Source organism: Perognathus longimembris, chromosome 14, assembly GCF_023159225.1.
Source record: "Perognathus longimembris pacificus isolate PPM17 chromosome 14, ASM2315922v1, whole genome shotgun sequence".
Lineage (NCBI taxonomy): Eukaryota > Metazoa > Chordata > Mammalia > Rodentia > Heteromyidae > Perognathus > Perognathus longimembris.
The window spans coordinates 10,347,659-10,419,747 of NC_063174.1; the positions used below are offsets into that span (position 1 = coordinate 10,347,659).

A 72,089-nucleotide genomic window follows, 5' to 3' on the forward strand; every position below is an offset into this window, starting at 1 on the left:
TCTCCGCCTCCTGAGTAGCTAGGATTAGTAGGTGTAAGCTGCCAGCACGTGGCTGTGATGTCACTTTGTTATTTCATATCAGAGGAAGAAATCACACATGAATAAAACATTTTATTAGTGCTTTTTAAAAAGATTATGAGACAAGAAATGCAACATCTGGGATTTCTTTGAGAAGTGAATCGTAGAGAGGCATTATTCTGTAGTTATATATTTAGTGAAATTACTAGTGTTATTCATATTTGGGTTATGTATACTTAAAAAAAACTTTTTAATTTGTCTCATGTTTTTGTTCCTTTTCCCCCCTTCATTTTTGAATTTTTGGGGGTTTAATTTTGTGGGTATAGGGGTGTGTGTGTGTGTGTGTGTGTTGGTACTGGAGCTTGAATTCAGGGCTTTACACTCTTGCTTAGCTTTTTCTGCTCAAGGCTGGCACTCTACCACTTGAGCCATATCTCCACTTTTAGTTTTTTGCTGATTAATTGGAGATAAAAGTCTCTTAGATTTGTATGCCGAGGCTGGCTTTGAACCTTGATTCTCAAATAGCTTCCTGAGTACCTAGGATTACAGGCATGAGCAAGCCTCCCACTGTGAGTTAAATTTTTTTTTTTTTTTGATTGTGGGGTTTGAACTCTGGGCCTGTGTGCTGTCTCTGAACTCTTCAACTCAAGGCCAGTGCTCTACCACTTGATCCACATCTCCATTTCCAGTTTTCTGGTGTTTAATTGGAGTTAAAGAGTCTCACAGACTTTCTTGCCTGGGCTGGCTTTGAACTGCAACACTCAGTGCGTTCTCAGACTCCTGAGTAGCTAGGATTAAAGGCATAAGCCACTGCCTCCCAGCAGAGTTAAACAGTTTAATGATTTCACTTTCCTCCTCTATTGGCTCATTAGTTTTGCTTCCTTATTTCTTTTCTGTGGTGGTATTGGATTTACTACTCAGGACCTTGTAATTGCTAGGCAGGTACTTTACTACTTGAGCCACTTCAACCCTTTTCATATATTTTGGATACAGTATTCCATTTCTTATTCTTGGCTTGGGCTGACTCTGAGCTCCTGGGTTCAAGCTTTGTTTCTTCCTCCCATGTAAGTTTGGATTACAGATGTATACCACCATAACCACTTGTTTTCGGTGAGATAGGGTCTTACTAATTTATGCCTGGGCTGACTATCAACCAAGATTCTTTTCATCTTTACCTCCAAAGTATAGTTTTGTAGCTGTTTGTGCTACTGTATTCATGGCTGTATTTGGGATTATAACATGATCTCAACTAATTAGACTTCTAAATTAGTCCTATTACCACTTTTCAGGCAACAGAAGGTCTGAAGAACATGTTGTCTCTCTTTTGTGCTATTGTTACTTATTTTATTTCTACTAGCATTTTATACTTATGTTACTATCATTGATTTATAAAGCACTCATTTGAACCTGACCACATATTTACTTATTTTTCCTTTTGTTTTGTTCTGTATTTCTGTGCTTTCATCTAGAATTATTTTGCTTTTTTCTGAAAGAATTCTTTTTCTTTTCTTTCTTTCACTCTTTTTTTTTTTTTTTATTCAGATGAGTCCTGGACTCTCAAGTTGTTTTTTTCCTAAATTGTGAAATTGTCATTATAAAGGTGATATATAGAGGGGTTACAGTTACCTAGGTCAATGTATATAAAGTTACATAAGATAATGCCACCTCTCCTCTAGTTCTCTTCCAGTTTTTCTCTCCCATCCCTGCCCACAAGTTGTGTAGTTCATTCTTAACATAGTGTCCAGCGAGTACCATTGCTGCATTTGTTCACTCTTTGTCTGAAGAATTATTTTGAATATTTAGCTTAAAGATTTTTTTTTAAAGAGATGGGGTCTTGTTGTGTTACCTAGGCTGGCCCTGAGTTCAAGGTATGCTTCTGCCTTTCACTCTATAGAAACTAAGACTATAGATGTGTACCACTATGCCCAACTAAATATTTAGTTTAGAGTGTGTCTTTGGCAATAAGTTTCATTTTCCTGAACATACATATATTTTTCTTTCATATTTGAGGGATACATACACAAATACATGATGGCAGGTTGGAAGCTAATTTCTTTCTGTACTTAAGAGATATCAGCTCACTTTCTCTAGCTTTTTATTTTTCTGATGATAAGTCAACTCTGTCATCAGTGTTAGCTTATTTAACAGATATATGAAGAACCCAAAGTTGTCATATTTTCTTTGCTTTTAGTTTTAAACAGGCTTGCATAGTACAGTTAACTGTGATTTTTCTGGTATGTAATCTGCTTGTCTTCAAAGAACTTCTTTGTAAGTGTTTGAAAAGTTGTGTACAGTTACTGCATACCCTTATTGCTATTTATTTCTTCTTTGCAACCCCATTTCTAGAAATATTAGTATGTTCTACATATTTTTATGTTATTTTTTGTGCTTTTCATTTTTCTATGTTCTTTTTTTGTTTTTATTTCTTCTAGTTTCAGTTTTCCAATTTCTTTCTCCCTCCCCCTCCAACACTGTATGGAGATTTGAAGTTTGCCTTAAATATGCTAGGCAGATTCTCTTCTACTTGAATCACACTTCCAGCTGAGTTATTAATTCCTACATTTTAAAATTGTTATGATAAATGTGATTCACAGAGGATTTACAGTTATATAAGTCAGGTAATGAGTACGTTTCTTTTTGGACAGTGTCACCCCTTCCCTCACTCTCTCTGGGTTTTTCCCTCCCTTCTCCATCAACAAGTAGTATAGTTCATTCCAACTGCTTGATTAAATTCTCATTTTAAATAGGAAACTGAAGTGAGATCCTTACATATTACCATACACCAGAACCAACTCCAAATGGATTAAAGACCTTGAGGGAGGAGCAGATACCCTGCAAATACCACAGGAAGGGAAAGGGGAAACACTAGGGCTCTTTGGTACAGGTCAAAACTTCCTAAATAAAGATTCAGAGACACAACAAATCACAGAAAGGCTGGATAAAGGGGATTGCATTAAATTGCAGAGCTTCTGCATGGCAAAGGACATCTAGCAAGATAAATAGAACGCCCACAGATTGGGAGATCTTCACTAGCCTCAAATCAAAAATATCCCTAAAGCTCAAAAAGTTAAATCCCCCAATAACAAATCCTCAAAGATCAACCACACCATTAATGAGTGGACTAAAGAATTAAAAGAGACTTCTCTGGAAAGGAAATAAGAATAGCCAATAGACACATGAAGAAATGTTCAACATCTCTTTATTGTTTTTTTTTAATTGTACATATACTAAGAAAAATCCATCTTTGTCCAATCATGAATAAAGATAATTCAGGATAAAATTAAGTCTTTGTGAGAGTCAGGTTTAATGGATTAAAAATTTAAAAAAAATTGTACCACTTCTACCTTTTTGCTGGTTGTTTGGAGATAAGAAACTTGAGGATTTGTCTGCCTGGGCTGGCTTCAAACCTTGATCCTCAAAGGAGATAGAATTATAGATGTGAGCCACCTGTGTCCAGTGGTTTTTGTTTTGCTTATATTGGGGTTGGATCTGAAAGCCTGGGGTGTTTATCAGATAGACCATGTCTTCTCCTCTGGCTGGAAACACCAGTTTTTCCACTGTCACCTGAAGAGAGCTAACAGGCAGGGCGGGAATCAGCCTTGTGGTGTTGCTTTCTGCCTTATTTCTTGGCTTCTTACCTTATGTGATTTGGGAGCTGGCAAATCTTGCGAGAAGAAACATGGGCAGGAATGTCCAGTCACCTCTTTCATGACTCCCTTCTATCCTGGATCTTCTACTTCTTGGCCGTTCTAAAATTCTTGTTTTTATCTTCTTTTCTGTGTAAGACTGACAGCATCGGCAAGCCACTCTTTGACCTTTTATCCCCGAATCTTGCAAGAAGAGGGGACAGATGATGTCATGGTCACCCCAGTGTCTTCCCTTCTCTCAACAATTAGTGTCAGGTTTTGAAAGCCTCAGTTGTCCCCAATATTTTGGAAAATGGTTCTCATTTGGATAGCTTATGGAGATTTTATAGTTATTCTTGGTAGAAGGATTGATCTTAGCCAAGATATAGGGATCCCAACTTCCTTTGAATTTTTTTTTCGCTGTTGCTGATGATTATACAGCTGTGTGGTTCTTTTTTCTGCACAGCTATTTTAAGATAAAATTTTGATTCACTAACTAAACACCTAATTGATGCAATATTATTAGTATATACATTACCAGAGTGAAACATCAAAATGAGAGGCACTATTACTCTGACTTCTACTGTTACATTTAACTCACACTAGACTTATTTGTATTACTTCCTGAGAAAATTGAAACCATGTAAAGAGCACATATTTGCATTTCTATTTTTTGGTGCTGGTGACTGAACCTAGGGTCTCATGTTTGGTAAGTAAGTGCTCTCACACTGAGTCATACCAATAATACATTCATACACTTTTATGATCATTAAAACTCAATAATGCAGAAGACCAACTTGTAAATCTTTCCTCAATTACTTTGATTAACTTTGTGTTTGTTTATTTGGGAATTATGAAAAATTCCCTTCCAGGATTTTCTAACATTTATTTCCCTGTTGGTGAGTAGTGGTTTCTTTATGGCCTGAACTTACTGAATCAAGAAAATGTCATTCCTATGCTAAATTATTTTCCTATACTAATACATATTATTGTGATACTTATATATTGCATATATTATGCATAATACATATTATTATACATTAATACTTTTACTATATTAAATTCTCTCTACCTATTAATTCTATTATCTCAGCAGCATGAATTTTATAAAAATGAAGAGATATATTAATTCAGAACATGACTAGGAGTCTAGATCCCTAGTCTCTATAGTCTTGCTCTGTTGTTAGTGATTTGGGTTACACAGATTTCTCTGGGCCTCTTTTCTAATCTACAAGACAAAATCAGTAGTCAGTGACAGTGGCCAATTTTATTTTTCAAAGGTGGCTGTAGTCCCCCCCTCCCTCCCCATCTTATGTGTTCTTACCACGTAACTATCTTCCAGCCAACCAGGTGGGAGGCTACCATTTCTCCACTCAATCTGGACGGAAACTTGTGGCTTCTCTTCCTGCTGTGGCTGTGTGGCTGCATTACTTCTCAGCTAGGTCATCCAACAGTGAAACTTCCATTAGGCTCTTCAGAAACACTTGCTCTTGGAATCCAACAGCTCTACTCTTAAGTTCGAATTAGTTTAAGTTGAGAGACAGATGAAAAGAGTGGAGACTTGTGTGGAGAGGAACTGCTTTTTCTTTTCCAGCTTTATCCTATATTCTTCTAAAGATCTCTCCAAATTCCGGAATCTTTCTGTAAGTTAACTTACTGACTGTAAGTTAATTACCTGCTTTCTTACTGTACATATTGACTTTGTTCCCGCCATCTCCAAACCCTTGTTGAACTCAGGACCTTGTTTTTGCTAGTTAAATGCTCTACCACTTAAACCATGTCCACAGTACTCTTTGCTTTTTTTTTTTTTTTTTTTTTTGGCCAGTCCTGGGGCTTGGACTCGGGGCCTGAGCACTGTCCCTGGATTCTTTTTGCTCAAGGCTAGCACTCTGCCACTTGAGCCACAGCGCCACTTCTGGCCATTTTCTGTATAAGTGGTGCTGGGGAATTGAACCCAGGGCTTCATGAATACGAGGCAGGCACTCTAGCCACTAGGCCATATCCCCAGCCCTACTCTTTGCTTTTAAAATTTTTTGAAGAGTCTTGCATTCTCCCCTAGGTCAGTCTTCTACCTATATTCCCCTCGTGGCTGAGATGACTGGTATGTACCAGCACTCCCAGCTTATTTGGTTGAAATGGTGTCTCACTAATTCTAACCTATTTCTAGCCCTAACTATAATCCTAAACCTAACCTAATACCAAGCTCAGCCAGATATTTAATTTTTAATTTTCTCTAGTTTGCTAGGCCATTCATCTTCCTGCTTTCTAGATCCTGAGATTTTAATGTTTGCCTTTCAATTGTTACTGTCTATGCTCCAATTCCTTATTTTGGGGGTTTCATGTCTTTCAGTTTCTCTCATTTTGATTAAAGAGATTAGGAAAAAAGCAGAGGTAAGTGCTTGTATCTCACCATCTATGTCTAACCGGAACTGTTTTCTTTCCCTTTCTCAATTTTATATTACAGATCCATTTTTTTTCTTTGACCTAGCATAATCTGTGAGAGTTAGACTTATAGCAGTTAGTTAAACTTTCTGCAGGGTCAGATGTTTTCTATGGTGTTTCTAGTGAAACACACTTTTAGGCATTTTGTTTTAGTGATCCATGCAGAAAAGAATGGAAATTACAAGTAAACGTGACAAGTTGATTTTCTTCCCTCTAAGATACAAAGGGAATTTAGTGGAGAAAAGATATCCCTTCTTAGCCAATGGTCTGGAATATTTGAATAGTAGTATGCAGAAAAATAAATTTCCATCCAAACGTCATATTGTATGTAACTATGAACTCAAAATTGATCACATACCTACATTCAAAACGTAACCCTGCAAGATAGGTTTATGTAACCTTGGATTAGGCAAAGATTCCTTAACTACAGCATTAAAAATAATGTAAAGTAGGCCTTCATCAAAATTATATATTTCTGCTCTCCAAAAAGACATTGGAAAGACTAAAAAGACAAGCCACAGACTGAAAGAAAAATATGTAAGCGCCAATACTCGATAAAGGCTTATTCAGATATGAAAAACTGCGAAGCATAATAACAGCAAAAATTCAGTTTTAGGGGCTGGGAATATGGCCTAGTGGCAAGAGTGCTTGCCTCGTATACATGAAGCCCTGGGTTCAATTTCCCAGCACTACATATACAGAAAACGGCCAGAAGTGGCGCTGTGGCTCAAGTGGCAGAGTGCTAGCCTTGAGCAAAAAGAAACCAGGGACAGTGCTCAGGCCCTGAGTTTGAGGCCCAGGACTGGCAAAAAACAAAACAAAAACAACAACAACAAAGAATTAGGGATTGTTCTTAGGAATATTATCAATTAATGATGAATAATAAATAAAAATCATTAAAAATTCAGTTTTAAAATACAACCAGTCTTAAAATGTTTTAACAGAAATATCATAAAAGTTTGATGACAAGTTCATGAAAAATTCTCAGCATCAAAATCATTAGGGAATTGCCAATAAAAACAATGGAAAATGGCTACAGGCTTATTAGTATGTCTAAAATTAAAAGACTGGCCATGCCAAGTGTTGGTGAGGTTCGGGAGCAACTGCAACAAATAACTTTGGAAAACAAACATGTATTTATCATATGATGTAATTTTACTCCTATGATTTTATTCAAGAAAGAAAAAAGAAGCATGGCTCATATGAAGACACATGCATAAATAGTATATAGTAGCTTTATTTGTGATAACCCAAAGTATTTGCAAACAATCCAAATATCCATGAACAACCAACTCAACAAACTTATTGTTGTATATCCAAACAATGGACAGGTACTTCACAATAAACAGAATGAACTACTGATATATGGGCAACATGGATGAACATAAAGATAATCGTTCTGAGGGATAGAAGTTGACTACAAGTATATTGTATGGTTCCATTCACACAGAATTCTTTAAACATGTTTTATGTAAGGCTCGTTTTCATAGCAAGACAACACCATGAAAGAAATTCCTGGTCTTAAAAAGAAAACCAGTTCTGAAAGATGCTATTGACTTTCATAACCCCATGGAAATTATTTCAGTCTGCAAAAATAATCTGTAGTGAACAGCAACAACAGCCACAGATTGGCGATGCCTGAGCGTAAGGTGGAGAAGAGTGGGAAGGCTGGAGTACAACAATCAGGAGGAAACTTTTAGGTATGATGGTTGTGTTCATAATTTTGATTCTGGTTGATTTTTTCACCCATATATAAGTGTCAAAACTTAACAAAATGCACACTTTAAGTGGTTTTAAATATTGATTATACCTGGATAAAACTTGGAAAAAAAACCCAAGACTTAAACATTTACATCTTCCATGTCTTTTAATGATTTTAAGGGAAATGAAACCCCTCCCCCACTGTACCTCAAAGTTAAAGCAGACATTTTGCCTGTGAAGAGTTAAAAGTTGTCATTAGAAAATACTTCACTAACTTGAAGTGTTTCTTATTTCTTTTCATTTGGAAATGTAAAACGATGACTAGAAAGTGCTTAATATGCATGCCAAATTGAAGTTGATTAACCTCTGACCTTTATACATCATTCCATGAGGCAGTATTCGTGCTGGCTCCAAGGAGGCTGTCAGAACGCTGCCTTTGAAGTGCTTCCTTTTCCACTGCTCTTTCTTTTGCTCCCCACCTAGCTGATTCCCCTCTTGTCCTGTTCATCCTAGTCCGAACGAAGGCTTTATAAGAATTCCAATTAGTCACAGTGGCAGCAACAGCCTGGTGGAGAATGATATTGTCATGGGTTTTGTGTACAAAATGATGTATGTGATCAACAGAAAAAAAATTTCCTTTTGTCTCTGGTCAGTGCAATTGGGCAATTATGATGGTATTTGAAGGAAATGTCAGTGTAGTCATTTTGTTTAGATTGTTTTGTATCCTGATGAGCTAAGAAAAAAGAGCGACTGGCAGAGATAGGAGCTGTGGGATGGTGGGCCGGCTGAATTTCCAGAGCAGTACACAGAGACTGAAAACAAATTGCCCACAGATTGAAATAATTTCCATGGGGTCACGAAAGTCAACAGCATCTTTCAGAATTGGTTTTCTTTTTAAAACTGGGAATTTCTTTCATGGTGTTGTCCTCCTATGAAAACAAGCCTTACATAAAACATGTTTAAAGACTTTAGAGGGCAACTTGGAACTCTTAGTAAGAGGTCATTAAAAATATTCCTTATTCCCCTCATCCTTAGAATCATCACTAAATATTTACTGGTTGTCATGGTCAGGGATTTTTTTTTTTAAGAAATCACAGAAATGATACAGTTAGAACAAATGAAAATGAAAGACACCTTTTATGAAGTTTCATTTAATCAGGTGACAGATGTGTACAAGAAGAAATATCTATAGTTTTCATATACACAATGGAAGTTTTCTAAAAATTAGCTTTCAAATCAAGTTTAGGTGCACAGTTATTGCAGGAGGACTCTGAGTGTAACTTTCTAGAATCTTCTTACCTTTGTTATATAAATGTGATGGAAGGACCATGATGTTTCTTCAGATGGAGACAATCATTGGGATTTAGGATTTAGTCGTATAGAGAATTGTTGTTATTGGAGAGACATCATAATGCAAGATGATTTTCTTTGATTTTTTTTTTTTTTGCCAGTCCTGGGCCTTGAACTCAGGGCCTGAGCACTGTCCCTGCCTTCTTTTTGCTCAAGGCTAGCACTCAGCCACTTGAGCCACAGCGCCACTTCTGGCCATTTTCTATGTATGTAGTACTGGGGAATTGAACCTAAGGCTTCATGTATACGAGGCAAGCACTCTTGCCACTAGGCCATATTCCCAGCCAAGATGATTTTCTTATTCATGCACATGACTGTAAAAAGCAACCCTAAATCTTAGAGGCAAAGGGCAGGACTCCTCTACCTTGCTTCTAGCATGCCTGCCTGCATCTTTCCGATTGTAATTCTGGAGGGCTGGTGTCTAGGAATCCACATAGGTGACCAGCACTGGCTTTTGTAAGGGAATGGCAGTGCAGAGGTATGATCTGGATGTTATAGTTGGCACAGGAGAGCTTCTGACTTCACATAGCGAGGAGTGGTGAGGCTGACAAAAGACTTCTGAAAGATGTGGTGCTGCATTGGAGATTGGAAAGGCAAGTTGATCCTAACAAAGCAGAGGGGTGGAGGAGGTAGAGGAAGGTAAAGAGTAGAGGCCAGAGCACCTAAAGCTCAGAGAAAGGAGACAGTGACCTTTCACATTGGAGAAATGAATTGATGTCTAGTCTTGGGGTTCAGGATGTGTTGGGGGAATAGTGAGACAGGCAGCTGGAGTGGTAAGCAAGGTCTAGATGAGCACTGGGCATACAAGGTCAAGAGGTATCATTAAAATACTTCAAGCAGATAATTCACTTGTTAAAAATGTCAATTTAGAAAGGGTTAAAGGACTATTATCCAATGAGAAGAAAAATAATTCTCTATGCAGTGGTGTAACAAAATTTTGTCAAAAATATGAATATTGGGCTGGGAATGTGGCCTAGTGGCAAGAGTGCTTGTCTTGTATACATGAAGCCCTGGGTTCAATTCCCAAGCACCACATATATGGAAAACGGCCAGAAGTGGCGCTGTGGCTCAAGTGGCAGAGTGCTAGCCTTGAGCAAAAAGAAGCCAGGGACAGTGCTCAGGCCCTGAGTTCAAGGACCAGGACTGGCAAACAAACAAACAAAAAAATGAATATTAGTAAACACAATGTGCTTTAAGTAGCCCTTCTTAGATATATATTTTAGTTAACAATTTATCCTGCTCTATGCAATATCATACTCTTTGAAGTAGACTCATATTCATGCCTGATTATATAATTTAGAATTTAAAACTCCGATTGGTAGAGTACGTACCCTGAAGTTAGGGAGACAGAGACACTCCATTTTACTACACTAAGAAAACAGTTTATCTCCAAACAAAAGTGACAATGTCCTTACAAATAGATTTCCTGAAAGCCAAGCAAAGTGGAATAATAAAGAGGAAAGAGTCCTCTAATGTTTACTCATTGTTAGTTGAGTTTGTATTTTTATGACTTAGGAAAACTGTTTGGGAAATGACATCTAGTCTAGAATTTTCTTAGGTCAACATTTTCTACATAGCTATGTATAAACCCATGTAGAAAGTAATTAATTCATAGATCAAAAAAGTATTTAATGTAAGGGAGACATTGACTAGTGAGGTGCAGGGATGGTAGAATGTTCTTGTGTCCTCCTAATGCTTAAGGTGTAGTGTGTGTGTGTGTGTGTGTGTGTGTGTGTGTGTGTTTGTAGGGCAGTACTGGCTTCATTGCAAGATATGGGAGGGTGATATGCATACCTCTCTCCAGGTATCAAAAAAAAAAACTCCTTGGAAAATTTCCAATTTGTATTTATTTCCAATGAGCTTTTATACATTTTATGATAATCTCATTGAATCATACACTTTGCAATTGGGATGGAAAGAGGGCTATTGTCACAGCAGAATCAAGGTAGATGCTAGAAGAAGGCAAAGATTGAAGTGAACTCTATTTTAAATATTCGTTTTTATTTTGTTGTTTCATAAAGTGGACTTTGTTGGGAAAAGTTAGTGTAAAAACAACTCAAATTCATCAGGGAAATGAACTGTTTTTAGGGGAGTTCTGGCCACCCTATGAGTCCTCATGGTAGACAAACCCCAGATTGTGTTGAACAGAAGTTTCCTCCTATTATTAAAAGTGCTTTTCGGGACTGGGAATATGGCCTAGTGTTAGAGTGCTTGCCTTTCATGAAGCCCTAGGTTCGATTCCTCAGCACCACATATATGGAAAAAGCCAGAAGTAGTGCTGTGGCTCAAGTGGTAGAGTTCTAGTCTTCAGCAAAAAGAAGCCAGGGACAGTGCTCAGGCCCTGAGGCCAAGCCCCAGGACTAGCAAAAAGAAGTGTTTTTCATTGATTAATATCTTTGTTTTTCAAACCTCTCATAAGTCGAAGTACCTATACTTCCACTCATGAACACACTGGGGTCTGGGGCAATTAAAGTGAATGACAGGATCCATGGTGCCTGTATTTTCTTTAAATTCTATCTTGAGTTGTCTATACTAAGTCATAGGGTCTCTTTAATTTCAGGGTTATATTTGAAGCTGGGCGGTGTCAGTTTTACTCCACTGCAGCATTGGTAGGCTTATATTTGGAAAGCACTGTAAGCATTGTAAATATCTTCCTCCTCTACCTCCACCCACCCCCGGTATCAGGGCTTGAACTCAGGGCCTCATGCTCTTGTTTGGTTTTCTTGTTCATGGCTGGTACTCTACACTTAAGCCACACCTCCAGTCTGCTTTTTAGTTGGTTAAGTGGTGATATAGCCTCTCAGACTTTTCTGTTCTGTGCTAGCTTCAAACCACCATTCTTCAGGTCTCATCCTCCTGAGTAACTAAACAGGCAGAGACTTCTAGTTCCTGGGTACTTTATGCAGCTCTTATTGAAATAGACTAATTGTAGAGAAACACTGTAGTGGTGATTTGAGTTTGGTTCTTTGGCATTTAACAGTGAATATAGAGGAGCGAGGCAGAAGTGAAGCACTATAATGTTTCTCACTGATGTTTTCTTTGTGTTTCTTTTTTAATACTAGAAACACTTTGCTGTTTATTTCTCTGCAACATTAATAAGACTTTGTTTCCTTTGTTTCTGAAGTTTGCTTTCTGATTAAGAAGAATTGTCATAGCCAAATGGTATGTGTGTGAGGTTATCTGAGGCACTGCAAGGGGAAAAAGTATATATTTCAATAAGATTGACATCTATAAGCTGCCTCTGAACAAGTAATCTTTACTATGGAGAGAAAACTGTATTTCATATCATATTTTATATAATACAGACCCTAACAATTCAAATTCATTTTTTCTCTATTGTTGGTGCATGCACAATAGACTGAAATCCCCCTGTGGTAGGGTAGCGTTCTTGATTATGCTACTGTGCTTGACATTCCTCAAGCACGGTCTCTCTACTTCAGAGTGAAATTAGGGCATGAGGTGGTCGGTGACAGAGTGGAAACCTCTTTAAGATCCACACCATGATTTAGGTACAATGTAAATAACCCTGTTTGGTTAAAAATATTTATGACCCAGCAGCCCCACTTTTGGGCATCTACCCAAAAGACCACAAACAAGAACACACTAAAGCCACCAGCACAACAATGTTCATCGCAGCACAATTTGTCATAGCTAGAATTTGGAACCAACCCAGATGCCCCTCAGTAGACGAATGGATCAGGAAAATGTGGTACATATATACAGTGGAATTTTATGCCTCTGTCAGAAAGAATGACATTGCCCCATTTGTAAGGAAATGGAAGGACTTGAAAAAATTATACTAAGTGAAGTGAGCCAGACCCAAAGAAACATGGACTCTATGGTCTCCCTCATAGGGAATAATTAGCACAGGTTTAGGCTAGTCACAGCAGAGGATCACAAGAGCCCAATAGCTATATCCTTATGAACACAAAAGATGATGCTAGGGGCTGGGGATATAGCCTAGTGGCAAGAGTGCCTGCCTTGGATACACGAGGCCCTAGGTTCAATTCCCCAGCACCACATATACAGAAAACGGCCAGAAGCGGCGCTGTGGCTCAAGTGGCAGAGTGCTAGCCTTGAGCAAAAAGAAGCCAGGGACAGTGCTCAGGCCCTGAGTCCAAGGCCCAGGACTGGCCAAAAAAAAAAAAAAAAGATGATGCTAAGTGAAATGAACTCCATGTTATGGAAACGACTGTTATATCACTGTTGTAATTACTTTCAACATGCGATGTGAAACCTTAGCGTCTATTGTTGATGATCCTCTTGTATCCCCTTCTTGTGGTTGTACCTGCACTATCTCTGTATCTTATCTGAGTACATTGGAAACTGTGTATACAGGTATTAGAACTAGGAAACTGAAAGGGAATACCAAAATCGAGAGACACAGGGTAAAAATAAAGAAAAACAACTACAAAAGCAATACTTGCAAAACTGTTTAGTGTAAATCTACTGAACAACTCATGGGGGGAAAGGGAAAGGGGAAGCAGGGAGGGGGGAATGAGGGAGGAGGTAACAAACAGTACAAGAAATGTATCCGATGCCTAACGTATGAAACTGTCACCGCTCTGTATATCAGTTTGGCAATAAAAATTAAAAAAAATATTGTAACAATCCTGTCTGACTGAAAATACTGTCACTTTGGTTTCCTGTTTGGCAAAAGGAAACAATTTAGCGGACAAAACCCACGAAGTCTGCAGGGCATATAAATATAATCTGCAGGGCATATAAATATAATCACCCCTCCAACAGTGTAATACTTGAAGAGTATTTAGTCCTCTGATGTGACTCATAGATGCCAAAGCTTTGTAATCTCAGAATCAGCAGTCCACTCAATTGTTTATTTCATGAAATTACTATGCAGGAGAACTTCGGGAAAATAGTTGTGGCTTTGTTGTTAGGGAATGCTGAAGTTAAGGCATGGATCTACCACTTAGTAACCAAGAGATCCTGGGCATGGTTTTTTCTTTCTTTTTTTATTCATCCTCTCTGAACTTCTGTTTCATCATCTAGGCAAAGGGTAGCAATAGTTCCCACGGAAGAGGGTGATTGTGAGGACTGAAAGTAACAATGTAGATAAAGCGCCTAGGTTTGCTCAGTAAAGATGGTGACCTTGCAGAAGCAAGATTTGCCTTATGCCTGCCTAGCTGGATCCTGAGGGAAAAGGGCCCTATTATATTCTTTGAAAGCCAGGAGTGGTGGCTCATGCCTGTAATACTGGCTACTTGGGAGGCTGAGATCAGGAGGATTGATGTTGAAGCCCAGCTTGAGCAGAAAGCTCACGAAACCCTATCTCAATAGAAAAAAGCTGGGTGTGGTGGTGCACACTGCTCTCCAAGCTAAGGCAGGAAGCATGATGAAGAAGATTGTTGTCCAGGCAAGCTGGGCAAAAAACAAGACATAGCTACAAATAATCAATGGAGCCAGGTGCCAGGGGCTCATGCCTGTAATCCTAGTTACTTGGGAGGCTGAGATCTGAGGATTGAGGTTCAAAGCCAGCCCAGGCAGAAAAGTCTGTGAGACTCTTATCTTCAATTAACCAGCAGAAAACTAGAGGTGGAGCTGTGACTCAAAGTGGTAGAGGTCTATCCTTAAATGCAAAAGCTCAGGGACAGTGCCCAGGCCCTGAGTTCAAATACCTCAACCAACCATCACCACCAACAAAAACCAACAGAGAAAGGGACTGGCAGAGTGGCTCAAGTGTTAGAGTGTCTACTTGGATTATGTGAACTCCTGAGTTCAAATCCCAGTGCAGCCAACAAACAAAGAAACAAACTAGTTTGTATACTCATCATTGTCCAAATCAAAGTCTAATCTACCTCCTCTGTATTCTCTTCAGCTAGGAAAAGAAACTTTGATATTTATTGACTCCTTTAGGAATTATTTTATTTTATTTTTTTTGCCAGTCCTGGGGCTTGAACTCAGGGTCTGAGTACTGTCCCTGGCTTCTTTCTGCTCAAGGCTAGCACTCTACCACTTCAACCACAGCACCACTTCTGGCCTTTTCTATATATGTGGTGCTGAGGAATCAAACCCAGGGCTTCATGTATACGAGGCAAGCACTCTGCCATTAGGTCATATTCCCAGTCTGGAATTCTTTTTTTTTTTAATTTAAGGGGCTGGGGATATAGCCTAGTGGCAAGAGTGCCTGCCTCGGATACACGAGGCCCTAGGTTCGATTCCCCAGCACCACATATACAGAAAACGGCCAGAAGCGGCGCTGTGGCTCAAGTGGCAGAGTGCTAGCCTTGAGCGGGAAGAAGCCAGGGACAGTGCTCAGGCCCTGAGTCCAAGGCCCAGGACTGGCCAAAAAAAAAAAAAAAAATTTAAGATAACCTTTTATATATTAAAGCAACTTTATAAAAGACTTTTCGTCCAAGACAACATGATTTAGCCTTATTACAAACTCTTAGGGATACCCCTGACCTCCCAAAATTTGGGGGGTAACTGGACCTTTTTAGAGCAGAGCAAAAGAGCAATTGCTGAGAAGTTGCTTGTGGGATTGCGTTTTGGGGTGTAATTTGAGAAGTGTTTCTTGGGCTGGGAATATGGCCTAGTGGCAAGAGTGCTTGACTCGTATACATGAAGCCCTGGGTTCGATTCCCCAGCACCACATATATAGAAAATGGCCAGAAGTGGCGCTGTGGCTCAAGTGGCAGAGTACTAGCCTTGAGCAAAGAGAAGCCAGGGACAGTGCTCAGGCCCTGAGTCCAAGGCCCAGGACTGGCAAAAAAAAAAAAAAAAAAAGAAGAAGGAGAAGTGTTTCTTGCATTTGTACCATAGTAGTGTGTAACCCAGCTGCCTTGTTCATCAAATCTGGAGAAAGAGAAGATAAAGGAATCAGAATGCTGCGACATAAGCTTTGGGCTGTGTTGGCGAGGCTAGTTCTGTAAGAAATCAATTATGAGATACAGTATGTATCCCAAGATGCCTCGGAGTGGGCGCTGTAAGCACTGGAACATTTGCTTTCACATGCCCTCCTCCCCTTCCTGAACGCTGTGGTACCGAGGTCCAGCGCTGGTCCAGCTTTGACCAAGTAGGTGGCGGCAATTCCTAGTTCACAGAGAAAGTCTGAACAACCTCCGCCAAATCTCCCCAACTCCACAAAACAGACTGACCTGCCTCTTCCCTTCCTATCACAGAAAAGTTAAATATTCCCGTCTCCTCAAGGCATGCCTTCCTTTTTTCTCACCTCTGTCAGGATCCCCCTAATCATTACCCTTAAATTCCATCTTTTCCAGTTCACAGGCACATTTCCCATACCTTACTCATATGATCGATTCTTGACCTCACTATGGGCTACTTCCAGCTACCAGGTCGTTTCCTTCGCTTTACCGCCAAGCTCCTTTGGGACACACTCCATGCTAGTCCGGTACCATTAACCTTGCCCACCTTTCCCTTTATTAAGATCTCTCTTTTCAAACTAGCCAAGTTGAATCCTACCTTTTGTCAGAGCTTTGGTCATACGCTTTGTAAATCACAGCTTTCTCATCCTAAAAATCAGTGTAATAATACTTCATGAAGCAAGTATTGTAATAAAGAGATCCTGAATTATGGTATCTCCACTAGCTCTGGATGAGTTAAATATATCAAGGGAAATCTTGAAGAGAAAAAGGATGCCAAAGGATTCAAATTAGTATAAAAGGTTTGCATTCCATTCTTGCCTTAACAGCCCTGAGAAGGAGGATCAGTTATCAGGGTGATCAGATTTTCATATGCATGTGAACCACCCAAGACTCTTGTTAAAGATACAGTTCCTGATTTAGAGGTCTGGGATAGGGCCTTAGGTTCAGCAGCTCTAACAAGCCCTCAGGTAAATCCAGGACGTCAGTCTGTGGGTTTCATTCTAAAGTGGAAGAGAAAGAAGTTGAGAGAGATGATTGTGGGTATCCTGAGCGAGGGGAGAGAGGAGGAAGAAATACATGGTTTGAGGAAGCAGGAATATTTACTTCTCTGAGATAAAAAGGAAAGAGGCACGGATGTGGTCCGTGTGTGTGTGTGTGTGTGTGTGTGTGTGTGTGTGTGTGAGAGAGAGAGAGAGAGAGAGAGATAGACACTAGACACTAAGCTTGAGAGCTTGTATTTCCTTTGTGAAGTAGGATGTGGGCTTTGTCTGTGAGTGAGAAGGGGCCATTTCCCTCACTGGTCTTGAACCTTCACTACTCACTAGATTTTACATGAATTGTGGGCTATAGAGAGGGTAAACAGTTATAGGAGAAGGCAATGAGTAGCTTGACATTTTCTATTTTGTGACTGTTAGCATTGTTCTGAGACATAAGAACAAAGCCAACTGGTCAATTTAGAGAAATACCCTTGTCTGGTAGGAAGTCATGGTTTCTGATGAGAAATTTCTTACATTATGATTTGGCAGAGAATTTGCTTGGAGGAAAATCTGGACCATGGCATCCTATCTTGAAGGACCACATAACCTTGAGGCACAAACGGTTCATTATTATTGCTGTCTTTTGGTTGAAGTTGCATTTCCGAGTACACCAGGGCTTGAGTTAATGCATTTGCTTCCAGAGAATGAGACTCTGGCACACAATAGAGCAGCCTGCTGCCTGCTCACTCAATCAAACCCTTGCTCATCATCCACATGGAATTCATATGGAAACGTTATGTGGAAGCTACTCTAACCAGAGTTGACTGCCAACAATTCTGGGTATCGTGGGCCTGTGCCAGGCTGCCTGGAAAGATGGAGATTCACCCTGGTGGACTCAAGTTGCTTGCCACTTACTGAGCAGACCCAGGCAGGGGGCTGCTCAGGTCCCTGGGACCCTGTGATTGTATAATCATCTCCATGCTCACTGGCTTTGCTGGCCAAACGGTCAGGCCAGCTGGTGGCTTCTCTTTGGCAGCTGTTTTTAAGAAACGGATTTCTTTTTTGGAGACAATGGTTTTTTTCATCCATGTTTAAATGGATTAGGGATTGTCTCTTCCAGTGTTGGATTGTTTACTCAGTTTTAAAAGAAGGGAATAAGGAGGGACATATAATTCTTGGTCTTTCTGTAGCTCCTGGCTTGTAAGCACTTACACTATGTAAACATTTCTTAGGAAGTTTCTATGTTGGGATATCTATGTATATAGACAGGGGTGATTAAGAAACAACATTCTTAATGTTTCCATTTATATCAGAATATAACTTTATCAATATAAAACAATAACATAAGAATCATAAGTTGTTTAGTTTGCTTTTCTTGAATATATTTAACAAATATAATGAGATTTTTGGTCTTGTTTTTCTTCTTAACACTAAGAATACAATAACTATCCCTATTAAAGATCACTACCTTGCGCTGAATGCTGTGTCTCTCTTACCACCTCTCATTCCCTCCCACTCTCCTCTCTACCTCTTCCCCTTTTCCCTTCTTCCTCCCTTCCCCTCTTCTCTCTCATCTTTTTTTCTAGTGCTTAGATAAAATTTACTTAATCAAAAAGTAACTATTTGCATGAGGGACAAGGCAACAAACAGTACAAGAAATGTATCCAACGCCCAACGTATGATACTGTAACCTCTCTGTACGTCAGTTTGAAAATAAAAATTTGAGAAAAAAAAAAAAGTAACTATTAAAGAAAAGTGAATTGTTGGGCCCAATGGCTCATGTCTATAGTCCTAGCTACTTAGGAGACTGAGATATGAGATCATAGTTTGAAGCCAGCTTGAAGAGCAAAGTCCACGAGACTCTTACCTCCAATTAGCCATCAAAAAGCTGGAAGTAGGGGCTGGGGATATAGCCTAGTGGCAAGAGTGCCTGCCTCGGTATACCCGAGGCCCTAGGTTCGATTCCCCAGCACCACATATACAGAAAACGGCCAGAAGCGGCGCTGTGGCTCAAGTGGCAGAGTGCTAGCCTTGAGTGGGAAGAAGCCAGGGACAGTGCTTAGGCCCTGAGTCCAAGGCCCAGGACTGGCCAAAAAAAAAAAAAAAAAGCTGGAAGTGGAGCTGTGGTTCGAGTGATAGAGTACCATCCTTGAACAAAAATGCTAAAGGACTGTGTTCAAGCTTCAGCACACACACACACACACACACACATACTCACACACACGAGCAAAGAAAATAGATTTTCCAAGTGATAAAACACACACAATTTTTTAACCTATGAAAAATGCACTTGATTTTAAGTCAAACAAAGGTTATTTACCACATTAGCAGGTCACTGGGAGCTGGTGGCTTAGGAGTCAAAATGGAGGGTGCACAGGAGAGAAACGAGTGGGGAACATGCATTGCCGAGTGTCTCTGGCTTGTTTTCCATCCTTCAGGAATGTGCATGTTGCAAAGTTTGTCAGGTTGTTGCAGAAGAGATGCCAAGTGCTGAACACATTCATCTTAATTAGAGCAAAGGCCTTTTATTGCAGCCAATACGATCCTCATTTCCAGATGTAAAAACATACCTACAATTTAAAGTATGCCCCAAGAGACACATGTGGTGCACCATCAAGCTTGAGGCAATTTACTGACAGAATTCAATTTTGGCTAATTTCTGTAGTGCCAGTGTGTCCAGTGCTCTCACTAGCTGTGCTGGTTACCAGTGGAAAGTACATCTCTCAGTACATTTCCGTTTGTTGAACTGCAGCCAGTCTCCTGAGAGTGCCTGGAAGATTGGAGTGTTCTGAAGTGGTTTGGAGTTCTCCACAGACTTACAGGCATGGTCAGGGCCTCTTTTAGCCTCAGTGGAAGGTTCTGAAGTGAGACTTTGTACTCATGCCAGCATCGGTTGCTGACAGCTTCTTTGTGCCATTGTGTTGGTAGAGGAGATTCAGCTCTGCAGCTCAACTCTTGTGCTGGGAGAGGCATGAGGAAGGGAAGACAGGGAACCTGGGTAAAGGGGATGCAGTGATGGAAATGCAAAGGCTAGAGATGAATCGTTACCTCCAGGGCAGAAGAGGTCAAAGGCCATAATAATTGCAAGCTGGAGAGCATTGAGTTCTTCCATCTTGGGAAGTGTGAAGAACAGAGAGGTATGGCAAGTGTGTTGATGTTGCTAAGGTTTGCTGCAGCAAGCTGGGGGAATGGCAAACCAGAATGGAGATGAAGTAATAGGGCCTTTTGATGGACAGAGTGTTGGCCCATTTCAGGACACAGAATTCTTGAACTGTCTCTGTGATGCTTTCTGAATTTGTTCTCAATCAATCCCCATTTGCTACTGTGTTTTGTTGGCAACCTAATGAGTGCCTTTTGTTAAATGACCACTGAGTAAAGGAATGACTGTTCAACTATAAGTTGGGTAACAGAGTAATACAATGAGATGAAGTGGAGGCTCATAGGGGATGGAGGAATAGACAGTAGGTGGACTGGAGAATAGAGCTGTCACAGAGATATGAGTATCTCTTCCTCTGTATGTGCTGTGGTATAAATGTATGTGTTCCCCTTAAACTTATTATATTGAGTTTAATAACTATGGTGGGAGTATGAAGATGTAAGTCATGAGGGTTCTGCCTTCATGAATGGGATTAGATGATCTGAAAAGGGATTGTGGGAAGGAGTACAGTCTCTTTCTTGTTCTTTTGCCCTCTGATTTTTACCATGTGAGGACACAGCAAAAAGATACCATCATGGAAGCAGAGAACAGTCTTCATCAAGGATTATATCTGCTGGTATTTGGTCTTGGACTTTCTAACTTCCACAACTGTAAGGAATACATTTCTGCTGTTATAAATTACCCAGGGTCAAGTGTTTCACTTTAGCAGCACAATGAGAATTTGGCAGAAATACTTAGGGTTTATCATGGAGCAATTCTTGAAACTATGTTTATTTTCCTTTCAAGAAGTCTTTTCCTTTCAAGGAAGGAATGACTAATTTTTTTAAATTTAATTTTATTGTCAAGGTGTCTGTTGTATGGTCAGTGAAGATCTCTGCCCAAACTGTGGGCTTTCTACGTATCTTGCTAGCTATGTCCTTTGCCATGCAGAAGCTCTGCAGTTTAATGCAATACCATTTGTCCAACTTTTCTTTGACTTGTATTTCTGGGTCTACATTAAGAAAGTTCTGACCTGTGCCAAGGAGCCCTAGTGTTTCTCCTATTCCTTCTTGTAAGGTTTTCAGGGTATCTGCTTTTTACCTGGAGGTCTTTGATCCATTTGGAATTGATTCTGGTTCAGGGTGATATACAAAAATCTAACTTTAGTTTTCTTCAGGTGTTTAACCAACTTGGCAGCACCATTTGTTGAAGAGGCTGTCTTTCTTTCATCCTATTTTTTTTTTGTTCCCTTATCAAAGATTAGGTGGTCATAGGCCTTCAAGTTCATTTCTGGGTGTTCAGGTCTACTCCATTGGTCCTCTGGCCTGTTCTTGTGCCAGTACCAAGCTGTTTTTATTTCTGTGGCTTTGTAATAGCATTTGTATGGACTTTTTTTTCTTATTTATTGTCAAAGTGATGTACAGAGAGGTTACAGTTTCATACATTAGGCCTTGGGTACATTTCTTGTACTGTTTGTTACCTCCTCCCTCATTCCCCCTCTCTTGTATGTACTTCTTTACTTCCTTGATTTGGTTTTGAGTGCTCTCACTCAAATCCTTTAAGTGAGTGGCTATACTTTTATTGGACTCCTTTTCATCCTGTTGGAATTCATTTAGCTTCTGTTTGTGGATCCCATTAATTCCTCTATTAATTTTTGGTTAGCCTCATCACACTCACAGTTAACCATATACAGGCTTTCAATCTTTTTTTTTTTAATGTTCTTTTTTTTTCTTCAAATTTTTATTATCAAACTGATGTACAGAGAGGTTACAGTTTCATACGTTAGGCATTGGATACATTTCTTGTACTGTTTGTTACCTTGTCCCTCATACCCCCCTCTCTGCTCCCCCTTTCCCTTCCCCCCCCCCAGGTGTTCAGTTCATTTTCACCAAACAGTTTTGTAAGTATTGCTTTTGTAGTTGTTTGTCTTTTTTTACCCTGTGTCTGTCAAATTTGGTATTCCCTTTCAATTTCCTACTTCCAATACCAGTATACACGGTTTCCAATATACTCAGATAAGATTACAGAGATAGTGTAGGTACAACCACAGGAAGGTGATACAAGAACATCATCAATAATAGAAGCTACAGATACACATGGGATGTTGAAAGTAGTTACAACTGTGAAATAACAATTGTTTCCATAACATGGAGTTCATTTCACTTATCATCATCTTATGTGTTCATAAGGGTATAGCTATTGGGCCTTGTGATGTTCTGCTATGACTAGCCTAAACCTGTACTAATTATTCCCAATAAGGGAGACCATAGAGTCCATGTTTCTTTGGGTCTGGCTCACTTCACTTAGTATAATTTTTTCCAAGTCCTTCCATTTCCTTACAAATGGGACAATGTCATTCTTTCTGATAGAGGCATAAAATTCCATTGTGTATATGTACCACATTTTCCTGATCCATTCGTCTACTGAGGGGCATCTGGGTTGGTTCCAGATTCTCGCTAGGCTTTCAATCTTTTTATTCATCATGTTTACCAGTAGAATTTGTAGAGCATTTTGAGGAGTACTCTCTAGGTTTTTCACTGCTCTGTTGCCTGTTTATTTTGAGTGGGAGTCGAAGTTCCTTGACTTGCCATTTTTCTTGTGTTCCTATGGCTTGTTCTGCCAATTTGGAAATGAAAGCAAATCCAGTAGCACACCGGCGCACTATTTTAAGAGATGAACCAAACCAGCTCAGAGCCCTGTAGTTGCACAGACTTTAGAGGTTCATAATCATAGATAGATATTTTCATTCTCTCCTTTTTTAGACATAAGAACAGATCCACCACAGAACACAGTTTTAAGATGAAAACCAACCCCAAGCCTTGATATTAGAGGTTCAAAATCATAGGTATTTTCCTATCTCTGCTTTTCTTTATAAGGGAAGAGGTGTTGTGATTCAGGAGTGAGGAATATATGTAATTTAAACCAGTGAACAAGCTTGCCATTAGATTTAAATCAATCTGGACCAAAAGGATAACACAATGAGTCTCTTTGACACAATCAAAATGAATATAGATACAGTCTAGCTCAATAACCAACAACTAGGGATCAATGAACTAAGAAAATGAAAGAAGGAGAGGAGGACCAAAAATTAGGAGGTATAAGGAAAAGTTGAAGGAGAGAACAAGAATAGAGGAATGTAGGGAAGGAAAGGAATAGAAGGAAAAGAACTAAGACCTAATTTCAGAGAAAGGAAAAAATAAAAACAATGAAAAGTAAAGAAATAAAAGAACCTGAAATTATGTAAGTATAAAGAAATAATGCTAAAATTAAAGGTAATAAAATTAAGAGAAAGAGAATTGAGTAACCATAGCCTGAATTAAGTATGCACACAATGAAGGAGGAGGCCTAATAAACACTGTCAGTCATGTATCTAGTGATGAACAGAACAGAAATAAAGTAGAAAAAGGATAAAAAGGAAAAGAAGGAAAAGTAATGAAAAAAGTAGAAAAAAAACTCTATAGTTAGAAAAAAGAATTCTACAATTTATTTGTGGGATCCTGTGTCTCCCCTGTGTCTGCTGTCCAGCCTCTGATTTCCTTGTGGTGGTCTGTCACTTTTCCCGTGCCTTAGTTGGTTTCTCAAATCAGTTTGTTTGAGCAAGCAGAAAAGAGTTCTGCTTACAGACAAGGGGTGACCCTCCTCCCAGCCGAGTTTAATGAGGGCTCTCTGCTTTGAGCGTCCCACAGGAGGGAGGTGGCTGTTTTCTGTAGCTTGGAGTCTCTTCCAGGGAGCTTGAGTATGGGTGGGGTTGTGGCCTGTATGGAACCAGTGGCTTTTCCCAGAGAGGCTAGCTCCTGAGACACTCTTGGCCCAGCTTGGAGCTGCTCTTGGCTTTTGTGGCCTATCCAGTTTTTTTTTTATTTATTATTTATAACTCCTGCAGCTAGCTAAGTGGCAGTGGTACACAGGGGCGGGGCCACCTCTGGCTGTGCTGACCTGAAGAAGAAAGCTGTCCACCCTGGGAGGAGTTCCCCCCACCTGGGAGGGGCAACCTTCTGGGCAATGCTGACTTTCACTGCTCAGATTCCTTTTCCCTGTTGAAAAATGCTGCTGCTGTCACTACTTCTGAGGACCGAGTTGTCTTCTAGCTGCTCTGGCAGGGTCTGTGCCAGTATCAAAGATGGCATTCTTCTTGGGTAGCAGGGGGAGGGCTACCTTCCAAATGCTGTTCTGTGAGCAGGAATGACAATGTCTTTTGTGGGGGTACTCACGCTTTCCCTTGGTTTTTTTGCACCATCTGTGATCTGTGTCTGTCTGTGGCCCCCAGGATGATTTCCGCTCTTAGTTGTCCAGTTCCTGCTGGAAGTGAGTGGAAAGCAGCCCTCTCTGTCTCCACCATCCTTATCCCGGTTTTGTCTGCTACTATGACAGTGGCCATTGCTGCTGCCATTGGTGTGTGCTCAAATCTGTCTTCCTAAGCAGGCTGCCTGGATATTTCCTCTCGGACCCAAATCTATGTACTACTATGGCTCACTTGGTATGACTCTCTAGATGTGGACTTTTCACTGGAACACTACAACTAGTTTCTTGGCAAGAGCTCAGTTAGACCCCAGCTGCACATCCACCATCTTCCTCCGAAAGACTAATTTATGTATCACTCCATGCATTGGGGATGTCATTCTGGAATGAAAGTAAAGGAGAGGCTGAGACCAGCTATGTCATCAAAGCTAGCCAGAGTGTAATTAGAACTCTCAAGAGCACAACTGGAGAGTCATAAGCTGAAAAAAAAAAAAGAAAGAAAAAGTCGAAGTATCTGTTAGGGATGGCAGTACAGTGGTAAGAAGCAGAACAAGTTGGAATAAACCTATCAGCAGATGTCTGGAGGAAGCAAGTAGAATGATTCACATCATCTGCCTGAGAAAATGGCTACAGAAAATCAATAAAGAGAACCGTGAAGAATTGAGATAGAATGGGGAAACATTTGTTGAAGGATCCCTGGAGCCCACAAGGCTTCAGAGAGAGAGCTATTACATGTGCCATGAAAGCCTTGGTGTTTCCGATGAGAAATTCCCTTAGTGAATATGGTATATAGTAAGCTGTGATCATAAGTTTCATAAAATTTCAGTGACTGCACTATGTTCCTATTTATTAGTCTCTGTGATTGAATAGCAGGGATTCACATTCTCACTTTGCTTTTGTTTTATGATGCATTTGTTTCTGTAATTCTTTGTGTGTTGAAACGCAGCCTGCTTTTGGGTTTGAAAGATACCTTTGCTCTCCTACTAAGTTTCCATATGTCATAAGAGTTCTGTTGTCTTTTATGTTTGATAGGTTTACCATATTAAATCAAGAAGACACTAGTTTACCAAGGCTGAAAGGGTTTCTAGGACGTCCTACATTCAGTGCTAAAATTAGGTAGTCTCTATACTGAGCTGATTGAACTTAGCAAGTAGCTTTGTGAAAATAAATGTGTTTCAAACCAGCTTTATTTGTTAAATAGATATACTTGTAAAGTGTCAAAGCAAACATGATAGTTATAAGAGTGCTTTGCGAAGAAAAAAAGAGTGCTTTGCAACATGCAAGGGACCATACAAAAGCAAGAGTTGAACTCTGTACAATAGTTCTCTGACACTTGGTTAGAGTTGTAGTGTGGCTCCGTGAACATTTGCATGAGACTAAACATTAAACTACATATTATGTGTTAAAAGCCATCTTAAAAATGCAGATTCCTGAGCTCTACTCCCAAAACTGTTGAGGAATGATTTCTGAAAGTCTCAGTTTACAAACCTTGCTGGCAATCCAATCCATATTTAAAATCTGGAGATTTCTTCCATAAAAGGAGAAGGAAGATGGTGCAGAGTTCCCTACTTTTTCCTGTTACTGTGCCTGGATCTGCTCTGCCTTCTTTCAGTTTGGGAGATTGCATTTTGAGTCCTTGCTGTATTGGTCAGGTTTTTGCTTTGCTATGAACAAATAACTACTTGAAGGGAAAAAAAAGACTTATTTTGACTCATTGTTTCAGAGGGCTCAGCTCATGTTCACTTGGATCTGTGTTTCTAGGTCTTTAGTGAGGCAGGACATCATTAAAGCTAGATCATATGGAGCAGGAGGCTGTTCACCTCATGGTGGACAGGAAGCAGAATGAAGACAGGGAGGATCCAGGGCAAGATAGACTATTCAAAGACATGCTCCTAGTGTCCTATTTGCTCCAACAGGGTCCTAACTCCACAGTTTCCACCTCCTAGTAGTCTGTTCAAAATTCGAATCCATCAATGGATTAAAACCACTTGTTAGGTCAGAGCACCCATGGAAATGCCTACAGACACATGCAGGCATGCTTTGTTAATCTCCTATCTGTTTCTCTGTCTTACCAAGTAGATAGTCAAGATTAACTATCACCCTGCTCAAGTGGTTTCCATAGACTAGCAGCATTGGCATCACTGAGCACTTGTTAGAAATGTAAACTGTCAGGCCCTATCCCAGACTTAATGAGCCAGAGCCTGCATCTTCCCAAGATCCCCAGGTGATATCCCTGTGTAAAATCTGTTCCACATAGCTTAATGTCAAACAACAAGGGAAGAATTACTGCCCTTCTTCCTTTTCAAACTCTGAACAACAGAGAGTGAGAGCGAGAGTGAGAGAGAGACATAATCAGTAGACATATGGAGATACTATTCCTTTTCTTTTTTGATGATGGTCCTGAGGCTTGTACTCAGGGCCTAGGTGTTATCTCTGAGCTCTTTATGCTCAAGGTCAGAGCTCTACCACCTAAACTACAGTGCCACTTCTGGCTTTTTAGTGGTTAATTAAGGATAAAAGTCTCATGGATTTTCCTGTCTGGCCTAGTTTCTAACCGCAATCCTCAGATCTCAGTCTCTTGAGTAGCTAGGATTATAGGCATGAACCACTGGTATGGATCCTCCTCCTCCTCCTACTCCCCCTCCTCCCCCTCCTCCTCCCCCTCCTCCCCCTCCTCCCCCTCCTCCTTCTCTTCCTCCTCCTCCTCCTCCTCCTCCTCCTCCTCCTCCTCCTCCTCCTCCTCCTCCTCCTCCTCCTCCTCCTCCTCCTCCTTCTGAGGAAAGCTGAATTGGTGAGCAGGACAGGTGGAGCCAAGAGTATTTATTCACCCTTCTGTGACTTGAACATCAGGCCTCCTTGGCAGCTCTGGTCTGTCATCCAGAGCATGAGATGAGAATGCATCTTCTTTGTAGCCAAATAGCACCAAAGGAGCAAAAGGACTGAGCTGAAGCTTCCTGGTTTCTACTTCTAACCCTACTAGCAGCTTCCTATTCTTTGCTACGAGAAAAGTCAGGCATCCTTATCTAGGCAAGTTCTGCACCTGGAAATTTCAGGCATCAGAACTGTGTGTTCTTTCCTAGGAGTGATTGTGAGAAGTTGTGTCTACATTGGGCCTAACTGTCCATAGGGAATTAGAATCACTGTGCCATTGGGTCTGCGATGATATCTATGGACTCTAGATGGGAAGTCTTTTCTATCCTTCTCAGCTGGCTCCTTGGTGTTTTCATAACATACTAACTGCCCATCAGCCAAGTTTGGGGAATCTATGGAAGCCCAGGTCGGGGCTGCATGTTTGTGTGGAGGCAGGATTGAATTGGTAGGTTCAGTTTTGTGGAGAGAGGGCTGCTTTCACCCTTTGCTAGAATCAGGTTGTCTTAGAGTCTTCCTTTAGTCCAAGGAGAAGTTGCCTTTCCCAAGCATGGGCTTCTACACTGATTGCCTTAATGTCCAACAGTGTGTTGTTAACGATAAGCAGAACCAGGCATTGAGTCCCAGTGCATCCACCATTGTCAAATCGTTTAATTGGCCATAATGATTTTATTATCTAGGTTTTAAAATGAGACAATTGACAATTTTTTCCCCCAAAGTATTTCCTTCCAGGTTGGTTACATATATAAAGGGAGGAAGTATGTCATGTCTATATGCCCAGTAACTGCTTTTCCAAATGACAGTCATTCCTCTTTATTTTATTTTGAAAAGTGTAGGGAGTTCAACATAGTTCAAGGAAAGCATTGTGATAAACAGCCAGATTAAATGTGAGCAGTGTAAAGAGCAGCAGCTTGCAGAAATATTGCTATAGATACTAAGACCGTATCCTGCCTCGATACGGACCACACATAATTGAATCATGTTCAATAGAAGGCCATTACAAAACGGAACTTATTTGCAATGCTAATGTGGGAAAGACAGCTGTCACAGGGAATTAAATATGATCATTCAGAGCTTGAATAAATGAGGTGTCCATTATCTTCTGGCTGTGTTGCAGGCTGCTTGAAGAACACAAATAAATGATACTGTTGCAGTAACCAGCTCATGGCTTTGTCCTTTAGTCTTGGGAATATAAGAGCTATGGAGGAGGGGGTGGGAGATAGGGATATAGGAAAAAAACAAAAAGACGTGGCAGATAAATATAGGCAAGGGTAAAGAGTTTTCTTTTCTCTCACCCCAAAGAAACTATGAATGCACAGACATAATCAAAAATTTTATTTTTTGATGCCTGAAATAGATTATAATTCTATGAGAGATGAAAAAAAATCCAGCTTCATTCCTTCTCCTTAAGACTCAAATCCTAGCTAACTCACAAAGAAGGCTGAATGTGAAAGGGTAGAGGGAGGGGTAAACAAAGATAATCCTTTTGTCCCTTCCCCAAGGTCTTCATTCTCATCCAAATGGATAATAAAGATAACAGAGAACGTCTTCATGGATAATCTATCTGCCAATGAGCATAAAAGGTACTTGGATCAGTGCTAGTTTTAAAAATGCCACTAATTATCCAATTAACAGAAGGGAAGTTTCCTTTGATTGGATCTGAGCAACCTAATCTACAAATCAGTTTTCTTATGTTAATAACACAGGGATACTAAGCTGTCATTTTTTTGGCATATAATGAAGTTAGGAACAATCTTTTACAAAGCACTTCAAACTAAGACCATTTCCTGACAGAAAATCTAATGCAGGTAATTCTAGAACATGGTTTATTAGTATAAAATTACATGGCCTATTGATTGAGAGAAAAATCTGTGTCTTGTGAGCAGTGGCTGTCAAGACTTGCTATGAAACACAGTTACTAATGCAAAAATATCATATGGAAATAAACATGGTTCCTAAAACATTCAGATTCCTGGCTTGTTGACCTTGTTCATCTCTGTAAACTAACAGCCAAGTTAGCAGTCACCCAAAATAAACTAAGAAACAACACAACAAAAAAGAACAGTAATAGTAAAAATGAGAAATAGGGAAGATGGGGTGTGTTTATTTAGCATTGGGTACTTTATGTATTTGAATTATATTTATACAGCATATAAATTCAATTCGAGAAGGTGTTATATTTGTAGCTCCTAAGGGCCAGTGTGCCAGGGATGCTTGTCTGTTAATTCTTTTCAACAACTTGGTTTCAGCCATTTTGAGTAGTATTTGGGTAGTAAAATATGAATACTTACATGGAATTCCAAGAATTGGTAATGTGTAAAGATAATTTCTTTATACTCACATAATATGTGTATTTTGTGGTTAAAAATCTATTTGAGAAAAAATTATTGGTGGGATATGTGTTATTATAAAAAAAGAAAATTGGGTTTAAGATTCTGAAAGAATTCTAGAATTTTAGCTTGGAAGGAAGCTTAAGAAGTCACATCATTAATATATAAACTGGAAAAGCTACACCTAAAGTTCTAAGCACAGTCATTCTCTATCCAGAATTTCTTACTGAACAGAAGCTTGAGTAACTAGAAGGGAATTATATATGTTCTAGTTACAGCTTTAAGTTTATTTTTTCTCTGTTAAGTGGATTTTCTCTGATCACAAATACATTTGTGTTTATAGCAAAACCCTTCAAACAGAAATGTATAAAGTAGCAAGTGAAAATCCCCCATAATTCCAGCCTTCTAGTTATACTCACTATTAATTGTCTCATGTGTATTATTTCAACATATTTTTTCCCTTAACATGTAAGTAGTTTTCCTCCAGAGATATGTATATAGTATAATTTCACATATCTTATTCACTTAGTTGTAAATATTCTGAAAATTTTCATGTTTTGTATGATAATATTTATTATGAGCCAGGGAGGCATCTCAGTGGCTGAGCACTTGCCTAGCCTACTCAAGGTCCTGGGCTTGATTCTTAGCACCACAAAGAAGAATGATAATATTTAATACAGTTTAACTTAAGGGTTGGCAAACAATGGCTTACAGGCCAAATTCTACCTGCTTTCATCACCTATTTGGTAAATGAAGTTTTATTGAAATACTGCTATACTCATTTGTTTGTTTGTTTTTGCCAGTCCTGAGGCTTGGACTCAGGGTCTGAGCACTGTCCTTGGGTTCTTTTTGCTGAAGGCTAGCACTCCACCACTTGAGCCACAGTGCTACTTCCAGCTTTTTCTATATATGTGGTGCTGGGGAATCCAACCCAGGGCTTCATGTATGGAAGACAAACACTCTATCACTAGGTCATATTCCAAGCCCTTGCTATACTCATTTATTTGTGTTTTGCTGTGTCTACAGGAAGACCTGAACTTTGTTTTTTTTTAGTCACTAGCTGTGTGATTGTATATTGTTAAAGTACAAGTAACAGAAATAAGTCCTAGTTAATTCATGCAAAGAGATTTATTGGCTGTTGAGCAGTAAATGGAACTAGGTAGGCTCAGGTGTTGCTTAAGCCCCAAACAGAAGGTAGGTCCTTCTTTTCTTGTCCGAATGGCTTCAAACAGTGATTCTTAGATCTCAGGATCTGAGATTAGGATCTGTAGCTACGATTACAGGCATGAGCCACCAGCTAGATAGACCCTTTTAAGGGGAACCACTTTGACCACCTCCAGAAGTTATTTTAAAGACAACTTTTTTTTTTTTTTGCCCAGTCCTGGGCCTTGGACTCAGGGCCTGAGCACCTTCTCCGGCTTCTTCCCGCTCAAGGCTAGCACTCTGCCACAGTGCCCCTTCTGGCCGTTTTCCATATATGTGGTGCTGGGGAATCGAACCGAGAGCTTCATCTGTAGGAGGCAAGCACTCTTGCCACTAGGCCATATTCCCAGCCCCTAAAGACAACTTTTGAGCCCCTAGAATATTCTATCTGTTACCTTCAGGCCTTGAGCCATGCTGTATACCACTATGACTTTTGGGGAGAGAAAGGGCTGGAGACCAGCAGGTACAGTTGGTCATCTAGATGCTACATGTGTGGTAGTCTTCAATCAAACTTCTGGACACCGAGTCTCGTAGGGCTTCCTTGGTTGGCACATGTCACTGATGGGAAGATTAGGGATGTCCTGTAACGTCGTTGGAGAGGACAGCGTATGTGTGGTTCCTCATAGGCTCTGCCTTATGTATCATTTTCCCTTTCGGACTTTAATTAATTAATTAATTATTCATTCATTCATTTATGCCAGTCCTGGGTATTGGACTTTGGTCCTGAGCACTGTCCCTGGCTCAAGGCTCACTGTCTTTTTGCTCAAAGCTAACACTCTACCACTTCTGTCTTTTTCAGTTTATGTGGTGCTGAGGAATTGAACCCAGGACTTCGTGCATGCTAGGCAACTCTACACTAGGCCACATTCCCAGTCATGACTTTAATTTGTATACTTTCCTTTTGCTGTAATAACACATAATTATGCCTATAACATTTTTTTTCTGAGTTCTGTGAGTTTCAGCAATCATCAGAGCTGATGATGGTCTTGGGAATCCCTGGCTGACTGATTCTCTCTCTATCTCTCCCCCCACCCCCCACCCCGCCGCCCCCTGTATCACACTTGTACTAGAAGGATAGAGGGCTTAAGAGTGAAACTTGGAGCCAGGACAGAACCTGCATAGAAAGGAGGGGCAGCCATATTTTTTTTGTCAAGACGGAACCACTGATTAGGCTCTACTTGGTTTTGGATTCGTGGCGTCTTCCTTAGAGTCAGAGTTCTAGGACATGCTAGCTCAGCGCTCGTGCTGCCTTCCCTGCTTGCTATGCTGGTGTTGGGGAAAAGGATCCAAAGTAGAGAACATGTGAGGTTATTGTGGAAAAACAGTGCCTTGGTCAGGCAATATTTACTATCTTTAACTACCTATGTTCTAGACACTGGGGATATGTTGAAGAACAAGAAAGTATCTTTGCCCCTTGAGTACTTGTGTTCTGTAAAAGGTTGTTCTGCAAGAAGGAATTGATAGGCTATAGTAAGGAGTTGTAGATTCTGTGAAGTCAAAAACTAAAACAAACAACAACAGCAGCAAAAAGCTACTCCTTTAGGTTTCAGTTTCCCCATCTGCAAAATAGGGATGATGAGGACTATCTAGTAAGACTGTTGCATGATTTGAAGAAGATAATCTTGTGGATGGCTCGCAGAAAGCACTCAATAAATAGTGTGATTTTTTTGTGGCCCAAAGGGAGAATTCTGAATTTTGAAGTCAAAGTGCCTAGGTACAAATTTTAGCAGCTGGTTGTTAGCAGTTTGTTGTCTTAACCTCTGTCAACAGGAATGTCCTGAGACACATGCAACCTATGTAGTCATCCAGACCCCTGCTCTTGGCTCAGTGCTCTGTGGATGGTGCTGTTCAATCCTTAGTTGTTCACAAGAGGGCCCTGCACTTTCCTATTGTACTGGGCCCTGCAAATTACATTGCAGGTCCTATCTCTGAGCCCAGTATCCTCATATAAATGGAGATAATAATCACCACATTATTTTTCAGTGGTCTCATTCTTAACTGTTGATTTAAAAGTTTCACGTTAAGAGGCCTTATCCTTTTCCATTTGTCTCCTTTTTAGACATAAGATATCACATGGTGTTCACCTGGGCCTGTGTCATTTATTGTGGGGAAAGAAAGCAAATCCCATATCCTGTGAGAAGATAAAATATCAGGTCCAAAGCATAGACAACTCTTATGGTTTGCAATGAAGAATCATACTCTGAATATTTCAGCAACTTCACAGACCACTCAGTGTTTTTCTATGAGGAAATTGTTGCATTTAAAACTGAAGATGTAACAAAATGTAGAATAACTCATAAACTTATATAATAGGTATATAGCTGGCCCTTGAAGATTGGTGCTTTGATGTAGAGTGTGGTAGCAAAGAAAACTTCAGTACTGCTAAATGCCCTCTCAGAACTAATTCTTGCAATTTAGATCCCTGCATTTTAGGGCAGAGAGAGAGAGAGAGAGAGAGATAAAAAACCATATCCCACTGTACTGGAGAAAGTAAATTTGAAGGAAAAATTGAAGTAAAAGGCATAGACCATTTCTGAGTACTTCAAGCACAATGGCATAGTTGTCTTTTTAAATAGAGTACTTGTGTTTAATTTCCAGACAGCAGCAGGTTGGAGAAAAAAATGGAAAAAGTGAAAATAGCTTACAGATCAACAGAGGCCTTGAGAGGTCATAAGAGGTCTGCTATAAGCATATGTTTAACTCCTAACAATTTGCTGGGTACTGTGACTCATCCCTGTAATCTTAGCTACTTAGGAGGCTGAGATCTGAAGATCATCAGCCCAGGCAGAAAAAAATGCAAGACTCTTATAATCTCCAATTAATCAGCATAATGCCAGAAATGGAGCTATGGCTCAAGTGGTAGTGCACCAAACTTGAGCAAAAAAAGCCAAGTAAGAGTGCTGGGCACACACACACACACACACACACACACACACACACACACACTCCTAGAAATTAAAAAAATTTCAAGTTTGAATTTCAATCCTCAACCCTAGAAAATTAATTGTTGGGTATGAAGTTTGGTACCATTTTGAGTTGGGGCCAAATTTTCTTTCAAATTTTGAGATCTCTAACTAAGCAGTGAGAGGCTTGTTGGCATGTGCGTGTATGCTCATGTGTGCACCGTGTGTGTGGTATGTAGGTAGGGTGTGTGTGGAACTTGAACAGTGATGTGTAAGTACATTATAAGGTTGCTTCTTTGGGTGACTCTGATATGCGAATGAACCGAAATTATCCAATTGGATGAACAGGATTTGTTTAATTTTGGAGAGAAGCTGTCAATTCTGGGGAAAGATATTTTCAAACATTAAGATCAGTGGAATACAGATTGCAAAAAGTAAACGTACCTGAGTGGAGTTAAAAAGTGAAATGATTGAGATTGAATTCAAGAATATCATTCATAATCTAGATATGCAATCTGCCAGGGAAGGCTGTGTGGAGTGGAGCCACCTTAGCAATGCATTATGGGGAGTGAGGAGGTAGTGGTTGTGAAAATGGTGGACTCCTCTTCCACAAAGAGCTTTTAATTTTGCAACTAATAGAACGCCTGTTTTCTTTTGCACCAAAATTAAGCCTTCAGGGCTACCCCCACTTGAACTTTAACAAATAAGAGGAAAACAAGTGCTAGCATGAGGTCGAAGGATGGGAGTGTGAGAAGAGCACGTGGCTTGAAAATTCATTGTTCATTAGTTCATGTTTGTGGCTGAAAGCTTCTCAAAGGTCAACAGTGTAATAATGCTCTTTATTACCATAATTATTATAAATAGTTACCTTCAGCCTCTTTGACTGTGCCACTTTGGAAGATTACTTTTGAAAATACTTTTTTTTTCCCCTTACCCTCTCTCTTACTTGATTGGCAAAAGGGAATTACTGGTGTTGAATCCTGTAGAGAATCTGGAGGGCTTGGAAGTGGATGGGCACAGGCCACACACTGCGCATGCGTTGGGGGAGGGGAATGCACCCATGGCTTCACTTCCTGCAGTGGGAAAGTGATTGGATTGCAATTGACTGAATCAGCCATCCAAGCAAGCTGAATGACAAAGACTGTGTGTTCATCTATGGCCCATATATGTTACTTCTGTTACTTCCCCCCTCCCCACCCCCAAGGACTTCAGAGAGCTAGCATAACTTTTTTTTTTTTCAAATTTTTATTATCAAACTGTTGTACAGAGAAGTTACAGTTTCATACGTTAGGCATTGGATACATTTCTTATACTGTTTGTTACCTTGTCCCTCATACCCCCCACCCTCCTCCCCCTTTCCCTCCCCCCCCCAGGTGTTCAGTTCATTTTCACCAAACAGTTTTGCAAGTATTGCTTTTGTAGTTGTTTGTCTTTTTTTACCCTGTGTCTCTCAATTTTGGTATTCCCTTTCAATTTCCTACTTCTAAGACTAGTATACACGGTTTACAATATACTCAGATAAGATTACAGAGATAGTGTAGGTACAACCACTGGAAGGTGATACAAGAACCTCATCAATAATAGAAGCTACAGATACACATGGGACGTTGGAAGTAGTTACAACTGTGATATAACAATTGTTTCCATAACATGGAGTTCATTTCACTTAGCATCATCTTATGTGTTCATAAGGGTATAGCTATTGGGCTCTTGTGATGCTCTGTTATGACTTTCCTAAACCTGTACTAATTATTCCCAATAAGGGAGACCATAGAGTCCATGTTTCTTTGGGTCTGGCTCACTTCACTTAGTATAATTTTTTCCAAGTCCTTCCATTTCCTTACAAATGGGGCAATGTCATTCTTTCTGATAGAGGCATAAAATTCCATTGTGTATATGTACCACATTTTCCTAATCCATTCGTCTACTGAGGGGCATCTGGGTTGGTTCCAGATTCTAGCTATGACAAATTGTGCTGCGATGAACATTGTTGTGCTGGTGGCTTTAGTGTGTTCTTGTTTGTGGTCTTTTGGTAGATACCCAAAAGTGGGGCTGCTGGGTCATAGGGGAGTTCTATATTTAGCCTTCTGAGGAATCTCCATAACTGCTTGCCAGAGTGGCTGAACCAGTTTACATTCCCACCAACAATGAAGTAGGGTTCCCTTTTGAGCTAGCATAACTTGAATCCATGACATGAAGGTAGTCAAAGTGTTAGGAAGAAATCCATCTGGATTCTGCAATATAAATGGATACTCAAATTGGTAGAGTCATCTAGATTTTAGATTTAGCAACATATATATTTTTTGTTAAGTTCAAGAGAGGGGTGAAGGATCTGATGGTGGGATTGAAAGAGGTCTAGGCCAAACAACTTCATTAAGATATTTCTGAAAAGAATGTACAAAAAGCCTGGTGATAGAGTTTCAGGAAAATTGGTATCAGGAGGATTAAACCTGTTATGGTTGGGATGTGGTTTGTGTCCCATTAGATCATGTGTTGGAAAGTTCATCCCCAGCGTGGATGCTGGAGGTTAGTGGGACCTTTAAAAGGTGGGGCTTATGCTGGAGCCAGTGGCTCACACCTGTGAACCTAGCTGCCCAGGAGGCTGAGACCTGGAGCATAGAGGTTCAAAGGCAGCCTTGGAAGAAAACCCCCAGAGATTCCATTCTAATTAACCAGCAGAAAGGCAGGCTGGAGGTGTCATTTAAGTTTGAAGAGCACCAGCTGTGAGCAAACAAGCTGAGTGAAAGCTTGTTACCAGCCTATTTTGCCTGCAAAGAGATGGGCCTAGTGGGAGTTGGTTGCTACCATACACTTAGGAGAATAATTTGTAATAAAAGAGCCTCCCACCATGCTCTGCCTTTTTATCTTGCCTTCAAAACTGTGAGCAAAATAAAATCTCTCTCGTTTTTTATAAATTACCCAGCCATGAATATTTTGTTATAGTGACAAAAAATGAACAAATATAAAATCTAAAATGGACTCTCTTATGAGATATGAATACATTTAAGAGGGATTTTGTATTTTTATGTTAATGAAATACTGAATTGGAATATAACATGCTCTAATGTACCTAGGCAAAAAGACTACTATTTTACTAATTAGGACACATATTTCACTGGAAGCATTTGTTAAGTCTAGCCATTTTAGAGTTTTTCAGACCTGTTTTTACCATTGGATGAACGGAGATGTCTTATAGTCACTGCTTGAAACTGAATGGTCTCATCCAAGTATGAACTGAGATAGTCTATCATAGTTGACTAATTCATTGGGTATTAGAAAGAAAGATAAATCTCCCAGAGTAGATTTAGATGCCTGAAAGATATCCCATGACACAAGCAAAATAAGACTTCTCACCCATTCTTTAAACTTTTGCACCCTGATTGAGTCTCACCAATATTCAGCCTTTACTTCTTACCTGTCCCCATCCTTGATAGCACTGGATGTTCTTAAAAAAGACTGAGGATATTCCAAATAGATAATAAGTACCTATGAAGTTGGGCCTGGTTGCTCTTTCCAGTAATGTCAGCATTCAACAGGTTAAGTCAGGAGGAGCGTTAGTTTGAGGCCAGACTGAGATACATGGTAAACTCAAGGCCACCTAAAGCTATTTAGTGACACTTCTCCCCTCCCTGCCCTACACACTGTAAAACAAATAAACAGCCTCTCCTCACCCCCCCCCAAAAAAATTATTGGAGATTGGGAAGAGATAATTTAGCAGAGAACCCAAGGAAAATGAGGTCAATTTTTGAGGGTTCCAAAGTCTGAGATCAGTGGGGCTGGGAATATGGCCTAGTGGCAAGAGTGCTTGACTCCTATACATGAAGCCCTGGGTTCAATTCCCCAGCACCACATATATAGAAAACGGCCAGACGTGGTGCTGTGGCTCAAGTGGCAGAGTGCTAGCCTTGAGCAAAAGGAAGCCACGGACGGTGCTCAGGCCCTGAGTCCAAGGCCCAGGACTGGCAAAACAAAAAAACCACCAAAGTCTGAGATTAGTGACTTTGAAAAGTTACTCTGGTTGGGCACTGGTAGCTTACGCCTGTAACCCTAGCGACTTAGGAGGCTGAGATCTGAAGTTTGTGTTTCGAAGCTAGCTTAATCAGGAAAGTCTGTGAGAAGTGGAGCTGTGACTCAAGTGGTAGAGCATTAGCCTTGAGCAAAACAGCTTAGGGATAGTACCTAGGCTCTGAGTTCAAGCCCCAGGACCAGCACAAAAAAAAAAAAAGAAGAAGAAGAAGAAAAGGAAAGAGACAAGTTATTTTCGTGGCAATGTGGATGCTTTGCTCAAGGGAATAAGGCACAGTAACATTAGACCCAATTGTGTAGTTACCGATACATGATGTTGAGGCACACCCTGTTCATATTATCAGGAAGCGGGGAAGGGCTGACCAGATGATTGCCTGTGGAGTGGAAGCAGAGAAAGATGAGAAAGAGTAGGAACACACACTCATCAAGTCCATGATTGTTCAGGACATACCATCCCAAAGTATGCCATATCGTTTGGACACACAGCAGAAATCAGAGGTTATTCTTCCCTTTCCCTCCTAAGGTCTTTATTTAAGAAATCCAGCCTGGTGCCAGTGGCTCAAGCCTGTAATCCTAGCTAGTCAGGGGGCTGAGATCTAAGGATTGCCATTTGAAGCCAACCTGGGCAGGAAAGTCCATGAGACTCTTATTGGCAATTAACTATCAAAAGGCCAGAAGTGGAGGTGTGGCTCAAGTGGTAGAGTGCTAGTCTTGAGCAAAAAAGGTCAGGGACAACACCCTGGCTCTAAGTTCAAGCCTAGAACGGATATAATAAAAAAGAAATACATTTCCTAGGTCCAGGAAAAGGAGCCAAAATAGAAACGGCAAGAGGAATCTGACAGACTTACTAAATTCCCACAGAATTTATTATTTTTATTTTTTGTATTTTTAAAGTTTTTATTATAAAACTGATGTACCGAGAGGTTACAGTTTCACACGTTAGGCATTGGATACATTTCTTGTACTGTTTGTTACCTTGTCCCTCATACCTCCCTCCCCCCTCCCCCTGTCCCCCCCTGAGGTGTTCAGTTCACTTACACCAAACAGTTTTGCAAGTATTGCTTTTGTTGTTGTTTCTCGTATTTTACCCTTTGTCTCTCAATTTTGGTATTCCCTTTGAATTTCCTAATTCTAATACCAGTACACACTGTTTCCCATACACTCAGATAAGATTACAGAGATATCCCACAGAATTTATTTAACTTTAGATCACATCCCTTGTGTCCAGTTGTATTTTTTCCATGAATATTCACCTCTTCATCTAACAAAACCACAAAAATCCACAGGCTTGTCTGTTTTCTTGGCTCTTATTTTCTGAAAGCTCTTTTTTATTTTTCAAATTTTTATTATCAAACTGATGTACAGAGAGGTTACAGTTTCATTCATACGTTAGGCATTGGATACATTACTTGTACTGTTTGTTACCTCGTCCCTCCTCCCCCTCCCCCCTCCTCCCCCTTTCCCTTTCCCCCTGTGAGGTGTTCAGTTCACTTACACCAAACAGTTTTGCACGAATCTGAAAGCTCTTAAGTCACATGAAATTTACAGGAAATATATTTTTAGGCTGTCTGCTTTTCTCTTGTTAATCTGTCTGTTGTCATAGAGGCCTTAGCCATGAACCTTATCGGGGGAAGAAAAGATATTTATGTCCCCTGTGTCCCCTGCAATCTCTTTGTGTGTAGCAAGGCTTTCTGATTTCTCACTTAATCATCACATGGACCTGGAGACTGAGGCCTGAGGCCGCATATTAGATGACTAGTACCTGGGTTGAAATGTAGGCTTATTTGATTTCAAGAAAAGATGTGCCTCCTTCTAGGGAGAAAAGCTAGGATAAGAAAAGGGTCTGGTAGGGCCTTGTGTCACTCGGGCAGGCAGCCCGAGGCGAGGCAAGGAAATGGGGAGGAGAAAGCAGCACTAGAAGAATAGCTTGCAAGGAACAGGGGGAGGGTAATAGGATTACCATTTTAGACAGGCTGAGGACCTAGAAGTGTCTCTTTGGTTTAGTGCCCTCTCCACTCTTCGGACGTCCATTTGATTAAGAAGTGAAATTAGAACAAATCTTCATCCTCTGTGATTACAGGCAACAGATTCACTGTAAAATAAAAAAAAAAAAGGAGAGAGAATTACTGTCAATTTTATTCTGAGTTCACCACAGTCAATGTGCTGTTGGGGGAGAAACAGCAATTGTGATAAATTACTGTAGCCCTGTATGTACATTGACCTAGTGACAGCGTGGGAGGAACATTTTATTATTTAGATCTGAGCATTGGGAGCTGGTCCCAAGCCCGTGAGTATACACTGGCCTGTGTAAACGTGTGTGCTGCTGTGTTGGATGTGAAGCAATGCTTTCATTTGTAGATGCCTGGCATACAAGCTAGTACAGATATCTAATGGGGAAAACTTGCAAAGCTAGGTTAAGGAATTTTAGAACATGTAAGGCTATTAGGTGATAAATAAGCATCTACTGGCTTCCTGCCCATTCCTGTTTTATATTCAGTTCAAAGAAGAAAATTTTCATTAAAAACAAAGCAGTTAAAATGTCAAGGTGCCATTCTCTTTTTTTCTCCTTTTTATATTACAAAATAAGTGGTTTTGAGGGAAGTGTAAACTACAGCTAAATAAAGGCTTTTCTTGGCATTCCTTGGAGAAATCAAATCCAAGACCAGTGGTGAAAGGTGATTGTACTATATCCACTGCACAGACTATTTCTTCTAATTATCAGCATGAATGTAATTACTTACAAGCATCTCAGGCTCCTATGATCATGTCCCTTAGAGCATTTCATCTTTAATGATTTTCTTTGATAGAAAGCCAGTTGGAAGCATTTGTTGCATAACATTGCTCAACCAGAAAGAAAAATACGTACTTCTCAGAAGAAAGATCTGTATGCTTTCTTTTCAATGGCACTTATATTCTGCCAGAATTTGATTAGGAGCTATCTTGGCACAAAGATCGCTAATGACCGAGTCAAATAACTTATATAGATTAAACAATTTCTTGGAAAAAAAATACAATGTCGTATGACATTCCTTTTCCAAGAATATTGAAGTTCAGAATTATAACCACTTAAGGTGAATTGTTAAACTCTCCAACTTCTGAGGGCAGATCGTAGGGGAGGGATGTGCTCCTGTGGCAGTTTGTTGATTCTTAGGGGAGACAGTTTTAAGGGAAGACATTTCTGTATAGGAGATTTCATATACAACAGGGTGAAAGGTTACCCGGTGCTTCAGCTTTGAGCCATGAATCACAGCTAAATCACGGTCTTCAAGGGCTTAATCATTCCTCCCATCACACAGGCGTTTGTCATAAGCAGTTGCTAAGTGCCAATTTCCTTCCCAGTATACTTTCCATTGTCATTTAAGACTTTCTTGGATATTTCTGAGAAACATGTTTTAAGTGTTCACTTTGTGTGTGTGTGCATGTGCACATGTGTGCATTAGTGTTGGGGCTTGAACTCAGGATCTTGCACTCTCACTTGCCATTTTTTTTTAAGCAGGAAGCCTATTTATTAAAAATATTCGACTTAGGCTAATCTGCAATGGTGCCCTCCACCTCCACTCCCGGCTGGATACTGGTGGCAGTGACCTGCTGGACCATCTCAGGAGGGCTGTGTAAGTCACTCAGTCGCCTTGTGGACCCTCGTCTGGAAGCGGCCCCATGTCTTAGAGCCTTCACCACAAGCGTTTTTCTTGTAGTGATTCTCAAAGTCTTGGTAGGTATGCAAGGCGCACTGGGCCTTCCACGTGGAGATTCTTTTCCCTGGTGCCTCAGACCAGGTCAGCACAGACTTTCTCCAGAGACTTCACGCTGTGGCTGGTGAGGGGATCCGAACCCCGTGAATCGCCCTCTCCAGCGCCACAGGTGTTTTTAAAAGCCATGGCAGAGGCGCAGCTTCCTGACTGACTTGTTCCTTGGCTTTTTTTTTGCTCAAGACTGGCACTCTACAGTTTGAGCCACACCTTCCCTTTTGGTGTTTTTGGATGGTTCATTGAAGATGAACCTTTTGGATGGTTCATTCACAAGCTTTCCTGCTCAGGCTGGCTTCAAGCCATGCTTCTCAGATCTCAGCATCCTGAGTAACTAGGATTCATTGCAGGCATGAACTTAAACGCTAGCTGTCTAGATAACTAAAGATTACCCCTCTGAGCATCACTTAAAAGTTTTCAGTGGAGCTAGTCATCAGTAAGAGGACGCTGAGCATAATGGAGCCTTTCCTTGAGGAGTAGTGCCGTTATTATAAGCATTAGTTATTTTAATGACATTACATTGAATTTACAGTTGCCATTGGAATCACTGAAATGAAAGGACTGTTGCTATCCAGTCAGTGGCCATTTAGTTCTGCCACTGCCCTTATTTCCGTCTTCTTATCCAGCAGGTAAGTTCTGCATCTTTCTTGCTTCCGAGCTCTCCCAGGCCAATATTGTTGTTCCCTCTAGGTAAGGTGTCTGCAGCTTTGCCTGTAGAGTAAACTACAAGGCTTTCTAGCCACTGTGTAGTTACCATTTAGCTCTATGTTTGCTTGAAAACTGAGTCCAATAAAATGAAGTGCTATTTGTAAGCAATAACCTTGGGGTGTCCTTTGTAGATGCCATCTGATGATTTGAGAGCATTGAATTTATGTCTTAACAAGCTATAGGAGATGCTGCTGCCGCAGAGGGGGGACAGCACTTTTGGGGGGGGTCACCAAGGAAATCATCACTGTCCATTACCTTCAGCAGGGAAGAGGACTAAGATGAGCTGCGGCTCTTTGGGCCTTCAGACACCTGCTATCCAGGACGCTGTCCAGAGCCACTAGGTGCTCAGGAAGTGAACTATGGGCGGCTCTGGTCAGTAGCTTCTCAAAGAACAGAATCAGCCCTATTGTTTTAAATCCCTATCCTTTGATTCAGGGGTCTTACACCCCATATTTATTGGTGTTTCTTTCTGCAGTCGTAGAGTTTGAACTTGGGGCCTGGTGCTTGCTGGGTAGGCTTTCTATCCCTTGGGTCATGCCAACAGTCCTAGAGTCTTAGCCTCTAGAGTCATAGCTCCTTTATACCTTTATATCTCTGTTTATACCATAGACCTTCATATGTCCTTTATATCTCCCTCTCTACCATAAACCCCATACTCTAGACAAACTGGATTATCCTGGTTTGTTATTCTTTGTAGCATGTTTTTCTTTCTTCACAAAATGGTATGTTTTTCTTTCTAATTTAAGGTGCTAATTTATTTCATTTCCCATCTTTCCCTTACTAGAACCTAAGCTCCTTGAAGGCAGGGACTTTTGCTTTTTACTGTGTCTTGTGCTCCTATTGCTTGGCCATAGAAAGACTGCAATTAGCTTTCCTTGAATGAATGCCTTTCCTTCCCTTTGCCCTTCCTGATGTACATGATGTACAACCTTAGGAAAGATTGTCTAGTTTCTAGATAATTGTGATAGGGCAGGAAGTAAATTAGAAACTTCAGAATGGCATCATCATAGGACAAGACTTTGATCTGATTCTTGATTTGGAATCTGGCATAAACTTGCGTGCTTTCCTTGACAGTGCCCTGCTTGCCAGAGACCACTGTCCCACAGTTGGTACAGGTCCAAGTGTGTATGCCACAGGCAGTAATCGTTGAACTGCTGGCCATTTTATTGTGACTGCTGTCCTACTTCCCATTTTGGCTCCATCTCCCTTTTTGATTCATTGCTGAGATGCATTAGACCCCTAACATACTCCCAATGAGAACAATATTAAGTTCTCTTCAGTTCAGACCAGCTAGTCCCAGGGATGGAGAATCTGTGGAAGTGGAGAGTAAGAGATAAGAATTCTGGTTTCAGTTGCATGCCTGATATTGACTTCAGAAAATAAATCACCTTAAAATATCTTCCCCAAATAGAAAAGCTATAATATTTTTAGACAGTTTTAGGCTCACAGAGAAACTGAGCAGAAGGCATAGAGATTTCCCACAGGAGTCTGAAGATGGCTTCTGCCCTCTAAGAGATGGAGATCTAGTCAGGAAGACAAAACACACATACACGCACGACTCCTTCCATTTTTGTCTTTAAAACAGTTCTCAAACATGCTTATTTCACCTCATCTTCATAATCAACACCATAATTTCCATATTCCTACTCTGTATGGTAGTTTCAGATATCCCCCCTGACTGGACGACTATGGCTTTCTGTTTGTCTTCTGATCTACTCTCTTCTAGGATTACCTTTTAAAAGTTCAAGTCAGATCATTGTCTCTCCTACTTAAAACTGCCTGATGGCGTGTGTGTGTGTGTATGTGTGTGTGTGTGTGTGTGTGTGTGTTTACACTTATTAATACATGTTTGTGTGCCAGTCCTGGGACTTGAACTCAGAGCCTTGGGTGTTGTCCCTGAGCTTTTTTGCTCAAGGTTAGCACCCTGCTACTTGAGCCACTTCCAGCATTTTTGTAGTTAACTGGAGAAAAGAAAGACTCATGGAGATGAGTCTTCTTCCTACCGTGGCTGGCTTCAAACCACAATCCTCAGACCTCGCTCTCCTGAGTAACTAGGATTGTAGGCAGGGGCCACTCAACCCTTATCTTACTTGGGTTACTGGGGCCGATTTAGTTCTTCCCTGTCCTTTTCTCTTTCCTGATCTTTGATACTTTTCTTTTACCAACAGTGATGCAATCACAAAGAACTTCTGCTCTCTTGAACTCGTGATGTGATGTATTTCCCACTTCAGGCCTGCTCATCTGCCACTGTTTGTCTGAAATTCTTTGCTTTGCATGGTCTAGTGGGTCTCAGTTTAAAATGGGTTATCTTAGACACCTTTGCTGAATCAGATTGCCTGGCTATTTCATTTCAATAGGACCTTACATTTCCTTTGTAGACTTAATCTTGGATTGCCGTGATCACATGCATTCATTCATTCTCTTGCCTGTATCCATCACTAGACTGCAAACTCCTGATGCCAGAGACTGCTTTCTTTAATGTTCTATTATTTTTGTGATATTAGGAATTGAACCTATGGCCTTGAGCTTGCTAGGCAAATCTCTACCCTTCTCTACAGCCTTACCCTTAAAACCATTTACCTAGCACAGTACTTGATATGTAGTAAGCCCTCAGTTAGTATTTTAATATTTACAAAACAAGTAATGACCAAAAACGAACATGATACACCATATGATGACACTGTATCGTGGGGTAAGCTGGTGAATTAGAGGATGATTTTGTTTATTGTTTTTATGGCATTTGCTCCTGTGCCAGTTTGTCAAAATTAAAAAAAAAAGATATTTGCTACTTTAAAATCATACACAATCTTGTGGTCAATTTTATATATATATATATTTTTTTCATTATGTCACCTTCATAATGTGGCTCTCACTTGGTTCATTTAAAATCAGCATTGGGATTTTGGTCCCTCATTCTCTTTGGAAAGGACAGCTATACTTTGAGGGAGAAGATGCTGTTTTCCTAAGAGCCCTGCACGCAGAGCTAGTCTGTCGGATCCCTTTCAGCGATGTGCCAGTGGAGGGTAGCTCTCAGTTCTCTGTGAGGTTTTGGATTTTTATAGTCTTGTTGGGTGGTTACAAAAGACATCATTTTCTGTTGGGTCAACTAACAAAAGACAGCTGTTGTATAACATGTACTGTGTCCAATTTAATAAAATGCCCGTCCGATGTGGCTTCAGTTATTTTACCAGCATGCTCTACGGAGCCCTGAACACAGTGTACATTTCTGAAAGAACAGCAGCTACCTCTTTTCATGAGACCCAGTGTTGATTTGCCATCCTTGCTTGATTCAATGGCCTGCCTAGTGGCACTGGAACATGGGCTTCATGCCTGTTGGCAGCTCTGGCTGTCTGGGTGCCTTTCAGTCGTATGTCTTTGATTGTTGAACTGTTTTACATTATTGATAAATTACAGGTATGGTACTTAGAGAGAGGATGGGGGCAGCTCGGAGCAATTGGCTCTGCCCTTGGGTGTGCCGCTACTTGGACTCATCTTTCTAGATAAGCCTTTGTAGTGGAAGGTGTGTTTAGGGGATTAGTTATTAATCACCAAACAGGATAGGCGTTACTTGACTGCTAATTATAACACTGGATGAGTACATCCAAATCATTCTAACAAACAATATCATCCTTGTAGGACCCTTCACACCAAATCAGTCCTGTTAGACAAATAGTTATTAACATAACATGGAATCTTTAAAAATAATCCTAAAAAAATCACCTAGCAACCACCAAATAAACAAATGTGTGTATAGAAGCTAATAAAAATTAGTAGCTTAAAAAAATCACTACAAGCTATGTTTTCTGTAATTATATCAAGCCCTAGAGTTTTAACCATGTAATAGTAATTTTTTTTAGTGTTTTTGCCGTTATTGTCCTTTTGATTTGCTTAACTATGTCTAACTTGAACAAACAATGTTAAGTGGAGAAACAGATGCGATTAAATAGCCTGTAATTATGTTTTTAGTCAACTGCTACCATCACAGACTCCTCCTGATACTCGGACCAGAAAACAGTGACCTGACTGATTTCACCGACTGCATTGCCAGGCCCCTGATGCAGAATAGATGGCCTTATTAAGCAATCAAAAAATCAGCCATTACAGAAGGATTGTAATCAACAGTGTTTATACAGCTCGCACACTAGCCCCACAATACACAATCAGGACCATGAATTCTGCTAATTGGGTACCTTCTGCGTCCAGAGGTGCCTGCAAAGCGAAACAAAAGGGACTTGGAAATTAGTGTTTGTAGCAATTAGTTTCTGTCTAAAGGCTTAACCCAGTTCAGGGAAACCATGATTCAAACAGGGATTATTATAGCAACTCTGGTATTTAAATGACTTTGGCCATTATTTGAGGTAGGATTTTGTTTGGCAAAAAATAAAAAAAAAAAAAAAGGAAAAAGAAAAAGAAAAAAAAAAGTAATTCAGATTTGTCCTCTTTTAAAAAAATTACTTAAAATGATTTTTGTTTTGAACTTTTCAAAAATCAAAAACCATTAAGCCATTTGCTGCTTTAAATTTTCTGGCATTCAGGTTTTGTGCGTATGTAGTTTGTACCTTATGATCTTGCTCAAGACTAGCTGAAAAGACTGTTAAATACATGTATTGTTGAGAAGCTCTGCTCTGAGGAATAATACAGTTGAGTTTGTTGTGCCATTATTTCTCTCAGAATGATCTGTAGTTTAGTGGGAACCATAGGATATCATTATTGGTAAGGTGAAAAAAGTATTTTATTTATAAATGTATGTACAAATTCCCCCTTGAAGCAATAGCATTAAAATAGTCCAGGAGGAGAATATAAGGTTTCTCTGTGTATTTTATCTGAGTAAACTAGCAGGGCATTTTCAAATAGACTCTGCTAAAAGCCCAATGGATTTTTATAAAATTGATTACAAAAAAACCCCTCTTGCCCCCTTTCTTTCCCTTTTAGTCCTTAGCATTTCTGACGTAATAATCCGTTGGACAAATGTCGGCATTGCTTCTGTTATTACAGGCCCCCTGTTGTAGGCACTCAAAGGGCAAGTGAGCAGGCACACAATTCCAGGGACCGTGCCACCTCCCAGGAAAGGCATCAGTGGTAGGTTCTTGTTTTCTTGAATCTTAGCCCATGGTTACAGAAGGGTCATGATGATAAAACAACAAAAACAACAACAAAAACAACAACAACAACACAAAAAAACACCCTCCAAAAACTGGGGAGAGGAAAGGAAAAACCTGATTCAGAGAAGACTTGGGAAATAATGTTTCCTTTCCTCTGATTTAAAGGCTACATGAGCAAATGACAGTTTGTCTTCTAAACTTATTAATAATTTGTTCTCTAATTATATAAAATGGTGGTTAATCAATGTGTCAATAAGTATAGTTAAAATTTTATTATTAACACCAAATTTTACATTATTAAGACAGAAATTATAGAAAGAATATTGGTACTTTGAAGACAATCAGAATGATAAGTATGATAGTTTTAGAGATACTGTAACAACATTTTACTCCTGACTGATTACATTACATATTGATATTATTAAGCATCAGTATGTAGTGCAATCAGTCAGGAGAAAATGAGTGAAATGTGAACTAATGAGAGCTAATTGTATCATATAATAGCAAGGACACAGAATTCTATCAATTAAATTAGTTTGAGATGAAACAAATATGAATATAATAATGTTTATAATAATGAGGCAATTAGAGCTAATGAAATAAATGTTAATAAAGACCAGGATCTCTAGCCCATTTCTGCCTGTCTCCTTATGATTCCCCCCCCCCCCCGCCCCCGCAACTTTGAGTTCTGTTGTTTTCCCTGGCATACTTTTAGATAGTGAGAGTTGAGCTTGCATGTGTCTGGGCTAAGGGATAAAGGATAAAGACCTTCATACTCTGCTTTTGTCTTGATCTCATATCCTCAGAAGGTTCCTCATTACCTTTCTCTCTAATAATTAATCATACCTTATTCTGCGGAATTTTTGCTTTCATATGCCATCTTTGGCACTCCTTGGTGTAAATATGGGTCTTGTATTTGTTTGTTTGTTTTTTATTCTGGTACTAGGGCTTGAACTTAGGCCTGGGTGCTGTCCCTGAGCTTTTCACGTAAGGCTGGTGATATATCACTTTGAGTCACAGGTTTGCTTCTGGCTCTTTGGTAGTTAAATGGATATAAGAGTTTCATGAATTTTCTTGCCCAGGCCTGCTTTGAACTGAAACAAGTAGATCTCAGCCTCCTGAGTAGTCAGGATTACAGGGAGCTTTGTTGTCTTGATGGAGTTGACTGCTCAAGTTTAACGCCATTTTGTAGTGCAATTCAATTGGATTCTGCTTCTTAGCCACTTCCTTGGTGCCTTTAAGTCTTAATGTTCATGCCATTTAATATTCTGACACAAAGAGTCACATTGGGATGATAAAACCATTTCTTAGGTTATTAGCTACCTAGTTAATAAGATACTTTCTAGGCAGTGGATTTGGAGATATAACTATAGCCTGGAAAATTATTGACATCAGTGAAAAAGATTAGGAGCCCTATGCAATTTAGATTCGGACCTAATAAATATCTCTGATCCTGAGCATCTTATAGGCAGTATGTAAGAGGATTAGAAAAGCTTAGAAACTCACTCAGTTTGCTAAAAAGATGACCTATAAAAGAGTGGCAGAGATATTTATACATATAATTTATGACTAAGGAAAAGTAGCTGTGTGGTGGTGGCTCATCCCTGTAATCCTAGTTACTCAGGAGGTGGAGATCCCAGGATTGCAGTTTGAAGCCAGCCTGGGCAGGAAAGTCCATGAGACTCTTTGTATCCAAGTAAACAGCAAAAAGCTGAAAGTTGTGGCTTAAGTTGTGAAGTTGTAGTTTAAGTGGTAGGGCAGCAATCTTGAGTGGGGAAAAACTAAAGGACAGTGGCCAAGTCTTAAATTTATGCTCCAGTACTGATGCACGCATGCGCACACACGCACGCACATGTATTTTCTGTGGTGCTTGTCTACTGAATTCTGCACAGATAATCTATGGGAAACTTGAAAGATTTTATTTTTTTGGAAATTTCTTCTTGATTATTTGGCTATTTCTCTGAACGTATTTGTCTCCAAACTAGGCTAGAGTTATTAATGTTAGTGAAGGATATTTGACCATTAAAGTAGTAGAACTCTGAGTGTGAAGGTCTTAACAACTTTTTCATTGGACTATCACATTTTTATCAAGTATATTATGGACATTTTTTGCCTTTGCTTTTGTATTACTTTAAAAAGATATCAGAATGAGCTGTGAGTTAATGTTTCACTTGTAAAAGGTTATGGATTATGCTTAGCTGGTTTCTCAGGCTGACACAGGGTTCAGGATGAAAGAATGAAAACAAACATGAATTGAAAATGTCACTAACCTTTATTGGTGCCCGAGAATCCTGGAGTCTGCGTGACAGGAGGCTTTCCTGTTTTCAACAGCATAAAGAAGATTGAAACAAAACAGTGTGGATCTTGGCTATTTACATCTTTTAATGAATGCTCTTCACGTTTGGGTTCCTTTGTCTCCCAGTTTTCAAGGGTTTAGCTGTGAAAAGTGTGGATGGTATCACATACTCTCATAAACCATGGAACAGACATCTGGCTAGGATGCTTTTTCCTCCAAACTCTGCTCAGGGTAAAGGGTCTATATACAGCTGTGCAAATATAAGGTAGCCAATTATATATTGTCATTGTTCACCAGCATGGAGTTGGCAAATACGTCCTAGATATATGATTACTAAAGCATTGTGCATATGTGGGGTGCTGTGAGGAGATATTTAAGATGAGATCTATCTTCGTGAGATAGGCCTTTATAGATTTGAATCTTGTTGTTTTGTCTTTAAATACATTTTATAAATAGAAAACAGATGTAGAACCTCACTAGACTACAGCAAGTAGAATTAACTTGTCCAGGAACTAAATTATGATAATACCCAACCTGTAATCATTTATTCAAAGCCTAATTTTCTGTTAAAGCTCTGTTTTTGTTTCTTTTCAGGAATTTGGGCTTAGTTGTTCTTGACCTAAATATGAATAACCTTGTAGCATTGGAAGCATATTGACCTGTTTCCTCCTTAATTTTCCTCTAGCTGTGTCACAGGCTTACCTGTGACAAATTGTGCTATGTTTTTCACTGATTTCATATACAATGCAAGAAGATACCCTATGGAGAACACTAAGAAATACCAGAATAAAGAATATTACTTCATCTGAACTGTAAATACATATCATGGGAGAAATGTTAGTATTTTTACAAATACGTGCTTTGCTCTTGGATTAGAGTACGTTCTGTTAGCCTATACTCAATACAAGATTCTTTTTCTTTAAAATGGTTTTTGTTATTATAAAGATGATATACAGGGGGGTTACAGCTATGTAAGTCAGGTACATTTTATGAAATTGTTTTAAAGAGTGATGAGTTAACCTACCCTATAATATGGATTTGATGACCTTCATTGTAACTATTTGGCAAGCAAACTGCATTTTTATTCTTATTATGTTCTTATTCTTATTTTACTGAGGATTGATCTCAGGTTCTTACAATTATTGTTATACAAGTGTTCTGTTTCTTGAACCATGTGTCCTAGTCCTTTTGTCTTTTTCAAGTTTTAGATAGGGTCTCACACTTTTGCCTAGGCTGGCATCAGAACACAATCATCCTACAATCTGTTTCATAAGTAGCCTCTGGACACAAACTACCACGTTCAACACTATTATTGTTGTTTTTGGTAGTGGTGATGGGATTGGGGTTTGAAGTCTAGATAACTAAAATGTCTGGTGTTCAATAAGATTTCAGACAAATTATATTTTATTATAGGAAGCTTCTATTTAGCTTCTTTTTATTTGAGTAGTGATAATATTTCCAGGGTTTAATTTATGTACAAGGCCAGGATTTTGTGAAGGGTTGAATCTATGAATAAAAGGACACCTATATGCAGAATTTCATTTTGCAATACATCTAACTTGAAACCTTAATTTCCAAAGGTATATAAATAAGAAAAGGAGAAGTGGAATTACTCCTATTTGTAGATGATATGATCCTAAATTTAAAAGACCCTAGAGAGTCCACCATAAAACACTTAGATGCATTATACTCACAAACTGACATGTTGAATTGAAACCCCTTCATACAACTGCTTGAAGATAATATACATCAGACAGTGACTTAGTATCCAGAATATTGAAAGAATTTAAACCCTCAAAAAACCTAATAACCTAATTAATAAATGGGCTAATAAGTTAAAGAGAGTCTTCTCAGAAGTAAAAATGGCCAATAGACATATGAAAAAATGCTCAATATCTCTGGCCATAAGGAAATGCAAATCAAAACATTTAGATTCCACTTTCTCCTAGTTAGAACGGCCATTATCAAGAAAACAAACAATAACAAATACTGGTGAAGATGGAACCAAAAGAGAACCCTAATACACTGTTGATAAGAATATAAACTTGTTCAACCACTCTGGAAAAAGCAATGTGGATATTCCTCAAAAACTTAAACATAGAACTATCCTATGGTTCAGCAACTCCTGAGGCATTTACCAAAGAGATTTCAAACTAGGGTACAGTAAAGCCACCAGCACAATCATATTTATTACAGCACTGTTCATCATAGCCAATGTATGGAATCAGTTCAGATGCTTGTCAGTGGACAAATGGATCAAGAAAATGTTATATATATACACAATAGAATTTTACTTATCTATTAGAAAGAATGATATTGCACCATTTGTAAAGAAATGGGAAGAATTTGAAAAAATATGCTAAGTGAAATAAATCAGGCCAGCGAGACAAAGGAGGCATGTTTTCCCTTATGTGTGGAAGCCAGATTTAGCTTACAAAGTCATAAGTATGTTGGGTGGTATGCAAGTTTGTTCAAGTGTATTAACTGAAATACAATGGATTCAAGGGAGATCTCAAATACTGTAATTCCTTAGAAAGCAAAATCAAAGTTTGAAAGGAGCGAGGAAGAGTCAAAGGGAAGGAAGAGACAAATGAGGAGAACAGGGGGAAAATGAAGACCAGCAACCCATGTAAATGCCACAAAATTAAGAAGAGTGAGGGGAGGCTTGGGTAGGGGAGGGATGGGTGAGAATGTTGAAAGGGGGTGACACCGATCAAGATATATTGTATTCATTAACTGCTTTGTTAAGTGGCAACTCCCTTTTACAGCAATGTAAAGATAATAAAAAGTAAAAAAAAAATCTAAAACTTAGGGCAGATAAACACTTTGAGCAGAGTAGCAGGATACAAACTCAAATATAGCAATCAGTAGGTTTCTTATGTACCAATAATGAACACATTGAAGGAAAAAATCATGAAAAAAATTCCATCCCCAGTAGCATCAAAAATAAAAACAAATGAACAAACAAATATCTTAGCAATATACCTAACCAAAGATGCAAAAGACCCATTAAAACTATAAAATACTGAAGAAAAAAACTGAAGAAGTTACGAGAAGGTGGAAAGATCTCACATGCTCATGGGTCAGCAGAATTCATGAATATGAAAATACACGTTTCTGGAAGTGATTTGAAGATCCAATGAGATCCTCTTCAATATTACTCATGAAACTAGAAAAAGCAATCCTAAAATTTATATGGAAACACAAAGACCCTACGTAGCCAATGCTATTTTGTGCAAAACAAGAAATGCTAGTTGTATCACAATACCCAACTTTGAATTATACCACAAATCCATCATACCCAATATGGCATGGAACTGGTACAGAAACAAATATGTAGATCATGGGCCCAGAATAGTGGGCCCAGTAATAAAACCACACACCTATAGCCTTCTGATCTTTGACAAAGGTGCCCAAAATGTACGCTAGAGAAACCTCGTCAACAAATGGTTCTGGGAAAACTAGATAACCGTGTGTAGAAAACCGGAAGTAGATTTTTTTTTTAATCTCTCACTTTCTCAAAAATCGACTAAAAACAAAACAAAGACCTTAATGTAAAACCTAAAATGCTGAAACTATCACAGGAAGACATAGGCAAGCATTATCTGAAACATATTCCAACAGCTCAGGAAATAAGGGCAAGAATGACAAATGGGATTATATGAAATTTAAAAAATTCTGTACAGCAAAGGAAATAATTACTCGAGTAAAGAGATAGCGTACAGAATGGTAGAAAAATCCTTGCCATCTATTCATCTGATAGGGAATTCATATCTAGAATACATAATGAGCTAAAATATACAGCTAAATACCAAAAAATATTCCTATCACTAATCTCGCAAATGAATTGAATGGAGTTCTTGAAAGAATGAGTACAAATAGCCAGTATGTATATGAATAATGTCTTCACCATTCTTGCCATCAGGGAAATGTAAATCAGACTATATTGAGATTCTCTCACCCCAATCAGTATGGCTATTATTAAGGAAAAGAAAAAAAAAACAAAGACAAAAACAAAACAGCAGCAACAACAATAAAACAAGCAAGGCACTGGTAGCTCATGCCTATAAAACTTACTACTCAGGAGTTGAAGATTGGAACAATCATGGGTCAAAGCCACCTGTGCAAAAAGCTTTAGAGACCCCATATCAACAAAAAGTGCTGGATATATCTGTCTCTTAAAGCTGTGACAGGAAGTATTAAGTAGGAGGGTTGTGGTCCAGGGGAAAATTGACCAGAGGTAAAAGGGTTGGAGAAATGACTCAAACTCTAAGTTTTGAGTTTAAACCTCAGCACTGCAAAAACAGGTATTAATGAAAATCCCTACTATGGAAAGCAGTATGAAGAGTTCTCAAAAAACTAAAAATAGAACTACTATCTAATGCTGCTACTACACTCAGATATATTACCCAAAGGAATCATCAAAGTCAGCAGTCAATAAAGAAACCTGAACACTCATGTTTATTTTAGCATTATTCACAATTCCCAAGTTATCCAACCAGCCTAATGGATGAAGGATGAAGAAAATATTGTACATATATATAAGTACCTATAATCCACTATACTATATAATGAAAATATATAATATATTCTGCCATGGAGAAGAATGAATTTATATGGTTTGCATGAAAATGAGTGGAACTAGAGATAATCATGTTAAGCGAAAGGATCTGAATTCAGACATACAAGATGCAGTAGTGCCTGGGCTTACCTGAGAAAGAACTAAAGGAATACAGGTCTAGAGACAGAGCTCAAGTGATAGCGTGCTTTCTTAGTAAGTCCAAGGCCCTAAGTTCAAACTTCAGTGTTAGCAAAACAACAACAAACCAACAGGCCAATATCACAGGTTTTTCTCTCACATGCAGAGTCTAGATTTAAAAAAAAAAGAGAAAGAAACATAAAACCAGAAAAGGGACCTGCAGAGAGAAGTGGGAGAGGATAACAGGATGGTGATGAATATGATCAAAATATATCACACACATTATTTTGTACAACTAACATAGAGGAACAAAAATACAGAAAGCTTCATTTCTGAAGTGTGGGTGGTAGATAGGTTGATTTTTAATGATTAATTCAGTAATACTATTATTATATTAAAATACTTGATTTTCCTGTGAATAGAATGTTTAATTGTGATAGGCAAAATAGAACCCTTGGGGCTCTTAACACAGTGGTAGCATTCCCCTCTTTAATCTCTAAGTAGAAGTTGTTCAGAGTGGTCTTAAAATGCCAGGCAAGAGGTTGAGGCCCCTGAGATCAAACCCCAGTACTTGCAAAAGACAAAAAACACCACCCCCCCAAAAAAAACAGATAAAAGACCAAACAAGACAAAAAGGAAAGAACCTCCTCCTCCAAACTCTCCTCTTCCAAACTCTTGTTTCCATTTCCTTTAAGAGTTTGATATTTTTTAGTAAGTAATTAGCCACAACTAGTACTTGAACTCAGGGTGTGGTGCTATCTCATGGCTATCTAGCTCAAGACTGGCCTACAGCTCCACTTCTGGCTTGGTAGTAATTAACTGGACATGAGAGTTTCCTGTGCAGCCTGGCTTCAAAGTCCAGTCCTCAGATCTCAGCCTCCTGAGTGGCTAGGATTGCAGGTATGCATCACCGATGCTCAGCTACACATTCTTTGATCAAACAGCATTGGGTCAATGTTATAACTTAATTCTGTGTATTTCCCTCACATTTACATGTTGCTTTCTAAATCCTGATGCAATCGTATCATGAGATAGGGCCTTTGGGATGTGATTGTTAGGCATGTCCTGTCCTAATGAATGAATGAATCCCTTTGGGCAAGGATGAGAAGAGCATCTCTGATCTTCTGCCGCCCTTACCAGACACCATACCTCACACCATACCTGCTGGTGCCTTGATCACGTACGGTAAGCACAAATTTCAGTTGCTCATAAATTGCTCCATCAAGAATTATGGCAGCCTTAAAGAACTAATGTTTGTTATTAGGCTTTTTTGTGTTGGAATATATAAGCCAGGATCCACAGAGAATGGTGTTTTGTTGATGATTAGTTTCTCATTTTCCTTTCCTTACATCCCCCATTTCTCTTAAGGGACCTATACACATAGTAATGTTGATAAACTGTTTAAAAACCTTGCTCACTTCTCTTTCATTATTTTCAACATGATGCCAAGATTAGAATGGAAATAAGGAGACATTTATGTCAATTTAACAGTGTCAAGTTAAAGAACAGATCAATACACTTATCTTGTTATCCTTGTCAATGGATTTTATTTTTAAGCTCTTATTATTCTGTATTGCTTTGTACTTTGGATTTACCTTTTTCCAAATTTTATTATAATCTTCTATGTCCTTTGATTTCTGACTGTTCTGTTTGCCCCTTACAATGACATGGGTTTAAGATATGGAGTAGCCACATCTGAACTATGCCTACTGACAATGAAGACTCTTCTGGTTGTATTTCCCAAGTGTTGTTGTGGTGTTTGTTTTTCTGTTTCTGTTTTTGTTTTTTGGTGGGCTGGGATTTTGAGTTCGGGTTCTTCAAGTACTCTACCAGGTGAATCACATTCCCAGCCCTATGGCTTCTTTCTATCGGACACATTGTAGTATTTGATTCCAGTTTGTTTTAAGAGGTTAGAGAAAATAGCTCTCCCAGAGTACTCAGAGACAAATCAATTGACCATCCCACTCATGAATGATGCCTTAGGAGTATAATAGAGTCAGGCTCAACCACTTCTGGCAGAAATTTGAGAACGTGAACTGGATTTTCTAATTCACCAAAAAGCACAAACCAGTTAGGGCACTGGTGGCTTACTCCTATATTCCTAATGACTCTGGAGGCTGAGATCTGAGAATCACAATTTGAGAAAACAAATACCAAAGAATCTTATTTCCAGTCAACCAGCAAAAAGCTAGAACTGGAGGCCTGCCCCAATGGTGGAGTGCCGGCCTTGAGCAAAAAGCCAAGTGAGAGCCCTAAGGCCCTGAATTCAAGCCCTAATACTCTTTCCCTCCCTCTCTCCCTCCTTCCCCTACCCTCTCTGTCTCTGTCTTTCTGTCTCTGTCTGTCTGTCTGTCTCTGTCTCTCTCTCTCTCTCTCACACACACACAAGCATTGACCTAGTTTTCCTTTGAGCTCTGGTGATCTCAGGTGTCATGTGGCAGCAAAGTGTGACAGCATTTGTTGAAGGAAAAGAGTAGCCAGCAGGTATTGAATTGGCTTCTTAAGTGTCGGAGGTCTCAGTGTGACTCATAGTTGCCTGCTGCAGCTCTAATGCTCCCAGCACCTTTAAATAGTGTTAATTACTTGGATACTGCCTGACTCCTTCCAACCCTCTCAGGTCTGAGAGAAAAGAAATGATATGCTTTTTATTGGTGGTGAGGTTAGTCACTAGAAAGTGATGTCATCTCTTTCTTCAACCTGGGTAAACCCTTAATGAGCAAGCTTTCCCGTGTATTTTCCATGAACCAATCTAGTTGAGGGGGTTATGTCTATCCTAAATGAAACTGCTTGAGTTATGCCTAATATTCTGGGAAGAGGGAAAATATTCCAGCAACGAATCCAAATATAGTGCCCAGTTATTTAGATTAACCCTGGGGCATGCTAATTATAACTTTCTACTTCGGCAGATCTTGAAACAGCACAGCACTCTTGTTGGTGATTTTGGGATAAGTATAGGCAATTTTTAATGCCTCTTCTGGTGGTGTTGCTTAGGAAAATACACACTAGACTAAATCTTGCCTTTTGTGCTTACACTATTTTATCCATGACACTCGGCTCATACTTATACTTTGAATATTTTGAGGAATTAATTCTTTTTCTAATTTTGCTGGACAAGATTATAGAACTAGCAGAGGGATATTAATATTATTAAGTTGGGAAGCACTAAAGTTGCTACACCCAGCTTTTACCTTTGCCTACTCATTAATTGCTAGTTGAGCTTTTCTGAGAATGGGTCTTTTCCTGTGTGGCCTCTCAGGATGTAAGGGCTGGCAAGTGTTCATTAGTAGTAGTACTATTCTTAGCTCCAAGTTCATTTCCTATCATACTCACTGACAAATTGTTTTGAAATAATGAAAAAACTAATAAGAGAACTGTTTGGGTAGCCTCTTTTGGCTCTGAGGAGCCAAACGTAACATTTTTTTTTTTTTTTTTGGCCAGTCCTGGGCCTTGGACTCAGGACCTGAGCACTGTCCCTGGCTTTATTTTATTTTATTTTTTGCTCAAGGCTAGCACTCTGCCACTTGAGCTACAGCGCCACTTCTGGCCGTTTTCTGTATATGTGGTGCTGGGGAATTGAACCCAGAGCCTCATGTATACAAGGCAGGCACTCTTGCCACTAGGCCATATCCCCAGCCCAAATGTAACATTTTTGTGTATGTATGCCAATACTGAGCTTGAACTCAAGGACTGGGTGCTGTTGCTTAACTTCTTCTTTTTTTTTTTTTTTTTTTTTTTTTTGCTGAAGGTTAGCGTTCTACTACTTGAGCCACAGCCCTATTTCTGGCTTTTTGGTGGTTAACTGGAGATTAGAGTCTCATGGACTTCCTTGCCTAGTCTGGCTTTGAAGCATGAACCTCAGATCTCAGCCTAATAGAAATGAAAATTGGATAATATCAAGAATGTTGGACATGGCATGATGAAAAGGTTCACTTCTCAGTAATAGAATTTCGATTATTTTTAAATGAAATTATTGCTCTATAAAACTTGTATATAGCTCTATAATTTTGTCACTAACAAGACTCTATTTTTTAATGAATTTCCTTTATTCATTCAAAAAATTACTAAATATCCTGTATATACCAGCCACTGGGTTAGTATATATTAGGTAATTTATTAGGTTATATGTTAGATGTAATATGTTACGTATTAGAATACATAAGGTTATATATCTCTAAGCATTTCTGCTGGCAAAAAGCTTACAATCTAGTGGGAAAATATGCAACAAACAACTATACACACCATGGTTTGGCTCCCCTTGTAATATGTCTCCTCAAATGTTGGTTTACATTTTGCCTAACACATTTTTCTCTTTAGATTTAAAAAAAATTAATGATATTATTTTCTTTTGAATTATAAAAAAGAAATCCCAAAAAGATTCAAGGAGCCCTGTTCTACATCTAAATTCAGCTTTAGATAAAATTATACTAGATACTGGTCCTATACTTCTGTGCTGTAAGAGTAACTATTAGAAATTTGGTTTGAAAATAAAACTTGAGCATTATCTGGCATTTCCTACAAAACAAAAACATTCTAAATCATTCAATAAATGTATAGACAGATTTATTTATATATGTTTTGGTTTATTTTATCTCTATAACTGAGCATTACATATTGGATAATTTGTAAACACTAAGAATTTACTTGGCTTCTGCTTGTAGAGGCTGGGAAATGTAAAAGCATGACCCTGAAACCTGGTAAAGGGCCATGTGGTGTTGTGTCATAACATGGCAGAAGGACAAGGGAGCGTGCAATGGACAGAGAGGCCCAAACTTAGCATTCCATCAATAGCCCATGCCCTCAATAACTAATCTGTTCCTACTATCATGGTATGAACTCATTCATGATGGTGATTCCTTCATGACCCAAATGTTCATTTTTTATGGGGTCCTGGGACTTGAACCCAGGACTTTACATTTGCTAGTCTGGCTCTCTACTACTTGAGCTAACCACCAGTACTTTTTGTTTTAGTTATTTCTCAAATAGGATCTCACATTTATGCATGGATTGGCCTAAACAACAGTCTTCCTATTTATACTTACTACATAGAGGGGATGAAATACACATGTCACCAGGCCCAGGCTTTGTTGATTGAGATGGTTGGTTGTCCAGGTTGGTATTGAACCATAATCTTGATGCTCTCTATCTCTTGAATAGCTAGAAATATAGATGTGGGGACACCATGCTCAGTTTTATCTAATCATTTCTTTAAATTCTTTTATTTTTTTCAAAGTCTGACAATACTAAGTTTTTATTTATTTATTTTTTCTTGAAAAGGTGATGAGCAGGGGGTTACAGTTACATAAGTAAGGTAATGAGTGCATTTGTTTTTAAACACTGTTACCCCATCCTTCATTTTTCTCCTACTTACTCCTTCCTAGTCCCTAGTTATAGAATTCATTTCCAATGTAGTATCAACTGAGTACCTATGTTGCATTAGTTCATCCTTTGTCTTGCTCTTTCTGTGATTCCCTTACACTTTCATAGATCGAATAATCTTATATATAAAACACAGGTACAGAAAAATAAGAGAAATGGAAAAAATAAACTACATACAGGACATAATAAGGCCCTCTTGTTTCAATTTCTTGGAGTTCATGTTGATACACTTCATTACATATGGTCCTATGTGCTTAGCAATTAGGTTATTGAGATCCCCTGTTACAAATATCATAGACATATTCTAGATATTACAAATGAGAGAAACCACGCAACCTACATTTCTTTGGGTCTGGCTTATTTCACTTAATATTATTTTTTTCCAGGTCTTTCCATTTCCTTACGGATGGGGCAATGCCATTCTTTCTGATGGAAGCTTAGAACTCCATTGTGTACATATACCACATCTTTTTGATCCATTCATCTACTGGGGGGGCATCTGGGTTGGTTCCATATCTTAGCTATGGTAAATAATAATGCAGTGAATATGGTTGTGTTGGTAGGTTTAAGAGATCTTTGTTTATGGTCATTTGGGTAAATGCCCAGGAATGGGATTGCTGGATCATAGGGCAGCTCTGTGTGTAGTCTTTTGAGGAACTGCCACACTGCTTTCCAGAGTGGCTGAACCAGCTTGCATTCCCACCAACATTGTAGTAGCATTCCCCTTTGGTCACATCTCTGCCAGGATCTGTAGTTATTAGATTTCTTGATAATGACTCATCTAACTAGTATAAAGTGGAATCTCAATGTTGTTTTTATTTGCATTTGTTTTATGGCCAGAGATGTTGAGCATTTCTTCATGTATATCACCTTGCACCAGAATCAACTCCAAATGGATCAGAGACCTCGAGGTAAAAGTAGATACTCTGAAAACATTGCAGGCAGGAATAGGAGAAACACTAGGGCTCCTTGGCACAGGTTGAAACTTTCTTAATAAATACCCAGAAACACAACAAATCAAAGAAGGGTTGGACAAATGGGATTGCATTAAACTGCAGAGCTTCTGCATGGCAAAGGACATAGCTGGCAAGATAAATAGCCCACAGTTGGGAAAAGATCTTCACTAGCCAGACAACAGACATGGATCTCATATCTAAAATAGCCTTTGAACTAAAAAACATAATCTCCCATCAAAACAAATCTTCACAGAAATAACCACCCCATTAATAAGTGGGCTAAAGACTTAAAAAGAGACTTCTCTGAAGAGGAAATAAGAATGTCCAAGAAACACTAAGTTAAAAAAATTATTATCTTTAAGTAGCTGCACATGGGAGTTTCCATTCAATACAATGCATCTTGACCAATGTTACCCCATTTGTCATTCTCCTGCATCCCTCCTAACCATGCTCCTTCCCTCCATTTTTTTAGGTTTGTAGGGCATGGAATGAAAAAGGTTATACAGGAGATTACAATTTAACATGCCCATTGCTTTTTGATCAGTCATCCCTCCCCTTATTCTTCCCCATCCTATCTACCCTTTCTCCCCAGACTCATTTCCTTTATCACACTGGTACATTGAGTATTCTGCTATATCTGTCCCCTGTTTCATTTTACTTCCGTCCACTTTCTTCCCACTATCCCTCACCTCATTCAGTCTTGTATTTGGGGTCTATGATCCACATATGACCTACATATGATCTTTGTCTTTCTGGCTTGTCTTTCTGGCTTTCTGGGCTTGACCTATTTTCTTCAGAATGCTATTTTTTCAGATCTATCCATATTCCCTGCAAATAATATCATTTCATTCTTCCTGATGGCTATACAAAATACACACACACACACACACACACACACACACACACACACACACGATCCAATTATTCAGTGTAGGGCCTCTGGGCTGATTCCATAACTTGGCTATTATGAACTGTGCTGCCATGAGCATAGCTGAGCAGGTGTCTTTGTTGTATTCCTGTTACACGATCTTTCAGGTAAATGTCTAAGAATGGTATCACTGAATCATAGTGTAGCCCTATGTTTAGGTTTTTGAAGAATCTTCAAACTGCCTTTCATGGTGGTGACACTAATAGAGCTGTTGTCTCTATACTGGATGATAGCCATTCTTACTGGAGTGAGATGGCATCTCAGTGTTGTTTTGATTTGTATATATATACCTCTTCTGAGAAGTTTCTGTTTAGCTCCTTGGCCAATTTATTAATTGAGTTATTCCTTTGGGTTTTATTTTTTCTGAGCTCCTTGTACATTGTGGTCATTAAATGCTTATCAGATATAAAGCTAGTAAAAATCTTTTCCCATTCTGTAGCTTAGAAATGACATCCCTTGAAGTATAGAAGCTTTTAAGCTTGATACAATCCTTATTTGTCAATATATGCAAAACAATAATCATAATACAGCACATAAACAGAATCAAGGACAAGAATCACTTGATTGTCTCAATAGATGCAGAGAAAACCTTTGACAAACTACAATATCTTTTTAGATTAAAGGCTCTGGATATCTAAGAATAGAAAGACCATACCTTAACATAATAAAGACTATGTATGGCAAACCTATGGCCAACATCATATTAAATAATGAACAATTGAAATCATTTTCTACAAAATCAGGAATAAGACAAGGGTTTCCACTCTCTTCATTCCTATTCAATACAATTCTGGAAAGCCTAGCCAGAAAAATAAAATAAGAGAAAGATAAGTAAAAAGTTATTTCTGTTTATAGATGATATGATTCTATAGCTACAGTACCCTAAGACCACTGTAACTCTAATGATTTGTTGAAGGCCCATGTCTCAATGCTATGACAATATTTAAATTTCAACATGAGTATTGGAAGAACTATTCCAACTATTCCCACTTAAAGGGGATGCAGGATATTTCTACAAAATACTTCATATATATACTTCGTATATAACAAGTGATGTAAGGCATGAAAAAATATCAGTAAGACTGTAATAAGAATAAAAAAGTTTCATAACTTGGAGTTCATTTCACTTAGCATCATCTGAGCTATTGAGCTATTGTGATCTTCTGCTAGGATTATCCTAGATGTGTGCTAATTATTCCCAATGAGGGAAGCCATAGTCTTTGTTTCTTTGGGTCTGGCTCGTTTCACTTAGAATAATTTTTTCCAAGTTCTTCCATTTCCTTATGAATGGGGCGATGCCATTCTTTCTGATAGAGGCATAGAATTCCATGTGTATATGTACCGCATTTTCTCAATCCATTCATCTACTGAGGGTCATCTGGGTTGGTTCCACATTTTAGTTATGGCAAATTGTGCTGCGATGAACATAGTTGTGCTGTTGGCTTTAGTGTGGTCTTGCTTGTAATCTTTTGGGTAGATGCCCAAAAGTGGGGCTTTTGGGTCATAGGGGAGTTCTATGTTTAGCCTTTTGAGGAACCTCCATACTGCTTTCCAGAGTGGTTGAACAAGTTTACACCCCCACCAACAGTGTAGTAGGGTTCCCTTTTAGCCACATCCCCTCCAGCATCTGTAGTTATTAGTTTCTTGACAATTAAGTGGCTTACCATTGTTGTTGTTATTTTCAATGTAACATGTGCAATGATGCTATTTTCGTCTTTCTTCCCCCAAGGTTTTACCCCTGAAGTCGCTGTTACTGATCTTGGTACCCTAGGTATTGTATATACATTTATTGGAACTAGGGAAGGGAAGGGGAACATCAAAATGGAGAGACAAAGGATAAAAGATGAACCAATGCAACAGCAATATTTACAAAACTATATGCTGTAAACCAACTGTACAACTCATGGGGAGAGGGGAGGGAAATGGGGAAGAGAGGAGGTAGGAGAAAAATGAGGGAGGAGGTAGCAAGTTGGATAAGAAATGTACTCACTGCCTTACACATGAAACTGTAACCCATCTATACATCACTTTGACAATAAATAAAATTTAAAAAATACCCCCCCAACACAATACGAAACAAAAAAGATTTAAAAAATGAAAATATGGGGCAATATGGAAGATTGGAAACCTCTTCTAAACAAATCTCCATCTTGACTCTGTGACTAAGAAGAACCAGGAAACAAAAGAGAGACTATATTCTGAAGAAAGAGAAAGAGAGCAGTATTGTTTATAAAAGCATTATCAGGACAACTGAAATCCACAGAGAGGAAAAAGAATAAAAGAAAAAAATCAAAACAACCCTGGGCAATCTCCCTGGATTCCAGGTGGGAGTGTGATTGTTAAGATACAATCACAAGTTAAGCTTGGAGGCCCTAGCAACAGACTGGCAATTTTACCTGCAGGATAAAACTAAACTGCCCTCAAGCCTTAAAGCCAGTGAGACTGTGACAGCTGTGTTATAAAAGGTTAGCTTTGGTGAACAAAGGCATTTTGTCACTTACCTATTCTTACACAGCAATATCAAGGTACTATCTTAAAAAGGGACCTATTGATACTGAGGTATTTTGGGGGTTGGAAACAAGGAACAAGTAGAGTATCTTAGGACATATGGCCAGTGTCAGGGTAGAAGATGGCCACAAGAGGAGGTTATAGAGCAGAAATGAGCCTGATGTGTTTCTGAAACGGTTAAGTCCAGAGAGTATTGATACTGAAGGGCATGGTATGTGTTGGCCCTTCACCTCCAGGCAGAAGGTGAGTCCCCTTGCTTGAGAGTCATGGTTGAATCAGAGCACCAAGCCTGTGGCTGAATAGTGCTTGGGCCTGTCTCCTAGTTACATGTGTTGTTTTCCAGCAATGTCTGAAAGCCCTGGACCTAAGGCCCGTAATCATGGGATTTCTACAGCTCCTTCACACTCCTCCATGGAATCAAACTACTGGGTAAAGATCAGAAAGCCCTGAGTCTTGCTTCTAGGAACTTCATCATGGAAAGGGTTTGCTCCCAGGTAGAAACCTGAGCCTGCTGTCTCCAAACCATAATCATCATAGTCTTTCCCCGCATTATAAGAAGAAAATTGTGCAATGAGTTGTGAAAGCACCAAGAGCAGCCCGGAAGTAGAAAATTGACCTTTTACAAAAGACTGTTTTAAGTTTGCCTTGGTCTGAGTCAGGCTTGGAAATAAATTCTCATGTCTTGAGCAAGAGGGTGACTGCTTGGGTACTAAATCATACCAGTAGCCTGGCAGTAAGAAATAGCACTTCAGTCTTTGCACTTCACAGTCCTGTCTGAACATCAAGAGTACTTCATGGATAGGGTATAGGTGATTAAAATGTCCAAACAGTGAATTGACTTCAGACACAAAACCAAAAGAAATATGAAAAAATAAAGCATCATGACTCTTTGGAACTTCAACAACTCCATGGATGTAACTGTAATGAAATGTATGAAATCTCAAAGAATTATTTTAAGAATGATCAACAAAATTAAAGAAGATGTGAATAAACACCTAAATGAATTCCAAGAGAACTTAAATGAAGAGCTGAATTACATAGACATTGTAAAACATGAAAAAGGAATTCAATAAAGATACATAAGTTGTGAAAAAATTGAAATTCTAGAAATGAATAGCCCAGTATGTCAATTATTTTGAAAGATCCTCAGTTAAAAGCCTCTTCACTAGGCTTGATTAAATTGAGAATAGAATTTTAGGAGTTGGTGGCAAGTTAGATGTATTAGAACAGTAAAATGAAGGTAAACAAATTTTAAAGTACAAATACAACAGGCAAGATCTCTGGTATACCATTTTTTTTCTATTTATTGTCAAAGTGATGTACAGAGAGGTTACAGTTTCATATGTTAGGCCTTGGGTACATTTCTTGTACTGTTTGTTACCTCCTCCCTCATTCCCCCCTTCTGGTATACCATTAAAAGAGCAAACTAACAAATCATGGACATAGAGGAGAAGAAAAAGAAGAGAGATGAGCTAAATCAACAGATGATATAGTTATTAGAATAATAACAGAAAACTCAAATCTTGAGAAACAAAAGGTCATTAGGTTCGGGAGACCAAGATTCCAGATGGACAGGACTAGGAAAGAATCTCTCCAAAGAGTACAGTAGTTAAAACACTAGGTATACAGAACAAGAAAATAATATTTAAAACCGCAAGAAACAGCTAATCACATAAAAAAGCAAATTAATCAGAATAATAGTAGATTTTCTTCAACAGAAACTTTAAAATAGAGGAGAGAGTGGTGTATTTCAAGCCCTGAAAAAAGTCAACCTGCATTAGTGCATCCAGAAAAGATATCTCTATTAGTTGAAAGAAAATTTCAGCCTCTCATTATAAACAAAAAATAAAGGAGTTTATGACCCCTAAGCAAATGCTATAGAAGATACTCAGAGTTCTTACACAAAGGAAAGGAAGATAAACACAACCATGAAAATACAGGAGGGAATAAATTTCACTAAATGAGTAGAGAAAATAAGCTTAGTATCAAACACTAAAAAATAACAAAAGGACAAGAATTACTACATAGCTTTCAATAATAACCTTGATCATTAATGGTTTCAGTTCTACGGTCAAGAGACAGATTGGTGGTTTAAATAAAAAAGATAAGGCCAAGTATTTATCACCTGCAAGAAACATACCTTGCTGGCAAAGACAAACCAGGCTTAAAGTGAAAAGGGTAGAATAAGATTTTCTAAGAAAATGGAGCCTAAAATCAAGCAGGAGTTGCTGAATTCATCTGACAAAGCAGACTTCAAATTAAAATTAGCCAGAGAAGACAAAGAAGGTCATCCCGTATTGATAAAAGGGACAATTTATCAACAGGAGACAATAGTTAACATGTATACTGAATATTGATGCACCCAGTTTCATAAAACAAACATGACTGGAATTACAAGTACAGAGAAATCTGAACACAATATTACGGGATGACTTTAACATCCCCTTTTTCTGGATAGATAGGTAACACCCCCAAACAACAACAACAACAAAAAAAAACAAACCAAGGGAACTTCAGGAATAAGTGACATTACAGATCAAATGGACTTAACAGACATCATGGAGTAATACCCAAAAACCATACAATAAGCATTTTCTTAGCAGTACAAGAACATTCTCTAAGATATATCACATTTTAGTTTATAAAACAAGTCTAAAGAATAAGAAAATTGAGTTATCTTATGTTTTATCAGATCACAACAGAATCAAACTAGATGTATCACAACACTTGACTTCAACTGATACAGCAGAGCCATAGTAACAAAAACAGCATGGTGCTAGCCAAAATAAAAAATAAAAAAAAAGAACCCACATGCAAACTGATAGAATAGAGGAGCCAGAAACAAGCCCACATGGCTTAGCATCTAATTATCCACAAAGGTGTCAAAAAGATGTGTTGGGGAAAAGACAGCCTTTTCAACAAATAGTGCTGAGAAAACTGTATATTCATATGTAGATAACTGAAATTAGATACCTGTTTCTCATCCAGTATAAAAGTAAATGTAAAATGGATCAAAGACTTTAATATAAGACCTGAAACTTTGAAACTACTAGAGGAAAACATAGGGAAATACTTAAAGATATAGATATGGGAGACAACTTTCTGAATAAGACTCTAATAGCTCAAGAAATAGTATCAAGAATTGACAAATGGAATTTTAGTAATATATTGATAAACATGTTTAAAGACAATATTGTGTTTCTTTTCCATTCTGTGAACATGTGATGGGTAGACTGTGACTTCAGAGAGACAATATGAAGACCTATGGAATATAGGAATTAAGTCACATGAGCATAGATTGAAATGACCTAGGTATGGGGGCAAAACATCATGTTAGGGGCAATGAGATTTGTCCAGGTGGCAGTTTATATGAGACTAATAGGATAGGTAGAAGGAGGTTATAAAAGGAGAGTGAGAGCAAGGGGAGAGAGAGAGAGAGAGAAAGACAGGAAGAGAGAGAGAGAGAGAGAGAAAGAGAGAGAGAGAGAAATGCAGAGAAAGTGGAGAAACCCCAACAGCAGCTTTTGAAAGTAGAGATAGGGAAAGAACTCTCCAAGTGACTATGAGGATTTCTAGCATAAGCAGCAGAGAGAGGAATAGCATTGTTATCAGAAATGCTGACTTCAGGGCTGGGGATATAGCCTAGTGGCAAGAGTGCCTGCCTCGGATACACGAGGCCCTAGGTTCGATTCCCCAGCACCACATATACAGAAAACGGCCAGAAGCGGCGCTGTGGCTCAAGTGGCAGAGTGCTAGCCTTGAGCGGGAAGAAGCCAGGGACAGTGCTCAGGCCCTGAGTCCAAGGCCCAGGACTGGCCAAAAAAAAAAAAAAAAAAAAAGAAATGCTGACTTCAGAAGGAGAGAAGCACATTTTCATTGTGTACTTCTGGACTTTACAGCCATAAGAATATTTAGCGGGTAATGTAAATGTGAAGATTGGATCATATAAGGGAAATGGAAATTAAAGTATTATATTGACAGTTATTATTTTTTCAGGTATGAATAAGTATTATTCAGATGTTCATAAGTATTTGACAAGTACTTATTAGGTATTCAATATCACTTTCCTCAGGTTTGAAAATTTGTTATTAAGTGTTAAAATTGAAACATTGATTGATTGACACAGTTTTGTGATGTAGTTCAGGCTGGCTTTTGAACTCACAATCTTTCTGACTCAGTCTTCCAAATGATAAGAATACAGACATGTGCCGGCATGCCCAGAAACTTCGGTATTTTTTTCTTAAAAAAGATTACAAAGGTGATATACAGAGGGGTTACATTACAGTTATATAAGTCAGATAATGAGCACATTGCTTTTTGGGCAATATCACGCCTTCCCTTGCACTGCTGTTTTTTGCCTCCCATCCCAACTCTTGTATTTTTAATTTCCAAGATCTATTTCTTATTTGGATTGCTTGTTGGTTGTTACTGTTTCATGGACATCAACACTGTGAGATGCTATCCATTTCTTCTGAGTTATGCTTTTTGTTTCCTACTTGGTTTTTATCTTTAGGGCCAAACGTACAGGAGTGCGTGTATATAGAAGTATGGTTGGTAGTGAGGTTTACTGTCAGGGCTTCACTGTGATCCTGTGTGTTGATCAATAAAGCTTTCTGATGATCTGAAGGTCTAGGTTAAGTTTTTCCAGAGAAGGTGTTCATGTTCTGCCCTGGGTGTGTGTTGGGATGGTGGGATTGGGGGCTGAGGAAGAGAACTCTATCTTTTCTGCTCTGAAATTCTATGGGGAGAGGGTATTGGAAGAGATGAGCACTACTTTGTATGCTATCTTTAAAAAACTTTGAGCTTTTAAAACTTGTTAGCAGTATTGGGGAGTGAGTGCAGGGCCTCACCTTTGCAAGGCAGGCACTCTACAACTTGAACCATGCCTCTAGCCCCTTTGTGCATACATTGTTTTCAAGGTAGAGTCTTGCTTTATGCCTGGATGACCTCAGCTGAAATCCTCCTCTTTGTGATTCCTTGTGTCTCTGGGGATGATAGATGTTCACTACTGTGCCCAGCCATTGTGCTTCCCCTGGAGCTGAGATAACAGAAGTAGCACTGTACCCAGCCATTGGTTGAGATGGTATCTCATAAGATTTTATGTAGTGGCTTTGACCCACTACCCTCTAATTTATGCTTCTCAGGTAGCTAGAATTGTAGGCTTGCTCTACCCATACTTGGCTTGTATATGACCTTCCTTAATTCTCTTGCTTTTAGTTCTGCCCCTGTGTCTGGGTCACCTCTGGGTGACAGACATATATGCTTATGGCATACTTCTTGTTGACGAACCTGTACTGATAAAATACATGGTTTATGATGATGTGTAAATATGCAGATGGCCCTTGGCCCATAAAATAGTCACCATCCATGGAGCTTTATAGATATTTTATTTTCCTTTTGCCTTTATTTTAATTAATTTATTTGTTTTGTGCTGGTCCTGGGACTTGAACTCAGGGCCCAAGTATCCAACACTGAACTTCTTTTGCTCAAGGCTAGCACTTTATCACTTGAGCCACAGCTCCACTTCCAGCTTTTTTGGTAGGTTAGTAGAGATAACAGTCTTACAGACTTTCCTGCCTAGGCTGGCCTTGAACCACAATCGTCAGATCTCAGCCTCCTGAGTAGCTAGGATTACAGGTGTGAACCACCAGCACCCAACTTCCCCTTTGCTTTTATTGCTGGCATTGGTTGTTAAGGAGTGTGTTGTTTAATTTCCGTGCATTTGTCAATTTTCTTGTTAATTTCCACTTTTTTACTTACGACTCGGCTCAGAAATAGTACTTCTAGTGACCGAATTTTTCTGAACTTAAACTTTTTTTGTGGTATAACATATGGCCGATTGCAAAGAATGTTCTAGGTATAATTGAGAGTATGCATTTTGCTGTTGTGGATGGCATTTTCTTTGTTTATCTGTCAGGTTTATTTGTCCTTACGGTAGTTTAAATCCAATGCTTTGATATTGATTTCCTGTCTGGATGATCAGTCCATAATTGAAAGTGGAAAATTGAAGTCCTCTGCTATTCTTTTATTGCCATTTATCCCTCCTTTCTGATTTGTTAATATTTGTCCTCTGTGTTTATATGAGTCAATATTGGGTGCATGTATATTTACAATTGTGATACCCATTCATGAATTGACCCCTTATCACTATAATTATATTATATTACTATTATAATAAAGAGGCCTTATTAGTCTCCTGTGACAGTTTCAACTTCAGGTATATTTACTTCTACACTATGTTGGTTTTGTTTACATTTAATATCTCTTCCTACCTCTTCAAGTTGTGTGTGTGTGTGTGTGTGTGTGTGTGTGTGTGTGTTTACTTAAAGCTAAAGTGAATCTCTCAAATGTAGACTGGAGATTTGAAAATATCCTTTCAGTCTCTTCACATTTTTTTTTCTCAAATTTTTATTATCAAACTGATGTACAGAGAGGTTACAGTATCATACGTTGGGCATTGGATACATTTCTTGTACTGTTTGTTGCCTTGTCCCTCATGCCCCCCTCCCTCCCCCCCTTTCCCTCCCCCCCATCTTCACATTTTTTGATTAAAGAATGTAATCCATTTATATTCACAATAACTTCTGATAGTTGAAGACTATCAACTAAGATTTTACTGTTTGTTTTTTTTAAAGCTCCTGTATTTCTTCTTTTCCCATTGCCTTCCTTTGTGGTGTGATGATTTTTTTTTGATAGTTGTATGCTTTGATTTTTTTCTACTTATCTGTTGAGTACCTACTATAGGCCTTCCCTTTGTGATTACCATGAGGCTTACATAAAATATCTCATAATTGTAATTATTTAACTGCAATTATATGCAGAAGGTTACATTTTTCCTTTTTTTGTTTTATGCTATTGATATCACAATTTAAAAAGTTTTATATTGTGTATTCATTAACAAATTACTACATTTATAGTAATTTTGAACAGCATTGTATGGTTACCACTAAAATAGAGATATAAGAGTTTCATACATCAGTTTCTAAGCATTTTTGGATAAAGTATATTTTGAATGAATGTTGACTCTATACTCATATTTAACAATGAGTTTTATGTTTTCATTTTACTAGCTAGTGTCCTATGTCCAACAACATCCTTTACTATTTCTTCTGTCCCTCTCTCACTCTCTCTGTGCTGGTACTGAGGCTTGAACTCAGGGCTTCACATTCTTGAACGATTTTGCACATGGCTAGTGTTCTACCCGTAAGCTGTACCTCTAGGTCCAGCCTTTTCTGGGTAATTTGAGGTAAGTGTCTAATGGAATTTTCTGCCCAGGCTATCTTTGAACTGAGCTCATCATTATAGGCATTATGCTCTCCTGTCCAGTTCCTTTTAGCATTTCTTTTAAAGCAAGTCTAACGGTGAATAACTCCTTTAGCATATGTTCAAGGATCTTTAGGTCTACTTTATCTTTATGTCTTTATTTTCCAGGTAAAATACTCTCGATTGACATCTTTTGTCTTCTCATTGCCTTCTCTTTCTCTATTTCTTCCTCCTTCCTCTCTGCGTATCCTTTCTTCAATATATTACTTCACTGTTTCCTAGTTTGCAAAGTTTCTGCTGAGAAATCCACTATGAGCCTGAGAGAAGTTCCCCTTGTATGTAAACGACTTCTTTCACTTTGTTGATGATTCTCTCTTTATCTTTCGTGCTGGATAGTTTGATTATAATATGTCTTGGCATAGTCTTCTTTGAATCGAATCTTATTGGAAGCCATTGAGCCTTCTTGTAGCTGGGCATTTACGTCTTTTTCAAGACATGGAATATTTTACCCATTATTTCTTCAAAAATCTTTCTGTTTCTTTGTCATTCTCTTTTCTATAGCTTCTTGCTACAAATATTAGGTCTCTTTATGGTGTCCCATTAATCTCATTCTTTTTTATTTCTCCTTTCATAACCAGATCATTTAATAATAACATGTCTTCAAGTTCACAGATTCTTCTGTTTGATTAGTTCTGCTGTTGATGCTCCCTAAGGCATTTAAAATTCCATTCATTAAGCCAGACCCAAAGAAACATAGGTTTCCCTCATTTGTTATAATTAGAATGTGCCTATAAATCTACAAGTAAACCAATGGATAATAAAAGACAAAAAATTACTTGGACATGA

The 72,089-nt window shown here is 39.0% G+C and overlaps 1 pseudogene; it reads right to left on the bottom strand.

Moving 5' to 3' along the window:
- Positions 1 to 41,189: 41,189 nt before the first annotated feature.
- On the bottom strand, positions 41,190 to 48,090 carry LOC125363625 (annotated as a pseudogene).
- Between the last annotated feature and the right edge of the window lie 23,999 nt (positions 48,091 to 72,089).